At 38.1% G+C, this 72,089-nt stretch overlaps 4 protein-coding genes and 1 pseudogene across 4 annotated transcripts; 2 read left to right on the forward strand and 3 right to left on the reverse strand.

Moving 5' to 3' along the window:
* Positions 1–2,076: 2,076 nt before the first annotated feature.
* Positions 2,077–2,721, reverse strand: LOC122666750 (annotated as a pseudogene).
* Positions 2,722–6,555: 3,834 nt separating this feature from the next.
* On the reverse strand, positions 6,556–7,277 carry LOC122666627 (ferredoxin-2, mitochondrial-like). The gene has a single exon (XM_043862659.1). The coding sequence runs from the start codon at positions 7,183–7,185 to the stop codon at positions 6,691–6,693; it is 495 nt and encodes a 164-aa protein (XP_043718594.1). The 5' UTR covers positions 7,186–7,277; the 3' UTR covers positions 6,556–6,690.
* A 13,342-nt stretch (positions 7,278–20,619) lies between these two features.
* LOC122669448 lies at positions 20,620–42,255 on the forward strand. The gene is made up of 9 exons (XM_043866214.1): positions 20,620–20,648; positions 25,308–25,445; positions 35,627–35,744; positions 35,858–36,009; positions 36,131–37,384; positions 40,616–40,653; positions 40,734–40,941; positions 41,761–41,869; positions 41,969–42,255. Exons 2-8 carry the CDS (start codon positions 25,311–25,313, stop codon positions 41,761–41,763), a joined length of 1,908 nt encoding a protein of 635 aa, XP_043722149.1. The 5' UTR covers positions 20,620–20,648; positions 25,308–25,310; the 3' UTR covers positions 41,764–41,869; positions 41,969–42,255.
* An 11,378-nt stretch (positions 42,256–53,633) lies between these two features.
* Positions 53,634–55,926, reverse strand: LOC122669234. Its single transcript, XM_043865948.1, has 6 exons — positions 55,826–55,926; positions 55,608–55,670; positions 55,465–55,512; positions 55,283–55,345; positions 53,994–54,051; positions 53,634–53,885 (listed from the first exon to the last, which is right to left on the reverse strand). The coding sequence occupies exons 1-6, from the start codon at positions 55,877–55,879 to the stop codon at positions 53,848–53,850; spliced, it is 324 nt and encodes a 107-aa protein (XP_043721883.1). The 5' UTR covers positions 55,880–55,926; the 3' UTR covers positions 53,634–53,847.
* Positions 55,927–68,894: 12,968 nt separating this feature from the next.
* LOC122668709 (heavy metal-associated isoprenylated plant protein 47-like) lies at positions 68,895–70,317 on the forward strand. Its single transcript, XM_043865242.1, has 2 exons — positions 68,895–69,039; positions 70,160–70,317. The coding sequence occupies exons 1-2, from the start codon at positions 68,913–68,915 to the stop codon at positions 70,315–70,317; spliced, it is 285 nt and encodes a 94-aa protein (XP_043721177.1). The 5' UTR covers positions 68,895–68,912.
* Positions 70,318–72,089: the final 1,772 nt, after the last annotated feature.

Here is a 72,089-nt window from a genome sequence, read left to right on the forward strand (position 1 = left end):
TCGTCTCATCCACCAAAACAATATCATCAGCAAAAAACATACACCAAGGAACCTCATCTTAAATGTCTTTGGTTAAATCATCTATGATAAACGCAAACAAATAAAGGTTCAAAGATGATCCTTGATGTAACCCACTTTTAATTGGTAATCCAGTATCTTGGCTCCCCACAGTTCTTACACTTGTCACCACACCATCATACACATCTTTAATTATGTCCACATATTTACTTGAAAGTTGAAACACTTCTCTTCTCTAGTACTTGACAGATTAACTCTCTAGGGACTCTATCATAAGCTTTTTCTAGGTCAATAAAGACCATATGAAGATCCTTCTTGCAATCTCTAAATCTTTCCATGAGTCTCCCAAGTAAATAGCATCTATCATGGATCTTCCTAGCATAAAACCAAATTGGTTCTTCGTAATAGTAGTTTCTTGTCTTATGTAAGGATGCCAACGGATATTCGAAAATTCGTATTCGATCCGCGTTCGTATCCGTTTAGGAGAATCCGAATCCTTCCGAAAACTAATCGGATACGAATATGATAATCCCCCTATCGGACCGATTATTATCCGATTCGTTTAACAATCCAACAGTAATAAAATCTCTGAAATATATCTTTGAGTCTGTCTATCCGATTAAGTTTTAATTTTTATAATTTTATAAGTTAAAATAATGTGATTCTTTTTCTAGATTTTCTATTGGTTTATATATATTGTTTTATGCATTGTGATACATGGAATCACATATCTATTAACATAAATACAAGATAAAATCAAAAGTAGAAAACATAAGAAAATCAAAGACTACGAAGAGTAGAAGAAACCCTAACCCTCATCAACAAAACAGTAAAGATGTCAATGGATAGGATATTATCCGAATCCGTCCAAAAACTAATAAGATATTATCTGAATCAATCCGAATATAATCGGATATGAATATGCTAATGCCACTATCTGACCGAATTCGATCCATTTACATCCTTAGTCTTATGTGGGTTCAATAACCCTCTTGGTGTAATAGCTACCTCCACTAAACAATCTAAAGCCTAATATATCTTCCAAATCCAAGAGAAATGTCTTTCACAATTTTTTATTGGAAAAGGTGCCTCTACATCAGAAATGCCTTTCAGTTATATCACTTTCTTCGAGGACTCTACTTTGAGTTTTCTCTTTATAGGATTTTGTTAGGTGTTATCCTTCTGTTATTGTTTGATTGCTCCCTGCAATAATGGCCAAAATCTCAACACCCAAAAAAGCAGGAAAATCATCTAGGTTTCTATATCAAAAGTATGTTTTATGTTCATTCCAACATCAATACTTCAAGCATAGTGAGCTCAGACCACTACACCAATTAAACTCCTAGAAGACAATTTTTACAAGGGCAACTGACCCTCTAGTTTACATAACAACTCTCAGACAAGTAAAAACATAGGAAGAAAAAAATGGAGACAAATCACCTCATAATAGTGGTATGTCTGTGAGAGAGGGAGAGAGAGTACAAAATTCCTTCCATATACTCAGAACCTTTTCTGGTTCATTAACACCTCTAAAAACCATTTCAATTAAGCCAACCCTTTCTAATTCTGCTTGTTACAGCAGGGAATTATGTAGCAAGCTTCGTTGGCTAGCGCCTCAGCCCCTAAACAATGCCTAAAAGCCCAGGGGAAGTCAATACTTTGACCAGAGACATATCAACTCCAATACTTTTGTTACAAATATAAAGCAATGGGCTTCCTTAAGATAGGTATGCGCATAATCTCCTCGGACAAATCTTACAAAATGCTACAATTCAAGGTTCCTGACTAGTAAGAATCTTCCTATAAAAATTATATGAGAAGCACAAGTACCTCATATCTGAAATACATCCAATTCGATCATTTACTCTAGCCAGATTAACAGAAATCTGTTTCCAGGTTTTTCCAACTTCAATCACAAAATTCATCCTAAAAGGAACTGTATACAACTATTCAAGTGTTCTATGATACATAGAACTATGTAGAATCCAGATAGAGTGTTTAGAAATACCATTTCGTGTAGCATGCTCAAAATAAGAAAGTTTCAACAATCTTTCAAGATAAACAAAACAAGAAAGCAAATCACATTTCAAGAGAACCAGTTTATCCTCAGAAGTGTTCAATTATTTGACCAAAACAAAAACAGATTCAACGCGGAAAAATAAAAAGAGAGCCCTAATTTCATCCCGAGTAATCTTACGGGGTATCCCAGGGTTTCGGCTCAGGAACAGCGACCACCATACCTTCCAGCTCCGAAGTCAGAACCACTTGGCACCCCAACCTCGAGTGCTTATTCAAAATCCTAGCCCTCGAATTCCGCTTCAGAACGTACTCCTCATCGTATGTACGGGAAGGGAGCCTGTCCAGCCATTCCTCGGCGATGTTCACCTCGCATTCGGCAGAGCAAGCCTCAATATCTTCAAGTCTGTGCGACGCAGGATCGATCGGTCCATTGTTGGCTAAAGCTTTGAGAAGGGTATGGCCTGAAAGTCCGATGATTTGGCGTTTCTGACCTTCGGGATCGATGGCGAATAGCTTCACGATCCGATCTGCAACTTTCTTTGACGAAGACAGATTGGAGGTTGGAGCAGAGGTTGCAGTTGATCTGGTGACAACTGCTTTGGACTAGAGAGAGATTGAAGAGACTCGAGAGATTTGAGAGGAAAATCTCTGCAAACTAGCGATCGCCATAGTTAGGGATGAATTGCTTTGATGGTTGGAAATCCCTTTTCTGCGTGTCGAAGGGGTATTATTTTCGTAAAAAAGGGGTAAAAACATAACCAAGGCCATAAGAGGTCCTATCATGAGAGGATGCAATTTCCATTCTCCCATGCCCATGGATCCTCATATTTTTTATTTTTTTTTGGTAAGACATGGACCCTCATGTTGAATCTCGAGTCAAGGGTGTCAATCGGTCCGGTTTCGATTATTCGGTCCGTCCAGTGTGGTTTACTTTTTCACAAGGAAAAATAAAAATTGAACTGGATGGGTATCAACCAAAATCAGACACTTGATCCAATTTTACCGGTTTCGATTCGTTTTTTGTTATCCGGTTCATAATCGGTTTACATAAGATTTGTAGTAGGGGTGTCAAAACCTACCTTAAACCAGTAAAATCGATCAAAACAGATTGTTAAAACCTGGACCGAATAGATCCTTATTAGAGTGGTTTTGAATAGGGGTATAACAAAACCAACTGAAAATCAGATTGGACCTAACCAACTAATAATCTAGATTGAAAATCGAAACGATATAAAAGTCATTGACTATGAGGTTATGAATAGGTGAATTGATTATCCATTGATTTCAAATTAGTAATAAGGTTTCTAGTTGTAAGGGGAATTGTTACAAATCAATGAGTATGAGGTTATAAATAGGGAAATTGATTTGTAACAATGCTTCCATTGAACTCCTTGTTCACTATACAAAATTAGTTGAAAAATTAAATGAATGATTTGATAGTAGGGTTCATTTTGTGATTTCAATATTAGTTATCTTCCCCTTACAATGATAAATGATGATTTGATTTGTAACATTAATGATTTCGCTACAAACTCTATTTAGCAATTGATTTAAATAATTAGTTATCTTCCCCTTACAATTTATTCCTTTTTGTTCTTATTATAACATGAACTCATCAAATCAATTTCCCTAGTCTTGGTTGTTTACTTGTTTGACTTGGGGAAGATGATTTTAATTGTTTTTATCGAATCTTTCTTCACTTCATGTATGACTATTAGATTTCATTATGATTCAAGCCCAAAAACAAATTGATCTAAACCGGTATTAACCTGATAATAAAAAAAAATCAAAATAAACCAAAAACCTTACCAAACCTAAATTGAAACTGGCCGAAAACTGAAGTTCCCTAACAGTTTGGTTTTGATCTCACTCTAAGGGTGTCAATTTTGGACTAGAATTGGAACCGACGAGCTAGGAACCGGAACCGATCCATCCAATAGCTTATTGGTCCGGTTCCGGATCTACCGATAAGTTATTGTTCTGGTTCAGGATCTACCAATTAAGAACGGTTGGAACCGGAGAACTGGATCAAATTCACATCTTAACCCTATATAATAAGTTTATCTATATGATGCTTCTTAACTACCCAACATTCCGCACCATACATCATAGCCGATCGTATGACTGTCCTATAAAATTTTCATTGAAGCCTTAAAGGAATTCGTCAATCACACAACTCTATGGATGCACCTCTCCACTTCATCCATCCTATTTTAATTATCTGTGAAAACATCATCCTCTATATCACTTTCTTTATTTATGATTGACCCCATGTACCTAAAAATAATCACTTTGCGGAATCTCCCTCATCAATTTTCACCACCTCATCATCAATCCTAGTGTACGTGTGTAACCATAGTTACACCACCATATACTCCATCTCCGTTCTACTTCTCTTAAAACCTTTTGATTCCAAAATTGATCTTCATAACTCCAACTTGGCGTTAATCCATGCTTTTGTCTCATCCACCAAAACAATAGCATCGCCAATATCCATGTTTTTGTCTTTGGTTAAATCATCTATGATAAACGCAAACAAATAAGGGTTTAAAGCTGATCCTTGATGTAACCCACTTTTAATTGGTAATCCAGTATCTTGGCTCCCCATAGTTCTTACACTTGTCACCGCACCATCATACATATCTTTAATTATGTCCACATACTTACTTGAAAGTTGAAACACTTCTCTTCTCTAGTGCTTGACAAATTAACTCTCTAAGGACTTTGTCATAAGCTTTTTCTAGGTCAATAAAGATCATATGAAGATCCTTCTTGCAATCTCTAAACCTTTCCATGAGTCTCCCAAGTAAATAGCATCTATCATGGATCTTCCTAACCAAAAACCAAATTGGTTTTTCGTAATAGTAGTTTCTTGTCTTATGTAAGGATGTCAACAGATATTCGAAAATTCGTATTCGATCCACGTTCGTATCCGTTTTGGAGAATCCGAATCCGTCCGAAAACTAATCGAATACGAAGATGATAATCTCCCTATCTGACCGATTATTATCCGATTCGTTTAGCAATCCAACGGTAATAAAATCTACGAAATATATCTTTGTGTCCATCTATCCGATTAAGTTTTTTAATTTTTATAATTTTATAAGTTAAGATAATGTGATTCTTCTTTCTAGATTTTCTATTGGTTTATATATATATTTTTATGCATTGTGATACATGGAATCACATATCTATTAGCATAACTACAAGATAAAATCAAAAGTAGAAAACGTAAGAAAATCAAAGACTAAGAAGAGTAGAAGAAACCCTAACCCTCATCAACAATACAGTAAAGATGTCAATGGATAGGATATTATCCAAATCCGTCCAAAAACTAATTGGATATTATCCGAATCCATCCGAATATAATCAGATACGAATATGATAATGCCATTATCTGACCGAATTCGATCCGTTTACATCCTTAGTCTTATGTGGGTTTCAATAACCCTCCTAGTGTAATAGCTACCTCCACTACACAATCTAAAGCCTAATATATCTTCCAAATACAAGAGAAATGTCTTTCACAATTTTTTTTTTGGAAAAGGTACCTCTACATCAGAAATGCCTTTCAGTTGTATCACTTTCTTCGAGGACTCTACGTTGAGTTTTCTCTTTATAGAATTTTGTTAGGTATCATCCTTCAGTTATTGTTTGATTGCTCCCTGCAATAATGGCAAAAATCTCAACACCCAAAAAAGCAGGAAAATCATATGGGTTTCTATATCAAAAGTATGTTTTATGTTCATTCCAACATCAATACTTCAAGCATAGTGAGCTCAGACCACTACACCAATTAAACTCCTAGAAGACAATTTTTACAAGGGCAACTGACCCTCTAGTTTACATAACAACTCTCAGACAAGCAAAAACATAGGAAGAAAAAAATGGAGACAAATCACCTCATAATAGTGGTATGTCTGTGTGAGAGGGAGAGAGAGTACAAAATTCCTTCCATATACTCAGAACCTTTTCTGGTTCATTAACACCTCTAAAAACCATTTAAATTAAGCCAACCCTTTCTAATTCTGTTTGTTACAGCAGGGAATTATGTAGCAAGCTTCGTTGGCTAGCGCCTCAGCCCCTAAACAATGCCTAAAAGCCCAGGGGAAGTCAATACTTTGACCAGAGACATATCAACTCCAATACTTTTGTTACAAATATAAAGCAATGGGCTTCCTTAAGATAGGTATGCGCATAATCTCCTCGGGCAAATCTTACAAAATGCTACAATTCAAGGTTCCTGACTAGTAAGAATCTTCCTATAAAAATTATATGAGAAGCATAAGTACCTCATATCTGAAATACATCCAATTCGATCATTTACTCCAGCCAGATTAACAGAAATCTGTTTCCAGGTTTTTCCAACTTAAATCACAAATTTCATCCTAAAAGGAACTGTATTCAACTATTCAAGTGTTCTATGATACATAGAACTATGTAGAATCCAGATAGTGTTTAGAAATACCATTTCGTGTAGCATGCACAAAATAAGAAAGTTTCAACAATCTTTCAAGATAAACAAAACAAGAAAGCAAATCACATTTCAAGAGAACCAGTTTATCCTCAGAAGTGTTCAATTATTTGACCAAAACAAAAACAGATTCAACGCGGAAAAATAAAAAGAGAGCCCTAATTTCATCCCGAGTAATCTTACGGGGTATCCCAGGGTTTCGGCTCAGGAACAGCGACCACCATACCTTCTAGCTCCGAAGTCAGAACCACTTGGCACCCCAACCTCGAGTGCTTATTCAAAACCCTAGCCCTCGAATTCCGCTTCAGAACGTACTCCTCATCGTATGTACGGGAAGGGAGCCTGTCCAGCCATTCCTCGGCGATGTTCACCTCGCATTCGGCAGAGCAAGCCTCAATATCTTCAAGTCTGTGCGACGCAGGATCGATCAGTCCATTGTTGGCTAAAGCTTTGAGAAGGGTATGGCCTGAAAGCCCGATGATTTGGCGTTTCTGACCTTCGGGATCGATGGCGAATAGCTTCACGATCCGATCTGCGACTTTCTTTGACGAAGACGTATTGGAGGTTGGAGCAGAGGTTGCAGTTGATCTGGTCACTACTGCTTTGGAGTAGAGAGAGATTGAAGAGACTCGAGAGATTTGAGAGGAAAATCTCTGCAAACTAGCGATCGCCATAGTTAGGGATGAATTGCTTTGATGGTTGGAAATCCCTTTTCTGCGTGTCGAAGGGGTATTATTTTCGTAAAAATAGCGGCTTTTAGGGGTAAACACATAAATAAGGCCATAAAAGGTCCTCTCATGAGAGGATGCAATTTCCATTCTCCCATGCCAGGGATCCTCATATTTTTATTTTTATTTTTTTGATAAGACATGGACCCGCATATTGAATCTCAAAAGTCAAGGGTATCAATCGGTTCGGTTTCGATTATTTGGTCCGTCCAGCGTAGTTTATCTTTTCACAAGGAAAAATAAAAATTGAACTGGATAGGTATCAGTCAAAATCAGACACTTGATCCAATTTTACCAGTTTCAATTTGTTTTTTATTATCCGGTTCATAATCGGTTTACATACAATTTGTAGTAGGGGTACCAAAACGTACCTTAAACCAGTAAAATCGATCAAAACAGATTGTTAAAACCTGGACCGAATAGATCCTTACTAGAGTGGTTTTGAATTGGGGTATAACAAAACCAACTGAAAATCATATTGGACCTAACCAACTAATAATCTAGATTGAAAATTGAAACGATATAAAAGTCATTGACTATGAGGTTATGAATAGGAGAATTGATTATCCATTGATTTCAAATTAGTAATAAGGTTTCTAGTTGTAAAGGGGATTGTTACAAATCAATGAGTATGAGGTTATAAATTGGGAAATTGATTTGTAACAATGCTTCCATTAATCTCCTTGTTCACTATACAAAATTAGTTGAAAAATTAAATTAATGATTTGATAGTAGGGTTTATTTTGTGATTTCAATATAGCTATCTTCCCCTTACAATGATAAATGATGATTTGATTTGTAACATTAATGATTTCGCTATAAACTCTATGTTGGAATTTTTCAAAATATTGAGGTGGACTTTTAGTCCCACATCGGCTATGAAAGGAAAGCTCATTGGGTTTATATGTGTTAGTAGTAAGTAGTTATTATTATCACATGTAATGCTAGAAGAGATTGTACGGTGCACTTGCGAGCGAAGACGGTAACCGTCCGAGCGCGTGCGTGAGGCGCTTTGATGGCGTACTTTGCACTTCGCACGTGCGCATCGTCGCCTTAATCTTTTCAGGATCGACGGTGTCTGATCAAAGAGGGAGTGCAACCCTTGGTTTAACATTGACCCTAAGAGTTGCAGCCCACACGAACAGCCAAGGGAGCCCAGCCCAATACTCATGACCTGTCAGGTCAAGCCATATGAGCCAATGGGTGTGACCCATCCGAACAGGCCTTGTGGGCCTATAAATGGGCCACGAATTCTCTCAGTCCAGATATCAAAAAATCTCGGATAGCTTCACAGTGTTACTTTCCTTGCAACCAGTAACAGTCCGCCTGATTTATCTTGGGAAGCAGGTTTGCTGCAACCCTTTGCAGGATTAGGAGGGTGCAAATACTGTCTTAAGGACAGAACGATTTCGTTCGACTCAGGCCATCTTTCAGTCCTCTCCTTTTTTGTTCAGATTTCTAATACTCTATTTATCAATTGATTTCAATAATTAGTTATCTTCCTCTTACAATTTATTCCTCTTTGTTCTTATTATAACATGAACTCATCAAATCAATTTCTGTAGTCCTGGTTGTTTACTTGTTTGACTTAGGGAAGATGATTTTAATTGTTTTTTTCGAATCTTTCTTCACTACATGTCTGATTGTTAGATTTCATTATGATTCAAGCCCTAAAACAAACTGATCTAAATTGGTATTAACTTGATAATAAAAAAAATAAAAATAAATCGAAAACCTTACCAAACCTAAATTGAAACTGGCCGAAAACTGAAATTCCCTAACAATTTGGTTTTGATCTCACTCTAAGGGTGTCAATTTTGGACCAGAATTGGAATCGGCGTGCTAGGAATCAGAACCGATTGACCCAATAGCTTATTGGTCCGATTCCGAATCTACCGATAATTTATTGGTTTGGTTCTAGATCTACCAATTAAGAACCGTTGGAACCGGAGAACTGGAACAAATTCACATCCTAACCCTATATAATATATAATTGTTAAGACTCAAGGTCATGAGAGTTAAGGTCAAACCTTTTATTATTTTAGTCTTTCAATTTTGGCTGGTACCGTTGTCTCATATACTATTTTACCAAAGATTTGATTGTAAATTTAAAGGTCCGTTTGGGAATGCTAACTTAAGAACATACCTTAAACAATCCTAACTTGTGAGGGTGGTGGTGTTCCTACTTGTTAACTAATACAAAACAGGAGGTAATATAAACTAATTTTGTGATTTGAGGAAAAAAATGAAGCATATCTCATGTGATTGAAATTAATGTCTTATTATGATATTATTTTAAAAAAAATATGTAGCATGTGTTAGAGAAATTTTTTTTTTTTTTTGGACTGCTTGGAACTATTTAGGAACCAGAACTGGCCCACCCATTAGTTAACGGTCATGGATGTCAAGTTTGGAACCGATTAATTTATTGGTTCGATTTTGGTCCTGACCTTTTAGGGATGGACCGTTAAGGGACTGGACCGATAGCTCATAATTGGAGCAATTGACACCCTTATCTCACTCATTCCCAGACCGAAATCGGGCTGAACCGACCGTTTGACATCTCTAGTTTGTAGCACCAAATTTGGAAAACGATTTGGTGTTTTAACCCCTAGAAGATGGCACTAAAAAATGACCAACCAAGGAATTCATCTTGGCAAACTAATCTCACCATTTTTGTACTGAGACAAACACTCGAATGGGTGTTCATTGTTGGGTGTTGAATGTCTTCATCTCCCTCTCTTCCTCCTCTGACAACAAAGATAAATATATCATTGCAAAAATTGTGAAGTCATGATATGTACTAGTGCATAAGCAAGGTTTTCCATAAATTAATGCCTATACTAGTTTAAGCATGTAATTGGGGCAACAGATGTAATCCCATGCGGGTTTATTGTACTGGAGTGTTCCATGGGTATTGGACACTTAAGAGTCTAACTCAATCTGTTCTATCATCTATCCCAAACTATCTTATGTCTTGTTTTGCCTTTCCAAATAATATTTACAAATCTATTGACTCTATTTATTTTAGAATTTGGAATGGAGACAAGGAAGGATCTCAAAAAGTTTATCCAATATGTTGGGAAAGAATTTGCACTCCCAAGACACATGGGGGACTTAGATTGCGAGCTTCTGCGACACAAAATAAAATCTCCTAATGAAATTAGGATCGAGACTCCTCATAGATAACCAATCCCTTTGGGCTAGATGCTTAAAAGCCATATATCCCCACAATAGATCCCTCTTTGATCCTTATACCATAAAAAAGAAATGATCATGGACTTAGAACATCTTTGCTTCTATTCTACCCATTCTTAAATCCGTGGTTACTCGAAAAATTGGCTTAGGTCATAATACCTATTTCTGGACTGATCCCTGATATCAAAGACAACCTCTGATTTCGAATCACCCATATTTCAATCCCACCAATCTCCAGCTCAAGGTAACCCACTTCACTGATTCACTCCAATGGATAACTACCCTCCTCCATGAATATCTCCCATCATCTATGACCCCCAACATATCCAATTAACCTCTCTCTAAACAAGAGGATAAGTGGTGGTGCACCCTATCCCCATCAAGATCCCTTTCTACCAAACTAGCCTCTCAATTACTCCAAAAACAATCCACTAATATCTATGACCAACAATACTAATTACCTTCATATTGATGGAAATTCTTGTGGAAATTAAAAACCCATCCAAAATTCTCCATATTTTTTTAATGGAGAATCAGCCATGAAACCTTCCTAGCCAAGAACTCTTTAGCAAAGTGGGGCAATATAGACTCAATCTGCCCCTAAGCAGTGAAGAAAATGAAACAATCTGGCATGCATTGTTTGCATGTCCCATCCCTGCGAGAATCTGGGCCTCTGGACCTCTAGGACTATTAAGTATTAACGGAACACATCAATCCCATTTCCATTCGACTTTTTCTGATTAACCTTTATGGTTCACTAGCTTCCAATAGAACCACTCGCAGATGAGTATTCACAATCAAGGTTAATATGAACAGATGGATCGCTGATCTGCATTTAACCCTTTCATCATAGACCTAAAGGAACAACCCATTTCCGACAATGGTAATGCATCATTTCCTCAATTGCATGTTATGATTCCTCCTCTAATATGCCCTATTCTCATCTGTTCAAGACATTCTAACAGATTTTTGGAGTTTTGAAGGACAATTGTTTTAGTCATTATGTACATATCTTGTTTATTCAATTTAAATTTGTGCTTGCTTGAGTATTGTTTTACTACACTTGAGTTTGTGCTATTACACTAGTTTATCCATTTTACTATACTTAATTTCGTGGGTGTTTGACTATTGGGTTACTACACTTGATTACTACATTTTGTATTGCACTATTACTAATTGGTATAGTGGTGGTTATTAATCCACTACTTTGTTTAGGATTCTACCTCTACTAGTTTGGTATCCATTGCTTACTGTTTTTAATACGCTACCCCACCCCTGTAGGGCATCATCTCTACTTGCTTAATTTTTAGAGAAAATTACTTGGACACCCCCTAGACTATGGCCCATTTGTTTACCATCCCCAACTTTTCAAACAATTACTTGAACACCCCCCCCTGCATTTTACCATTTCTTTCAAGTAAGTCATGTCCGTTGGTTTAGTGATGATGTCATTGATTAATTTTTTTATAATGCCTAAACTACCCTTAAAGGGTACTGAAGTGACAGATTCACCCCCATCTTCTTCTTCTTCCTGCAACCAAAAAAAATAAACCGACAGCCATGGATGCTGTTTCAAAAACCATTAGGGCATAAAACCCCAAGACTACCTATTCGTTTTCTATTTCTTTCGAGACAAATGGTTTTCTTCCTCTGTTATCTTCATCTTTGTTCATCATAATCAAAGCTTCTGAATCTCAGAGTTTTTTTTTTTTGGATAAGTAAATTATATTAAGAAAAGAAAAAGGAAAAAACAAATATACAAAAAAACAGGAAGCCACCTAGAACCTCTTTAAAATATTTAAAGAGGGAAATGGAAGGCCCCTAACTAAAACAGGACAGACCCTGTATCAACCAAAGTGCCAAAAACAAGGAAGTTACAACCAATAGTAGATATAGAAATCAGCATCCCCCTTAACCAATTTACAAAGTTCTTCTGGGAAGTCAACCGGTTGGAGAATAGTCTCCACATCACCCGTAGGTAAGGAGACAATGTAATCTGCTGGTTGATTCACCTCCCTCCACACATGCTTATATTCCACCGAAGAAAGAGAGGCACTCAAATGGTGGATTTTGCTCTTCAACCACTGTAATGCCCAAGGACCTTTAATCTTTCCATTTAGCAAGTCCACAACCAATTTGGAATCTGACCAAATGGATACGTCATAGAAGCCTTTTTCAATACATAAAGTCATACCCCGGAAGATAGCATACAACTCCATAGAAAGGACTGATCTATCTACACCCACACCTGCAAAAGCAATAATGGGGAGACCCATAGCATCACGAATCAGCCCTCCATAAGTTGCCTTTTCTTGGGATAGAGAACCATTACAATGCAGAGCAAACATAGACTGAGGAGGTCGAAACCATAAACATGCCTTCGGAACAGTAGGAATCCAATGCACAATAATTCCCCAACTATCAACAAGAAACTGATTTCTAAGGGTGTAAGTCCCAGTAAGAGAAATGGAGGCACACCTAGAAAGCACATCTTCTTTAATTGCAGCAACAACTTGGGGTCTTGTTCTTGTCTTATTACGGAACAATCTAAAATTCCTTTCTTGCCACACATGCTGAATAGTAGAACAAAAAGCCAGCTTACCAATTTTTTGAATGGGGTCATCTCCACTAAACTCACATCTAATCCAAACAGCTTCATCTTCCACATTCTGAACTTGTCTTCTACTTTGGGTATAAGAAGAGAGAATATCCCCCCATATTTTTGAAGTGAAAGAACAATCAAAGAAAAGATGGTTCCGACTCTCCAAACCAGCCCAACAAAAAACACAATTAGGATTTATCCCCACCTATCGTCTAATAAGCTGGTCCTTGGTTGGCATAGCATCCATAATGCATCTCCAAGTGGTAAAAGACTGTCTTAGAATATTTTCAGAAAACCAAACCGCAGCAGACCACTCCACTTTCCTTACGTTATTCCGAATAAGATCCTAGGCTGATTTAGTAGTAAACAAACCAGTAGAATTGCCTTTCCATACTACCATATCGGATTCAGAATGATGAAGTTTCTTCACATCGGGTAACTCCCTCCACATATCATGTAAAGCAATAGCTCTAGAGGGTCTAGGATGCCATTGACCATCTTGCAGAATTTCTTTAACTAAGGATAGGTGATTAGATCTTTCATCATACCGAGTTCTATCCCCAAAACAATTAAAAAGTACTCCCATTGGATGCCACCTATCCAGCCATAATCTTATAGATAGACCATTCTCAATAATGTGCTGAACCAATGGTTCCATTTTATCTCTATACTTTTCCTCCATACCCAAGAACAATTTTGGGGAACTTTAACAGTCCAAATAGAGTCATGCTTCAAATATTTCTTATTGACCCATTTAACCCACATGTTGTTCTTCTGCGAAACAATCCACCAAATTTGTTTTATAATTCCTGCTATATTCATGTCTTTAATACGTTTAATTCCTAAACCTCCTTCATACTTAGGCTTGCAAACAACATCCCAAGATATATAATGGATTTTTCTCTCAAGAGAAGGACCCGACCAAAGGAAATTAGAAAATAAGGACTCAAGTTTGGTAATTACATTACCGGGTAATCCAAAAAGTCCGGACCAGTAAATATAGCATCCTTGAAGCACTGAGGAGATCAACTGCAAGCGATCGGCATAGGACAAGAATCTGGCTTTCCACCCCTCCAATTTTTTCTGCACCAGTTCTAAGATTGAGCACAATCCACCAAAGATAACCTCCCTGAAAGAAGAGGCACACCAAGTTACCTAATAGGTAATTTGGTTTAAGAGAAAACTCTAAAATAATAGAGGACTTAGCTTCATTGAGATGCAACCTAGAATAGGTAGCAAACTCTTCTAAAGCCCCCAAACTAGCGGTAACAGATTCATGGATGGCCTTCACAAAGATCATTAGGTCATCCGTGAACATAAGATGAGAGAGATGTAATGCTCTGCACCGTGGCAGCAACTGAATACGACCTTCCACTTCTAGCTTCCTCATCAATCCTGAGAAGCCTTCCATAGCAATAGTAAAAAGATAAGGGGAGATGGGGTCCCCCTGCCTAATACCTCTTCCACCAAAGAAAAAACCTGCAGGGCTTCCATTAATGAGAATAGAGAAGCTTGGGGAATTAACACAAGCTTTCACCCAACCAAGAAAACTTTTAGGGAACCCCATTCTTTCCATTACTCCAAACAAGAATTTTCGGCTCAAGGAGTCATACGCCTTGTGAAGATCTATCTTTAAAATTACAATAAGAATAGCACCCTTTTGGTCAATACCCCGAACAACATCATGACACACCAATATGTTATTAGCAATAGAACGCCCCTTTATGAAAGCTGATTGAGTATCACTCACCACATCTCCAATAACTTGCTGTAATCTGTTTGTGAGAATCTTTTTAATAATTTCATAGATCAGATTACACAAAGCAATAGGACGATACCCAGCAAAAGAAGATACATCCCCAATCTTAGGAATAAAACTAATGAAGGTAGCATTAATGGAATGGGAAATCTCAGAGTTGAACATATAAGAGGAACAATGGAGGATTTCGATCTCGAGAACATCATCTGATGCTCTCTTCTTGAACATTTTTTCCATTTCTGTTTTCGATTTTTATTAAAGATCTAACAAATCTTGGCATTACAGCAAGGGAAGCCGTGGATACTGAAGCTTATTGCTATGTTTTGCCTCTCTTTGGCAGCGAAGATGATGAATTCGGAGTTTTCCTTGATCGATTTTCAGGTGAAAAACTGAACGTGCTCTTCTTTTGGTTATTTCTTCCATTCTATAACCAAAACCATCAAAAAATGCATCTATAAGCACACCTGATATCCTAAAGTGTTTTTGTATTCGTCTGAACTCAGAACAGAGGGGAGAAGGTTTCATCTTTGATACACAATCGATACAGAGAATGGAACTCCTGATTCTCGAAGCTCTTAAGTAGCAAATGCGCTCAATAACTCCTTTTGCATTCGTGCATTTCTTCACGTCTATATTCATGCCGAAAGATCTGCCACTAAGAGATGCTCTCAAAACCAAAGATAAAGAGATCATCTTTAAAGCTCAAAATAGTAAATCACCAACACACTGTCGAATCCATTAATTGGATCCATACATTGCTCTTTTTTGGCATCAAAATGAGTGCACAAATTTGTTAGCTAATCTCATTGTGATTGCAGAATTGAAGCTTTTTTATTTCAAACCATCGATAATAGTAGCTTCAGCACCCCTCTCTGCTTCTCTGCTCCTAACCCAAATATAATAGAGAGAGAAGAACTAAACTAACTGACCGCCTAACGGACGGTCATCACCGGTGTTGGACAGCGCTGTGGCTGATAGCCGGAATGGCCAGCAGAAGTGCAACACCAAGGGCTGGGTTTTGGATTTCAATTGCAGGTTTTTTTTGCGTTTTTATGGTTTACCAGAGGTTAGAGGTGAGGGTAAAATGGACATTTTCATTTAAACACTAACAACAGACTAACACTAGCAAGTTTCAGGGGGTGTCAAGTAATTGTTTGAAAAGTTGGTGATAGTAAGCAAAATGGCCATAGTCTAGGGGGTGTCCAAGTAATTTTCTCTAATTTTTATTATAGTATTATATCTCTGTATTGCATTACCCTTGCATTGCATCATATCTACTTGCCCAAGTTTTTAATACAGTATCATACCTCTATATTGCTTTATCTCTTCTTGTTCTAATACACTACGCCCCCTCCCCTTTGTATTGTGTGTTTTATTGTGAAGAAACCTAGCCTATTCTGATCAGACCTTAGTTTAATCTTGTGTATCTACCTTTTTTATCTTACTTTGTTCTGCATTATTACTTTTGTTTGGACGACATTACTTGTATAGTGTACTAAGTAACCTCTTTTAACCATACATTTCATATTACATCTTTATATTACATAGTATTTAACCTATTTTGGCACGTCAGGTAGGCAGCCGACACTATTCAATACCCAACCGATCCATTTTGCATGGATCCTATTATTTTGTTTTGACTATTTTTATATTTTTCTTTGATTATCCCTTACCTTTCCGTTTATCATGTTCTTTAATACTAATCTTGTTTGTAAGCGTAGGATTAAGTTTGCATCCTGGAACATCGGATCTTTGACGGGTAAGACTTTGGAGCTGATAGATGTTATGAGAAGAAGAAGGATTAATGTTACATGTATTCAAGAAACAAGATGAAAGGGTCATAAAGCCAAAGCATTAGATGACTTCAAACTATGGTATTTGGGAGACGAAAGAGGGAGATTAGGAGTGGGCATAGTTGTGGACAAAGATCTTAAGAATAAAGTACTGGACGTTAAAAGATTTGGGGATAGGATATTATCTATCAAGCTGGTGCTAGACAACGAGGTTATAAACATAGTTAGCGTGTACCCGCCCCAGACAGGATTAGATGAGAGTGTTAAATTACAATTCTAAGAACACATGGATGGTTTAGTGCAAGGTTTCGGTCAAGGAGAGAAAATTATTATCGGAGGAGACTTAAACGGACATGTGGGCAAAGGAGGTTCACGGAGGATGTGGAGTTGGGGAGAGGAATGAAGAAGGGATTTCAATGCTAGACTTTACGATAGCGTTTGACCTGTGCATTGCAAATACCTTTTTTAACAAGAGAGATGAACATTTATTTATTTATTTTTGGGTAAAAAGAGATGAACATTTAATTACCTACAAAAGTGGACAACATGCAAGTCAAATAGATTTTTTCCTTACTAGAAGGTCTGATAGACTTTTATGTAAGGATTGTAAGATTATACCAGGAGAGAGTTTAACCGCCAAGCATAGACTGGTGGTCTTGGATATGTACTTCGGTACGAGGCAACATAAGAAGATGAAACAGGTTTGTCCTAGGATAAGATGGGGGAGACTACAAGGAGACCTCCTAGAGTCATTTATCGATAAAGTAGTTTTACAAGGAAGTGGGACTTTGAGGGCGATACCAACCAGATGTGGGTTGAGATGACAACTTGTATTAAGAAGGTTGCTAAGGAGGTTCTAGGGGTTTCCAATGGTATGCATATGGGTCCTAGAGAGACTTGGTGGTGGGATGACGAGGTCCAAGCAACCATTAGAAAGAAGAAAGTTTGTTTTAAGACCTGGCAAATGACTAAAGAGGCAGAGGATAAAGTGCGATATTATGCAGCCAGCAAAAAACTCAGAAGATTGTGGAGAAAGCAAGAGCAAAGAAATATGATGACCTTTATGAAAAACTTAATATAAATGAAGGGAAAAATGTGATCTATCGGACAGCTAAAATAAGAGAAAGGAAGAGTAGAGATTTGGACCATGTTAGATGCATTAAGAGCAAGGATGGTAGAGTATTAATACGGGATGCAGACATTTTGGAGAGATAAGGTGAATAATTTTACAATCTACTAAATGGAGCTATCTTGACTGATAGGTTGGATTCGGAAGTGGAGAGGAATAGTCTTGAAGCCAACACAAGTCATGGACATCTACATCAAGTTGGCGAGGCTGTAGTTAAAGAGGCCCTACGAAAGATGAGGGCAGGCAAAACCTCTAGACCGAATGAGATCCCAATTGAAGTGTGGAAGAGCTTAGGAGTACGGGAGGGTATCTTGGCTAACCAAGCTGTTTAACAAGATTTTGAGTACAAAGAAAATACCAAATGATTGGAGGAGAAGCATTGTAGTTCCAATTTATAAGAACAAAGTTGATATCCAAAATTACAATAACTATAGAGTTATGGGAGAAAATCATTGAAGCCCACCTAAGAAGAGAAACTGATATTTTGGAGAACCAATTTGGTTTTATGCCAAGGAGATCAATGACAAAAGCTATTTACCTTTTAAGGAGGCTTGTGAAAATTTTTAGAGTTTATAAAAGGAATCTCTATATGGTCTTTATGGACCTAGAAAAGGCCCATGATAGGATGCCTAGAGAGCTTGGCAGGTACTAGGGAAGAGAATGAGCTCAAGTAACTATGTAGATATAATTAAGGACGTGTATGAGGGTGTGGTGACAAGTGTCAAAATTGTAGAGGGTCAAAATAGTAAAATTCCAATTACAATTGGGTTGCACCAAGGATTAGCTCTAAGCCCATATTAGTTTGCACTTATCATAGATGATTTAACCAAGAATATCCAAGATGAGATCCCTTGATGTATGCTTTTCGCTGATGATATTGTTTTGATAAACGAGACAGTGGAAGGGATTAACACGAAACTAGAGTTATGGAGATTATGCTTGGAATCAAAAGGTTTTAAGTTAAACAGAACAAAGACAGAACATATGATGTGTAACTTCAGTCAAACTAGGAGAAGTGATGAAGTGGTAAAACTTGAGGAGCAAGAGATACCGCCAAGTGAATACTTTAGATACCTTAGTTAACCATTAACAAAGAGGGTGGTATAGAGGATGATGTTTCCCATAGAATTAAAGTAGGATGGATGAGGTGGAGAGGTGCATTAGGAGTTTTATGTGACAAACACATGTCTATTAAGCTTAAGGGAAAATTCTACAGGACAATAATAAGACCAACGATGATATATGGGGCGGAATGTTGTGTCGCTAAGAAGAGTAATATAGATGAGAAGAGTGTAGCAGAGATGAGGATGTTGGAGAGGATGTGTGGCAAGACCGGGATAGATAAAGTAAGGAATAATTGTATTAGAACCGAATTGGGAGTTGCACCAATCCAGGACAAGTTTCGTGAGAGCCGTTTAAGGTGGTATGGTCATGTCCAACGGAGAACTAGGGATGCACTAGTAAGGAGGAGTGACCAGATTCAATTTGAAGGAGCTAAAAAGGATAGGGGCAACCCTAAAATGACTATTGGAGTAGTGGTAAGAAAGGATATGCAGTTAGCAGGGCTCAACCTTAGTATGACCGCGGATAGAGTTGTTTGGAGGACAAGGACCCATGTAGCCGACCCCTTATAGGGGGAATATTCCTAGGATGTTACTTTGACTATTGCTTCGACTTTAATCCTTTATTAATTTTATTTTATCTTTTCACTTCCTTTTACTTCTTTGTACTTTTTTTACTCTCTTCTACTTCTCTTATTTCTATTACTGTCACAGCCTCTTAGGATCCATGTAGCCGACCCCATTTAGTTGGGATAAGATTATGGTTGTTGTTGTTGTTGTTGTTGAAGGACAATTATTTTGTGTTGGTTGAACTAGATACTTTTAAATCAACATTTTGTATAGAAGCAGAAGCCAGAGGACTACTGAAGGGTCTTACTTTTGTGTTTTCTCAGGGATGACGCGTTGTGCAAATATAACCACTAAGGATTACTGGAACACTCATTATATTTTTGAGCAATTGCACTCTTTCAGTCAATCTATCTATGTTTGTAATGTTGGGGGTAATGGGTTGACTAATCTTTTTAACAAGTTTGCCATTAAAGCAAGGACTCTTCGAAACATCTACTATTTGGGAAATGTAGAGGACATATTATCTCTTTTCTAAGTTATATAATTTTCGTGGAACCCATTTATGTAGTTGCCGAGGAAGTAAGCTGAGTCAACATAATTATTTTTGGGGGTAAAGTCAACATAATCTTAATCAGCCCTTATCGGTAGCCACGTGTTACTTTTATACGAGAAAGTATAGATCTTCTATTCTCCCACGGGTCATAATATGAAAAGGGTTAAAAAAAAAAAAACAGAAAAAAAAGAAAAAAAAGAAAAAAAAGAAAGAAAGGAATGATAAAGAAGAAAGAAACGGTACCAAGCGCTTTATTTCAAACTCCGAAGTCCGAATACTAGGTACACCGACTTTGTTACTTTCTCGGTAAGGCTACGATGAAATACTCTTTCATCTACAATTTAAAACGCATACCTGGTTTAAATCAATTAGATCAGAATTTTTTTAATTCACAAGTTTTCATGTTTCGCAGTTGAACGTAAAATCTTCCACTTTCCCTAATCGATCACAAGGCCGACTAACATTATCTAACCGTGTTCTAACGTGTGATCTACAAACCTGATCATAGACTGAGATGTACACTATCATCTCTACTTTGGTATCTCCCCAGCTCGCATGTCCGAAGCTCATATACTCATATACGGCTAGACATACCCTCTCCCTCTCTCTCCTTCGAGCTTCAAACCAGCCTTTTGCCAGAGCAGAGCAGTGATCTTTACATTTAGAGATTTCTTTCTGATTTCTTTAATTATAAATACAAATTCAAAGAATTAGAGGAAGAACACAATCTCAGATTTTCTAAAGGTATGTGGTAACTCAGAGACTAAATTTTTATGTTCTAATTTTTTCCTATGTAGTTTGTTGATAATGGAGAGATAGGTATTTGTTCGAACGGAATTGATTTATTTTTTTCCTTTTGACGATTTTTGTGGAATATTTTGAAGCTTGAGCTGCTTCTTTAACATGTAATTGTTAGAAATTTGAGCTACGGTTTCATTTCAATCTTCAATAAGTTCATAGGTTACTGGTTCTAGATGCTATCTGTTGAAATATGATGATTTTGACTTGCGCAATTTGTTTCTGCTTGATGGTTGCTAGGTAATTTTGTAGTCGCTCGATCAACTTGAAAATGTCTCGTGAGAGCTCTGTGCTAAGTGTTTGATACTCAATAGTTGTTGTTGTTATGGATTTTTCTTCTTCTTCTCCCCTTGATTTGAGTTTGTTTATTTATTTTGGTAATCTGAATGCACCTGTCAATTACTGTTGACTGATCGTAGATGAGTTCTTTTTGGAGATTTTGGAAACTTGACCAGGTTGCCAAGTTATATGAATAAGAAGTCTGCTGAATCCAGATTCCCTTTTTGTAGATCAGTTAATTTTCCTTTTATTTTGTTTTACTTTCTTTCAATTAAAGATGTCGTAAAATTCTGGAATTCTGATTCATCCTACACAATTCTATCCAGAGAATCAGTAAAAATACGAAAAATAGAGGAATAAGGGAGGGTGAGTGGACAGTCCTGAGTAGGTCACTTTGAGGGTTACTAACCCTACCTCCTTATTCCCTACATTGTTTCGCTTGGATCCATGTAGCCGACCCCTTCAAGTTGGGATAAGGCTGGGTTTGTTGTATTATTATTATTATTATTATTTCCTTTTGGTGGATCATACAAGATAATGGCTTAATTACTAGATATTAACAATAACATTCTTGGTTCAAGTGTCCCTATTATCTCCTTAAAAATAGTATTTCTTTCATGCTCTGGGGAGGATACACTTGCCTAATTTTGCCTCTTTTATGTTCTGGGTAAGGTATCTTACGTGTACTATATCCTGTATGCAACATGCTGATGGACATCTTGCGCCAATTCTTGCTTCATTTGTATACTTTTGCATCCTTCTCAGAATGGGAGTGGCTTTCTGTTATTACTTTAAATCCTTCCATCAAAATAAAAAATTCTGCTAGCACATTGGGGGGATTGAACCTCGTTAAGAGCAGAACTAATTTATATCCTTAACCCTAAATGGTTATGCTGGATTCTCATTAAATTGATTACTACCATTACCAGCAACGAAGATAATCCATTGAATGTACGGTTTCCTATTTTAATGAAATAAATATTAAACGACTTACGAATAAGATCCAGGTGTGTCTCACTCTAACTAAATCGTATCAGCTTTGCAAAATTGTGGGCTAGTTATGATGAGCAAACCCAAAAATGCAGTGCCCAGAGCGCTCGATTATTGGGCTTTGAATTGTATTCATGGCTTCCTTTGTGGCATTGAGCAGATTTCCCATATCGTTGTTTTAGCCCATGTCCTTTTGGGGATGGTCCTCTTGTCTTCATTTTCATCATCTCCTTTCACCTTTAGCTTATCATCAGTGTTATCCTCTTCACAGAAGTTTTCTGATTGGTTATGGTCTGCCTATCAATTGATTGTTTGATTTTCCTAAGAAATTCTGCAGTTTCTCAATAATTTATTTTTCATGAACATGGTTTCAAGTCTCGATACGATACGACCGGTAAGGTCTGATACTCTCGAGATTGGCCATGTCGATATGATAAAGCACCGATACACAAAAAATTATTTTGTACAAAACTATATCGATCTGATACAGACCAATACACTCGATACACAGGTTGTCAAAACTTAAATCCCATTTTTTGAAATAAAATATCTTCCTAAAAAATGAGCTAGGAGGAGTGATTAAACAAGAAAAGATTTCCAATTGCCAATGAATATTTGAATCACATAGATTTTTTGTTTTCAAATCTTCTTGCTTAATTGCTTCTTACTACTTATTAGTAGGTTCGATATTGTACTTGCCAATGAAGATTTGAATCACATAGATGTCACAAAGACACATATAATCGGGCATTGGTTGGATATCATTATTTATTGCTCATTATGTTATACAATGCTTAAATAGTCTAGTTCTGAATGTATCATAAGCATATCCATGCAGATCAAAGCGTATCTAGCATCTCTTCAATACGTCTCTGAGATGTCTCTTAAAACCAGGACTGTTTGATATTTTACCCGATATTGATACTTGAAACCTTTCTCATGAATGAGAAGGAAGACACATTTTATCAACTTATTAAGCTTAGGAATCATGCTCACACAGATTTCATACTGCTTATTAAGTTTTCGAGTTTAGATTTATTTACCATAATCTTCTCTATTGTGGCTTTCATTAGATAGGGTGGTTTATGGCATGGCTCTCCCCCATTTGAAGACGTCTCTCTCATGAAAAAATGATAAGGTCTCTGCGACATGGGTTTAGGTGTGGTTGTTGGGTGTATCTATGTAATTAGAGTTCGATCTGTTTGATCATGAGATCCTAGGATACTAGGACTTGGATGATATGGAAGCGCCAGATTGGTGCACATCATACATACCATTTAACAACAATTTCCAAGCAAGAGAGAAAGTTAATAAGCTTGATGCATTCATTATATATCCAAAAAAATGAGAAGGGGAACGAAAGAATGACATTGGTGATGACGATCTCTACATGTAATGGTGTACTGAATTTCAATAATCTGTAAAGTTAAAAGGGCATGGACAGGTTGACTTTTTGTTATACAAGTCCACAGTCTATGTTGTATGTTTGAGCAAGTAATTGGTATTTATCTAAATCATAAGAGGGAGAAAAATAGTCCAGATTCAGAGGATCCTGGTAGTTGTTAAGGCCTTGCCTAGGTCATACGGCAACCTGGAATGCCCTAGGCGACAGGTTGCCTTAAAGTGTCAAAGCGCCCAGTCCAGACTTAGGAGTAAAAAGGAAAAACAGGAAAAAAAGAGGAGAAAAAGGGGGAAGAAGAAGAATAAGTAAAAGCAAGCAAGAAAGAAAAAAGGAAGAAGGAAAAGAAGAAAGCATACCCAGAATTGGCATACAAGCATGTGCAGTTAAGCCTTGCCTCAGGTGCCTTGGCTTTTGCCTAGGCCTTAGCTGGCCATCACATTGCCTCACCGTGGCTTCATGATAACCATGGATCCTACATATATCCCATATCTATAGTCATGTCATGTATGACAAGGGCATTTAGAAAAAAAATGAAGGGTCGAGGTGTCACTCAATAATATCCCATATGATAGTACTGAAGATCTAGAAACATAAGAATCATTATAAGAAGGGCAAGGGTTTCCTCCGACGCCCGTATACTAATTCGGGCGAAGGAGGAAGCCCACTTTTGAATCTTCAAATGGGGGGTGGGGTCAGGAGAGAGAATGAGTGGGATTGCTGCAGGGTTTTGTGTCTGGGCGTGCAAAAGGTTCCCGCACATGGATAGTGTGCGGAACCTTTTCCCTTATAAGAATAACAGGGAAAGAGTGGCCCCCTCAAGTTGAGTTGTCTTGAAACCGAACAACATTAATTTGTTTTCTGACCTTAAAGGTCTTATATCATCTACATTGAATAGAAGAATATCCAAATCCAAGAGTATCCTTCAATACCGGAATAAATGGAGCAAATCCTAAAAAGTTAAAGAGAAAGAAGTAGTTTATTTTTTTGCAGGGTTAATTTGACTAAGAATTTTATGCTTATCGAATAAGGTCCATGGTACTGTTTCTTATTAATTAACTATGAAACCTTCCTTCTTTGTCTCAGAATGTCTAGTGAATTCTTATGCTGATTTCCTTATCTTTCTTCTGATTGGTTTCATCTACAATGTCCGAGGACTGCAGTGCCTTGTGGTACAGTTTTGTTTCATCTTCTTTACTTGGGGAATTTGGCCTCTGAATGAATTTAGGTTTCTGTGAATCACCATCAAACAGGGGGACTGGAACTAAGGGTTGTTTACTGATCTTAGCAACAACTGTTGATATCTTTATTTGGCTATGGCCTCTTTTTCTTATAATACTTGTCAAGCTTCCAAATCTCCTTCAGCTTCAAATAGTGCTTGTCTTAGATTATATATGCATTGGCTAGTGTATGGCCTTAAGGTGGATTTAGGACTTGTATGTGAGAGGTTGACAATTAAGCAAAACTACTGTAGAGTAGATGCTTTCTTTTTGATAGTGGAGGCTTTTAGAGGCCATCACCTTGTTGGAGACATTGGATCCTTGGTATCCTTGTTACTCTTCTCATTCCACTGGATGCATAGGTTGGCTAACATTTAGTGGATGAGCTTGGGGATCATGTGCTACTTAGAACATGTTTTACAGCCCATTTTGCACTCTGATGTTATATTGTTGTGTTTTGCGATGCTTTAAGGTCTTGGAAATTCTGATACTTTCTCCTTTGACCAGGGCATCAATTTGTAATTCATTTCAATCCCGTATCTTTGTTTTTTTTTACCATGTTCTATAGCTCACTTAACTTCTTGGATGATTCAATGTGGATGTCCTTAATTTAAATGACGAACGTGCTGAATCTTTAATTTGGTTTTGCTTCTCAATCAAACCTTTTTGGATTTACAGAGGTTGAAATTTGGAATTAATTTTTGTTTTGTGACCAAGCAGATGGGGAATCAGGAAGATGAAGAATTTTTTCGCAACCTCTCACGCAAAGAGCTCCAAGGTTTGTGCAAGAAACATGGCCTTTCGGCAAAGATGACAAATTCTCAGTTGGCCCATTTGTTGGTATCTTATTACCGGGTAATTGCTTCGCGGATAAATATTTTAATATGAAATGTTGAAGATAAACGTCTTGGAAGAAATCTGAATCCATTATTTATTTTTAGCCAATAAATTTTACTTTATGTAATAGGTACTTAGAGTGTATTTCAGTTTCTCTATAATTATAAATATTGATTCTATTTTAGGTTATTAGTTTTCCTATCTGTGTATTCTTTTTATTCCTCTACATGGACTAATGTGAATAAGCAAATATGATCAATGTGGTTGATAGCATCTGTAAACATTTTTATTAATGAATTAGTTAGCATTTGTGATGCAGTTGCTCTAGCTTGGTTGGACAAACATGAACCACTTTGGAAGCCCAAATCAAGGATTGGTCCTAAACCAGTTTTTTTTTGGCGTAAAGGGGGTTGGTAGTTGATATAGGGTGCAATCTTTTATTTTATTTGTGTGGGTAGATTACGTAGGAGTTATTTGGTAGTTTCTATATTTGATATATTGCCTGGTTTGTTTAGTTTCCATTCTAGTTGGGTTTCTATTATTATGTAAGGTATGTTTTTTCCATTTTATATTGATGTAGTGTGATGGAGTTATCAGATTTGAGAATGAATTGATAATTGAGTTGCGTGGTGTGAGGCCTGTGTGGCGTGCGTGCAATATTCCTCCCCTCTCTCTTTTATCTTCTTCTCATTCTTCACGGCGAGACCCTTTCCCCCCTATTCTCCTTATTCTTTTGTTCTTTCTTCTGCCTCTTCTTTTTCCACTGGTTTTTGTATTCTTCACTGTGGGGCAACAGTACCCGATTTAAAAGAAACCCATCGCTGACCCAATATGCCCATTCAATTAGCTCTGAGTTTTGAGGTGTTGAATTATCACTCCAAGGCAATTCAGACCTTAGGAACTCGTACCCATAAGCTTTCCTTGCTGTGAGACTCGAGTCTTTGAAGAAACCTGCAACTATAAAGTTCTCCAGGTCTGATTTTAGGGATTAAATACACCTTACTAAGTTGATAATGGAAACTGTGATGGGTTTGATTCGATAGAGATTTGAGTTGCATCCCTTTGCCTGAAATCTCAGGCCCAACCGACAGAGATTGAAGGAGTTATCTTCTTCGAGAATAATTCTGGTTTCTCCACCTCTTGCCTTGGCCAGAGGTAGAAGACAACCCCCCTGCCCATGATTCTTCTATTCCCTTATTTTATTTTCTTAGTTTCCCATAATGCCCCTCCTCTTTTCCTTTATCTTCTCATATCCTTTCTTTTAATTTTGTTCCAAGTCTAACCTGCATTAATAAATTTAATTTCCACTTTGTGTCCTATCTATTGAGCTCTCCAATACCGTCTCAAATTCTGATTATTTACAATCCAGCCACTCCCCCTTAATAAATTTAATTCCCACTTTGTGTCCTATCCTATTGAGCTCTCCAATACCCTCTCAAATTCTGATTATTTACAATCCTGCCACTCCTCCCCCCTTGCAACTATAGAATATTTACAATATTGCTATTTTTTTCAGTTGTGACACTATGGGTTATTTGGGTGGGCCTATAACGAACCAATTGGGTATTTTGTGACCCACGTTTCGCATCAATTGGTATCAGAGCCAATTCCTGTAGCTATGGTGAGTAATAATGATCTTCAACGGATTAGTTCCAATAAAGATGAAACTGATACAGCCATTGCCAATCTCACTGAACGAGTGACCACTTTAGAGGTTACCACTAACTTGTTGAAGGGAAGTGTCAACACACCAATATCAATGTCAATTCTCTACAGACTATGATTGCATCTTTGCTGCCCTCCATTGATAGGATGATAGCTTCCGAGAAAGGAAAGAGTGCTATATGGGGATTCTTTCAACTTCGTTACATAGGACCCGCTACACGTCACCCCACCATTGCTTATAGCCACTCCACCACCACCATATGGGGCTGGATGATCTGAAGACGGAGTGGACAAAGCAACGAGGTTGGACGTCCTTGTTTTTTATGGTGACCACAACCCCAAGCAATACTGTGATTGGGTTCATAGTTTGGGAATTTTCTTCAGATGGCACAACTTGACAGAAGCCAGAAAATTGACATTTGCAGAGGGTAAGTTGAAAGGCATGACTCGGGTCTTGTGGATCAAATACCAGCAACTGAATCGGACTCGAGGTCTTGAGCAAGTTACTACATGGGCTTAGATGCAAATTGCGATGGACCGGAGGTTCTAACCGGCTGATCACAAGCAGCGTGTACACCTCAAATTTGTGCAGTTGAGAGAGAATAGTTTGTCAGTTGAGGAGTACGTTGCTAGGTTCTATAACTTAGCCATTTGTTTAGAGTTTGAGTGGGACAAGGTCTTCGTGGTGCAATTCCGCAACTGCTTGCATCCACAGATCAGTGCCGCACTTACAGTCAGTAGACTGCCTTCTATGGTGGAAGCAGTTCAGGTGATATATCAAGTTAAGGAAAGTCTGAGGAGGCCCTTCACTCGGAGGACTTTTACCGACACGTATTCTAGAGTTGATAGCTCCCGATCACAACAGTCTTTTTCTATCAGGAGAAGTTGATCTCGGTTAGTAAACCACAGGCTAGTGGTTCTTCTATGGCACCTGCAAGACCGGTTCGTCCTTACTCCCCACCTCGGCGAGGTTCAGACAGATCTTACTCTCTGCCTTGGCGTGGATATAATAGGAATTCGGTGATGTCAAAGAAAGCTATTTAGTGCTTTACGAGCAAGGGGTACGGACATATGCCTGCTTTGTTCTCTAACCGGTTGGTAGATTACATTGATAAGGAAAATTTCATACCATTTGCACATGAAGAGCAACGAAAGACAGGGACCATAAATCTGGAGGCTGAATGTGAGCGTGAGCCTAGTGAGGTCGATGACAGTGAGTGCGACGACGAGTGTCATTATTGCCATGTCATTCATCCTCTCTTGACTACATAGAAGGTTCCCGATGAGGAAGATTGGCGTCGTAATAGTATCTTTTAGACCAGGATGCGATGCAATGATAACTTATGTTCTATAGTGATTGACCTAGGCAGTTGCACCAACGTCTTCACTGAAGATGTTGTTTGCAGGTTGAGTCTGAAGACAGAACCTCATCTGAATCCTTACAAGGTTGCATGAGTGAACAACACAAATCTCAAGATTAATGAAAGGTGTTTGCTCACGTATTTCATTGATGGACTGATTGATCAAGTGCAGTGTGATGTCCTCCCTTTGAAAGTCTACCACATTCTTCTGGGACCATGGTTGTAATAAAAAGAAAGCCAAGCACTGTAGTTATGAGAATACATAATTACGTATTCCTTTTAGCATGGTGGGCTTGAGATGAAGTTTCTTTCGGCGAAAGACCTTTCATCTATCAAACTCAAGTGGTCAACTGGTACATTTCTTCTCTGGCGAGTCAACTTGGACGACATCCTTGGACCTCATCCGAATTCGACGGAGTCAAGTTCTTTTCATAGGAGGTGAGCTGATGCATTTGCTCTAGCTTGGTTGTACAAACATGAACCACTTTGGATGTCCAAACCAAGGATTGGTCCTAAACCAGTTTTTTGGTCTAAAGGAGGTTGGTAGTTGATATAGGGTGCAATCTTTTATTTTATTTTATTTGAGTGGGTAGAATGGTAGATTACGTAAGAGTTATTTGGTAGTTTCTAGTCTCCCCCAAACTCATGGCTTCTATAGTGCCAGACAAGCTTGATATATCCATCCCAGATGCCTCATCAGTAGTTTTGAACTGCTTGCGAGGACCTCGACTGTAACCTCTCGAGGTACGTGCACCATGATCATCATCTTGTGTTGCATGAGTAAACTGAGCCCTCCCCTGTGGATCACTATGGATCTGGTTCTGGATCTCGCTTTGACTCCTGAATCATCTAGTCCTCATTGCTTAAGGATGCTAATCTGGCATTATCATCATAATACCTACCAGTACCACCACCACCACTGGGTAGGTGGTTGAGTGGCATCCGAGGAATGGGACCACTCATCATCATAAGCTCCACGACTACTAGGGTGTTCCTCGAATGGACGTGGGGTTTGCGAATGAACTCGACCCTTTGTTGGGACTCATCAACATCAACACCCATATGTGAAGCAATCTTGCTGTTGGGCCGACCCTCAGCCTCATCTAATAAAGGCTCACTTTGATCCCTGTCCTACTCATAAAGGGGATTCTCTTAATCTTCATCCACTTGGATTATTTCTGCTAACTTGATTGGGCTTGTATCGTGTTCCATGCCAAATCGTATGTGCTCCTCTCTCAACCTCATATTATAATGCACATAAACCAAATCCTCAAGTCTCTTAGCCAGGGTTTGAAGTATCGGTACGTATCATATCGGTCGATATGTATCGGTATCGGTCGGTACCGATACGATACATACCGATACGTCTATATCGGATGGTATTGAAATTTATTGGCCGATACGGGTCAATACGATACGATCGATACATATTGATACCATCGATACGTCTGCCAAAGGGTTCTGTGGGTGCTTTAATACGTATCAATTGATATGGCTCGATACATCTCGATACATACCAATCGAGTAATACACAAAATTGGTCAAAGGATGCTGAGTATAGCTCCAAACACCTTTACGAAGAACAATAGGAGCATCAAGATCAGAAGGAGGAATACTCATCTCGGGATCAGGATTTTGAGACAGAGTCGATGAGGTAGGTGTAGTATTACCGCAAGGACGACAAAAGAACGTAAAGGTGGTGGTGTTGGTGGAGGAGAAGAGGCAACACCTTGTAGAACCCGCGGAATAGAATGGTGCACAACATATAGGGGAAGATCATCATCCAATTCAGACAACACAAAGGGATTATCATTATCAGATGTGGACTCAAAGAAAGAGACATCAGCAGTGACAAAATACTTTTGTAAGACCAGAGAGTAACACTGATACCCTTTTTGAGTACGCGAATATCCCATGAAAATACACTTAATGACCTTAGGGTCTAACTTAGATAAACCTAGATGATGATCATGAAAAAACAAACACACCCAAAAATGCGTAGAGGCAAAGCAAATAGGGATTTAGATGGAAAAAGCAGAGAATAAGGAATACCACCATTTAATAGGGAAGAAGGCATGCGATTAATAAGAAAGCTTGCAGTCAAAACAGCATCAGGCCAAAAAGTCTTAGGTACTTTCATTTAAAAATGAAGAGAACGATTAACTTTCATTAAATGTCTGTTTTGCCATTCAACCACACCATTATGTTGTGGGGTGTCTGAACAAGAAGACTGGTGAATCATACCATGCTCAACCATAAAAGAAGAGAAGGGTGCTGAAAAATATTCTTTGGCATTGTCATTGCTTATAGTATGAATATGCATATTAAATTGAGTCTGAATTTCAGTAACAGATGCCCAAAAAATGGAACATATCAGAACGATTTTTTATGAAATAAATTCGTGTGGCTCTTGAATAGTCATCAACAAATGTAACAAAATATTTGAATCCCAACTTTGACGTAATAGGATAAGGACCCCACACATCAGAATGAACTAAAGCAAAAGGTGCGCAAACCGTTTATTGACTCTAGGGGAATAACTCACATGGTGGAGTTTTCTAAACTGACACGACTCACAATCTAAATTGGAAAGAGAACTAAAACTATCTTTTTCAAGCTCTGTAATGACGGGTGTCCCACGACAGTGAACTTGACACGGAGACCAAACACTGGAGCATGCAACCAATGGAGAGTCCTCAAGTAGATATAACCCCTCTTTTTCACGCCCCCCACCAATCATCTTCTTCGCCGTAAGATCTTGAAAAACACAAGAGTCAGAATAAAATGTTACTGAACAATTGTAATCGTTAGTGAACTTACTAATAGTAGCAAATTAAACGGGAAATCAGGTAAATGAAGGACAGAAGATAAGGACAACAAAGAATTGGGACGAACAATTCCAGTGCATTAACTTTGGCTAAGGAGCCATCAACTAATGTAACACTAGAATTGGAAGGATGGAAATAAGAGAAATTACCTGAAGTTCCAAACATATGATCGGACACACTTGAATCAATAATCTAGGGACGAGAAGAAGATAGACATGTAGTGGCATTACCTGTCTGGACAAAAGTAGTAGTGTAGGGTGTCGAAGGCTGAGAGAGCTGAAATTGTGTAAACTGTGCATAATCCTCTTCAGACATCTGCACCACCTTACCCTTAGATGATGGAGCAAAAGGATCTATACTTGCAGCAGACTTGGCAAACTGTTGTTGAGGTGGTTTGCCATGAAGTTTCCAGCAAAAGCATTGGATGTGACTTGGTCGTCCACAATGGTGACATGTCTTTGCAGAACCAGAATTTTCTGAAGTACCTTGTGAACCAGAATTGGGAACCTTTCCCAAACCACTTCCATTACCACGACCACGAGTTCCACCACCACTAGAGCCACTGCTATTCCCACGATTAGAAGCTGCCAGAGTTGAACTATCAACAGTAACAGGTGTAGGATCATGAAAATTTTCATGGGATACTCGGAGAAACCGTGAGAAAATATTTGCAAGAGAGGCTACCTTATCACCACCAAGAATGTTGGACCGAACAGAATCATACTCCTTTCCAAGACCTCCCAAAAATCCCATAACCACGAGCTACTCTCACTGAGTTTGCATCTGGTTTACATCAGAAGTAATAGGAAGCAAAGCATTTGATTCTTCATACATCTTCTTTAAATCAGCAAAATACTGGATCAATGGACGACCCTTTTTATCTGCAAGATAAAATTCCTGTGATAATTCATAAATTCAAGAAACATTATTTTGACCTGAATATAGAAAATTCAGGTCTTCCCATACTTTCTTCACAATGTCTATATGAGTAACTAAATCGACAATTTGATTGTCCATAGAGTTCAACATCTGTCCCAAAATATGTGCATCTACGATGTTCCATGATGCATCATCATCCAGCTTTGTTTGTGTCAAACGCTTTTGTTGATCCCAGTCAACACTAACCGAACTATCTTCTTCGACTGCTGAAAATTACTAACACCTTCCAATTTCTTTTCTGTGATCCGGTTGGAGGAAGAAGATACAACCTCAGCCACTTGTTAGCAGATCTGAATTAGAGAATATTGCTTGGATGATCAAAGACTGATCCCAAGCTCTGTATATTTATAATAGAGAATAATGATTACATGGACAGAACTGCCCCTAACATAGCCGACTCTAAAATAGAGTCGGCAGTACATAATGGAAAACACAAAAAGGTAAAAGTCCAGAATACGCGGTATTCTGGCCCATACGATCCAACACTCCCCCTCAAGTTGGTGCATATATGTCACACATGCCCAACTTGACTAGAATAGGATGAAACACTTGGCCACTCAGCCCCTTTGTGAACACATCAGCTAACTGATCAGTAGACTTCACAAAGGGAACACAGATGAGTTCGGCTTTAAGCTTCTCCTTGATAAATAGCTGTCAACCTCCACATGCTTAGTACGATCATGCTGGACAGGGTTATGAGCAATGCTAATGGCAGCCTTATTATCACAATACAACGTCATGGGAAGATGGACAACAACACCAATATCTTGCAACAATCCTCTAAGCCATAACAATTCACAGATTCCTTGTGCCATTGCACGGAACTCTGCTTTAGCATTGGACTTTGCCACAACATTCTGCTTCTTACTACGCCATGTGACAAGGTTTCCACCCACAAAGGAGCAATATCCAGAAATAGATTTTCTATCAGTAGAGCCAGCTCAGTCAACATCAGTGTAAGCTTCAACTTTCAAATGACCATTGGGAGATAGGAGTATTCCTTTTCCTGGAGCAGACTTCAAGTATCGCAGGATGCGAAGGATTGCCTCCATATGAGAGGAATAAGGATCATGCATAAATTGGCTTGCCAAACTCACAACAATAGATGTCTGGTCTAGTATGAGAGAGGTAGATCAGTTTTCCCACCAATCGCTCATAGCGACCTTTGTCAGCTGGTTCACCCTCTTTCCCCTTGAGTCTCGCAGTAGCTTCCATGGGGGTATCTGAAGGATGACACCGTAACAGCCCAGTCTCAGACAATAGATCTAGGGTATATTTCCTTCGAGAAAGAAAGATGCCCTTTGAAGATCGAGCAACCTCTATCCCTAGAAAATATTTTAGAGCTCTCAGATCCTTTATTTCAAACTCAGGGCAAGGAGGTGTTTCAATTTCTTGATCTCATCACCATCATTTCCGGTTACCACAATATCATCAACATAGACTATGAGAATAGTTACCTTATCACCAACTCGTTTGATGAACAGTGTATGATCAGCATTGCTTTGCTTGTATCCCACTGAAATCATAGCCTTGTGAAACCTGCTTCACCAAGCTCTAGGTGACTGCTTCAACCCATAAAGAGCACGTTTCAATTTACAGACCTTGTCCCTGGTCTTATCATCAGAGAAGCCTGATGGAATATCCATATATACCTCTTCTTCTAGCTCCCCATGGAGGAAGGCATTCTTCGCATCCAACTGCTGAAGACCCCAGCCAAGATTTACGGCACAAAACAATAATACTCTTACAGTATTGAGTTTTGTCACTGGTGCGAAGGTCTCCTGATAGTCAACTCCATATGTTTGAGTGAAGCCATTTGCAACCAGACGTGCCTTACATCGATGCACTGTCCCATCTGCCTTCTGATTGACCACTAGCACCCATTTACATCCCATTGGTTTTTTCCTTGGAGGAAGAGCCACAAGATCCGACATATTATATTTTTTCAAAGCTCTCATTTCTTCCAACATTGCTGCCTTCCACTTTCCATCTGTAGATGCTTCCTACAAATTTTTAGGAATAGAAACAGAAGAAAGAGCGGATACAAATGCACGAAAGGAAGGAGAAAGAGAACTATAAGAAACAAAATGAGATATGAGATGCTGAGTGCAAGTGCTAGTACCTTTGCGATGAGCAATAGTTAGGTCGGAAGAAGAAGTCTTTCCAGGAGAAGTAGGATCTAGATCCTGAGTCGGCAACTGCAAAGGTATTGGTGCTACAGTGGATTGAAGCTGCCCTTTTTTAGAACATCCTCTTTGATAGGTGATAATGTTGGAGTTGTCAATTCTCTTCTGAAATTCACCAATGGTTCTCTGGACAGGAGTCAGCTCCCCCTGAATAGGAACATCACCACTACTATTTTCCATGATCTCCCACTGTATGGAATTCCCTTCGGATGAAGGTGCAGCAGCTAAAGGGGGCTGAGCAGCAGTTAAAGGAGGCTGGGCAGCAGCTAAAGGGGGCTGAGCAGCAATTAAAGGAGGCTGGGCAGCAGCTAAAGGAGGTTGGGCAGCAGTACCCTCTTCACAAGGAGCGGATAAAAGAGGAGGAACCTCAATGGTCAACACATACTACCCCTGAAGAGGTGGTGAAGAATAATAAGAAAGGTTTTCATGAAAAATGACATCCATACTAACCAGAGTACGACGGGAAGGGGGATGGTAACACTTATAATCCTTCTGGGTTGGAAAATAACCCAAAAAAATGCACCGTAACCCACGGGGTTCAAGTTTGCGAGGAGATTTTGTATCTCTAGCATAACACACACAGCCAAACTCTTTGGGTGAAACCACAAAGGAGGAATTCCCAAGTGTGCATTACTTTGGGCTCTTGTTAATTCTATTATTTTACATATTCGTTTAATAAAAAATAAGTTTTCTTAGAATATCAGAACTACTTTGTTGCTGTGTTGGAGCTATGGTTTTCAGTCACATGGCATGTTTCTCATATCCATGAATCAATAGTGTAGATTTGTACATTTGGTCCATATAAGTTGACTGATTTGACCATAAGACCATTTAAGATAGTGCATTTTTTTTGGGGGAGGGGGTGTTCAATTTTAGCACCCAGCCCATGTTCAGGAGATAGATAATATTTTTAGTATAAAGGAGTGTGCAAGTGTCTTATTTTGATTATACAGTGAAGGTCAGGATCCACCGTCTTTGCTTCATGATTGTCCTTGGGACTGGCTTATTATTTGCTTTTATTTTAAGGGATCTATGGACATATCAGAAATCCTATTTTTTTCCTAGATTTTCCATGAGTTTGAGACTTGGAGGGCTTACAAGCATAAGAAATCTCCCATAACCTAGTCCTTAAACAGGTTTCTGGTTTCAATGTGATGAATTGATGTATTTGCTGACACACGATTTTTTCTTCTTTTATTTTTTTCCCCTTCTTAATTCAGTCAAATCAGAAGAGTGTTAATTCAGCACCCTCGGGGGAGTGGTGCAATGGGTCTATGGGTGTTTTTCCTCCTACATCATCTGTACCACAATTGGAAGCTGTAGGAGAAATCTGCAAAGGTATACTTCATCTATGGATTTTGATTGTATAGCTTATATTTGCAATTTTTTCTACAGAACTGGAAAATGATATCTAATTGTCCTGCTTGAAATATAACTTGGCAATCTAATAGGAATGCATGAAGGAGGATTGCAAACATCTGATGCTGATAGCTTTGGACCTTCCCATTGTTCCAAAGAGAAGGACATTTCTGAACATTTGAATTCTCGAACTGCCAACTACAGTGGGATGTGTAGTCATAAAAATGCCCAGATGTCTCCTAAGGTGTAATTTTTCATTGGTATTCTTTTAGAATGATTTGGATGTTTTTTGTGCAGAGTTACCTTCTAATATTATTTTTTTTTCCTCTCTATACTGGAAACTTTATTGTATTTTGCATTGGCAGGCTTCAGGTGCAACTGTGAACATGGTTCTCAATGACCCTTCCATGAATGGAGCTAAAGAAGGCTATGGGTGCTCTGCTTATGGTCAGCAAGAGATAACAATCAAATCGCGTTTTGGCTCTCAACGTGATTTGGCTAGTTTTAACGCTCAAAAGTTTGAGTCTCAGAGGCCTGCAGTGGCAAGAAACTCGGATAAGAATTCACAGGATTCCACCACAAATGGTGGGGCAGGCAATTCACCACAAATTCAGTATAGAAACTTAACTTCTAGTATGTTTTCTACAGAGAAGGGCCTTCGCTCCAATGAGACTTCCATAAAAGCACCTCTTTTTAAGTTGTATGTCAGTTCTGAAGAAGGAATTAATCTTTTCGTTGATTTAAATTCAAGTCCATCAGAGTGGGTTGAGGGCTTCACAAATGAGGTCGGTATCTCCCAGAAACTTACAAGCTTGGAAGTGGGTGAAGAAAAAATGAAAATCTCATCACTTTGGAGTGAAGAGTCAGGATTGAAAACCAAAGGTGACCCCGGATGTCCCAGATCCTCCCCTAGTTCAGCTGCAACAAATGACCACTCTCTGCAGGTTCCTCATTACTCAGATATAACTGGAGAATCACTAAGGTCATGTGCAACAATACCATGCAGAACTCCTATAGAAATATCAGGGATTTCAGAGAATGATGATCCAGTACTTTCATCCTTATCCAGACCTCATTCTGATGTACAAATGCAGATGGTTTCTGGTACAGAAACCTGTTTTGGAGAAGGGGAAATGACATGTCTTGATTTAGAGGTCCTTGATACTTCCCAGACAAAATCTGCCTCTAACTCTGTTTTGGATATGAAGTTGGATGGACCAAAATGCCCTGATTCTATGAAGCATCAAAATTCAATGTTTAGTAGCATTTCAACTGAAAATTCTGCAAGACACAGCTCAGGGACTTATAATGTTTTCCCAGAAAGGGGTCTTCCAGTATCTAGCAAAATCTGTGAGGTTTCAGTCCCCTCCAATACTGCCAGTTTTGAAAATCCTAGTGAGGTCTGTCCTGGATTCTCACCAAGTATTTCTATGGAGATGCAGTTGTCAGAAGTTAGAAGTCAATGCAAGAATGTGATGAATTCCTCTTTCCAGAACTGTGGTCTAGTTAATTTCGATGATCTGATGCACAGCACACAAATTGAAAATGGAGAATCTGCAAATTGTGAGCATGATCAGAACACCTGTAGGAACCCTCCAACTGCATATACTGAAACATGGGTATTACCTTTCTTTCCTTTTCTTGCCAACATATTGTAACTTTGAAAACTACAACCTAAAATTTATTTGGCATTGTGGGGATGCTATTTCCTGTACCATCTCATAATGTTGGATAGTTTCACTCTATGAGTCTGGATTGTTTGAATTTATAACTAGACTAGTATTCTGGTTTTTTGTCAAGTCTAGGAGGACATATGTTCATTACATCGACATTTTCATTCTAAAGTTATTATGACATCATTATAAAATGCTGTTATTGGAAGTTCCCATCTATCCAACCAATCTCATATGTACAGCACATGGCAATTCACCAGTTGCACAACCAAAGGATTCAGACTCCTGTTACATTATTATATCATTTTATACTTTGAAATTTCTCCTTGCTATGGGAACAGGGTTAGGAGTGGTTTTTTATTATTTTTTTTTGGTTAAATTTTTTTTAATCAAAAAGGTTAGGATTGGTTGTTGCATGTTTTTAATGGTTTTAAGAAGCATGGATTAGGGTTTGAAGTTAAGGACCTAGTAATCAATGGAAGAAGCAATGGTTAATCTCAAAAGCGAAATATTATATTAATTGTTGAAAGTATATGTAAAGATGGATAAAACTTAAGTAGAAAATGAATTTTAATTACTAGCAATCAAATTTCCTCTGTGAAATCATCAAGGTCTAACAAATTCTTAGTAGCCACATAATTGAAGAGAAGTAGGACAGCCAAATTCTCATTAAACATAATGAATAAAAAAGGATTACAGTGATACATATGCTTGGATGCCCCCAAATTGTAAGTTGTAACTCAATTAGGACTTCAATTATGATAAGTTAAAAAGTCAAAACTATTCCTACTTAGTACTTACTAATTCTAAACTAAAGTAACTTGGACCAAACTGAAGCAACTAACCCAAATAGAAAATAAAAAGAACCAGGCCAGAGCTAAATCAGATCAAGAACCAAATTTTCCAAAATGCCCCTTGTAACAGAAGACGAGAGGAACTAGAACACAACAAAGGGATAACTAAGTCAAATCTGATATTGCAGCCCCTCATAAAACCACTTGCTCTTTGGACGTTATCTGTCTGGGTGGTCCTAAAGGTGGTTCCATGTTGGTCCTACTTAAGAAGAGTCCCTGAAAAATGAGTTGAGTCCAGGTCTGGGCATTCAGCATTGGGCAGGTTGGGCAAGCCGAAAGGATGGCTAGATCTTAATTCAAACTAGGTTTTGAACTTGCCCTGCCTGATCCGAACCCAAGAAAAAATGTTCATTCCCACAACCAGGCTCAGTTGTCCTTGTGTTGGGCTCAGGCAAGCTTTGCCAGGTTTAGTAAACATTGTGTATAGGTTTGTGGCAGTACAATATGGAGATCCAGTGAGACCTGCATGCTGCGCAGGGCTTTCTTAACCATTGTAGCAGATCAGGAAACAAATAGTAGGGTCTGGCTTCTGTTGTGTTAGTTTCTCGTGCATATTCTCTAATGTTGTGCACATTAACCTTTGAAGAGGTTTGAAGTTTATATTGTTCTGGCTGTTTATATCAATAAAGTTACTATTTACATATTATCAAGAAAATGTAGAGGTTATTTATGATAATGTGGATAATTTACATCTAAATCCATAAATCCAACATATTAACTAGATATGCTCAAAGCCTTGAAATAAACTCTACCATCATTGACATGATATCTCTAAGTCCTATGGGTTATATATGTAGGTTTAACCATAGAGACATAAAAATATATTAGTAATATAGTTAGGATCTAGGGTGAGGGAGTGGGGACGGCCGAGGGTGAAATGGGATTAGATCCCAGGCCTAGGAGATGACACCTCCAGCTTTACCAGTGAACACTCAAGCTCCTTCATAGTTAGGATCTATAATAGTTAAACATTAGACTATTTTTTTTTTCTGGGGGGGTGGGGTGCTGGTGTAGGAAGGCTTGAGAGGGTTTATTTAGCCAAGGAATCAGTCCAAGCCCGGCCCAAGGCTTCACTAATCTGGCTCAACCTTATGTCTTCTAGGCTTTAGCTATGGCAGATTCAGGTAAATCAACCCTAGTTCCCACCCTTGCCTGGTCCAATGTTGACCTGCATCAAGGTTGATGTTGGTATCCCATGAGATTGTTGTAGGACTAACCATGCTTTATGGAGTAGATTGCTGGACAACCCCGAGAACCACATAAATTACTGGTAAGACTAGAAAGGGTAGAATTAAACATGAAGATCACAAGAACTTAGGGTTAACATACACCAATGGGTGATATTACGGGGAAAAGTTGACTGAAATAGTTTGTCATGTTTAATTAAGGAATAACCACTGCAGAGAGAAGCGGCATGGCACTAGATAAAGGCTCAAATGAGATGGGGGAAAGGTCCAAGAAAAATTGGATTATTGATGTAGTTACAGAAAGGCTTGAGGTTTGGTGATTTTATGGAAGGTATGGGCATAGATGTGGAACTACATAAAAGGGTTCATAACCTAATATAAATGTCTAAAAGACCCTTGGTAGTTGAAAGCTTGGAATAAGCCTTTCTTGAGTTGAATTGAACTTTTACACTTTCATTTTACATGCATGGAATTAAATTCTGCTGTTCCACGTTAATGATTAAATATTTTTTTATTGCATGCTAGAACCATTAATTCATTAGTACCTTTTTGTATAATTCAATTGTATTATATGTAACATAGTTGTCAAGGTGTCGCCTAGGCATCCAGGCTCTTTCTTGGGTCCAAAGCGACAACATGCCTTGTTGACACTTTACGAGTTATATTATATCCTGTGCTTTGTTTATTATATCTTTGTTTTCTCATATTAGGCCATCACTAGCATAATTATTTCATATTGCATTGATATGGCTTCTATGTTGCATATAAGCGTAAAATATAAAATTATCATTGCGATGTTACATATAGTCATATACTGCAGACTGGGGTGTCTAGGCAGGAGCCTTGTCGCCCCTCCAACGCCTTGAGTCGCCTAGTCGCCATGACAACTATGATATGTAATGCAACTTCATCAAATTAAGCAATAAGCGGTGGCATTACGAGAATTCTGGATAATTATTTGAGTTGGACCTCGATTGACAACATTTTTTATTTGACTTTGTAATATTATTAATGTTTTAATCTTTAACAACTAAATTATATGTATATCCCCCAATTTTCTTTTAGTTAGATGTTTTTGTTCAGTTCTCTGTCGATCCAGTCATTTAGAAACTGACAACGTTGATATTCATATGCAGGAAAGAAGCAGCACCATAAATGATAGAGAGAGCTCCGAGTAAATTTTGTTTCAAAAGTCATGGTTTTATGTCTAATGTAATGGATTGTGCCTGATTATTATCTTTTTTGATCATTCAGATGCTCGCAGATAGACAACTCATCAGAAAAGACCTGTAAAAGGTCACATGGTAATGAATATTGTGATGGACGTCAGAGTAAGAGACTGCACACTAATTGTGTAGATCAAAATGGGTGCTCCAAACCTACTGGAAAGAATATAAAGAGTTCAACGCATACGGAAAGAGAAGTTCCTAGCCCTAGGAGATCATTGCGGCTAGTCTCTAAGGTTTACATATTCTACTTATACTTTCCCATTCAATAAAGTAGTTGATTGAAACTAAAAATAGTGTTTTTTTTATGGCTGTTGCTTGTTTACCATAATTTAGCTTCACAAGAAAGAAGGTAACTAATATTTATCAAAACATGAAGGCGAACAAGTCACATCTTGGATAAGATGCTTTCGGTGAAAAGACTAAAACTACCACTAAATAAAGTCACTGTTTAACTTCCTTCATACTTGCAATGTCCTCTCTGGTAACCATTATTTTCACTCTAATCAAAATAAATAGCAAATTTGAGTAATTTCTGTTTGATGCAACAGCAAAGTTGAGTAATACAACCCCCACAGTAAGTTTGCATGAAATTTTGATGTTAAGTGATGATGTGACGAATGTTCTGGTTGGCTATTGCATCATAGCAATTTCATAAGGTATAGATGCAAGCAAAATGCCAAAGGTTAGGGTAATTTCCAATCTTCCCCCCCCCCCCCCCCAAGGACCATGCAAAAGCAGGACTTGCACCAGGTAACAGGCCTTTTTCTGTGTACACATGCAGAGACCAGCTAAAGTCAGGAGTGTATGATCACTCTGCTGGAAATCCATATGTTAGTAGCTGTTTTTTTTTTTTTTTTAGTTTTTCACTCATTTTCCTTCAGAAATTACGGTGTGAGTGGTGACTGTTTATCTCTGCTAATGAAAGTTCTCTTTCCAACTGGTCTCAAGTTAATACAAGGGCATCATCTCATTTATCTACGGGCCTAACTATTTGCATCTCTTATATGGTAACTAGATGAATCCATTCTAAAATGGTTTAGTTTTCTTTCCAGTGAATTCAAGTTCAAGTCAGAAGTAGGAAAAGGTAGGTCAGTTTGAGATCACATTCTTTGATGGAGCCAGTTTGAGAGCAATGAGGTTCGATGACATGTAGATGCTATAGTAAGTGAGCTTCCAGTTCTTTGCTCTACTATCTGTGCAATATGTGTTATTTGCTTTTTTGATCTAGAGTTTGATTGCAGTTGTGATCCCCTTTTCTAGGTCAGTATTTTAAGCTGAAAGTGGACGCAAGGGGACCACATAAAACCACTGGCCACCAAAGCCATTAATTCACATTTAGAAGTTCAAGTTGACTGAGGAGACCATTATACCTATAATATTGAGGTGCAGCAGATTACCTCTTTTTAAGGTAGATTTCATCTTGGGACATATACCATTAACAGTTTAAACCTTTGGGGTCCTTATGACCAAATTCTTTCATTCCTTTCTGTTAGCTCTAAAGTCCATTAAACCAGCTTTGTAGTGTATGGAGTTCTAGTCAAATTGTTTCCTATATTTGTTTATTTTGTTGTGGAATTACTTTCCCATAGGATTTTAGCATGTTTTCTACCCAAAGGAAAAAAAAAAAAAAAAAAAATAAATAGAGGGGAAAAGAATGCTAACTAGTTGCATGACCCCTGCGTCTAGATAGGGGGGGGGCGAAATGACTGCCCCATCCCCCATGGAAAGGTGGAAATCCCATCTCCCAAGATGCTTGTGTGCATGTTCGCATTGGCTGCCATATTGGCGCAAGGGACATGCGACCAGGTATTGTTCTCTTGCCCATAAATAAAATAAAAATAAAAATTACATAATAAAGCATTAGGGAAATTGAAATATCTTTTGGAGCCTCTTACCAGGGATCATGATCCTCTGCTGTCGGGCAGCCATGTGGCCGGTGTGTGACCTCACACAGGCAGGGGCAATGACTGTCCCACCCACTGCCTGGGTGGGGTTCATGCCCTGCCTGCGTGAGGCTGCACGCCGGCTGCACGGCCGGCAGCAGAGGTTCCAAATTGTCTTACCAGTGACTTGGATTGTTGGTGGCAAATGTTCCATCACAAGGAGTAGGAAAAGGGTTCCAATTTCTGTCCATTTCTAGCTGTTTTTCTGTTTGTCCTTTCTGGTTGTTTCATTTTCAGCTTCTTTAATAGTCACTTGTGCTGCTTATCAGGAGTAGGAAAAGGGTTCCTGGTAACCATCGTGGCATCATGTTGTTGTGTGGGTCCGTACTCCTTATCATAAGGTTGCCCTCCCGCCCCCCCTCTCCCCCAAATGTTTCTTTGCCCGGAGCGTAGCCTACGCAAGCACCCCTTCTCTCTGTCCCTTTCCTCTCTCCCTGAAATTATCTCTCTGCCCCTTACTAATCCAACCGATAGAGGGGCACTCATTGCCTCATTGGCTGTCGCCTGCCCTGGTAGCATCGGCGACCGGGCAGGAAACACCCTCCCTTTACATATTTTACTCTCTAGACTTAAAAGTATATGGGATCAGATCAATTATTCCAGCAGATTTAGTAGTCTTTTCTGCCTTGGTTTTATTTCTGTATTTTCCACCCTCTTATGTGTTCTAATCAATTTTGATCACAAAAGTTCACAAAACTCCGAAAAGGTGGTGTTTTGGATGCATTGGGTGCCTGCAATTTCAGTTTCATTCTTATCGTTTCTTGGATGTGGACTCTGCCCCGCATACACAGTGACAGCCAAAACAACCTTAAGGTTGTGTTTGCTTGCGTAAATCAGTTGGAGTTGACACTAATTCTGGATGGTATTCCACTGAGTTGCGTTCTGTGAATTTGTTATTCTAGAAAATAGATTGTTTGGTTGTCATGATTTTGTGACGTGAATTTTCCTGAAAAACTATTTGATTACCCTGAGTCTGTCAGTTGGATTCACTTTGAATCTATTTGAAAAATTGTTTGGTTATCCTGAGTTTGACTGTTGGATTCACCTTGAATCTATTTGAAAAATTATTTGGTTACCCCGAGTCTTTCAGTTATTAAACCTTAAATTTAACTAAGACACTTTAACCAATAATAAATAAAATAATACGATTACCATATTAATGTTCTCAAATAATCAATGAAATCCAATTACCACCCAACCTTATATAACCTAAAATTATTAATATGCCATTGCTATGCGTAACAATATTAACTTTATTTATTGTGTTTGACGTATAAATTATAAAAATATCATTCCATACATATCCATAATAAAACGATTAATTGGAACATTGTTTTAGCCACAGACATAATTTAAAATATATAATAATAACAAACTGATGTTTGAAGCAACAATATATGGAAGTTATGAGTGCATTGCCCAACATAGTTAGTACAATAATTGGGATATCCTTGTTTTTGGTCAAGAATCCATATCAACGTGTGTATGCGTGCAGAAGACAATTTAATTTAATTACAAAATTCACAAATATTGGTCATACAACTTCTTTTTCCCTTCTCCCATATTACACTTGTTAAGATCAAGTTGTTTTTACAGCATCAAGGACCTCCTATGTTACTCACATAACCTTGTTTGTTGTTTGAAAGCACTAATTTTTGCTGTGAGGTATCGCTCCAAATAGTTTGTGGATTGATTTGGTGTTGGTGTGATGGTTGGTAGATCCTTGACATAATTCCTAGGTAACTGGTTTGAAGACGAAAATTCTCCTTCATCTATAAATTTAAACAATCCACAACCATCATTTTCCCTTGTAAACAAAAATAAAAAACATATTTATAAATAAGGGGGGAGAAAATGTGTTACAAGTAAAATATTTAAAAAATAAATAATGTGTAACCATACTGATGTGGAACGTGGGCAACACCAAAAAGCCCATCCCATTGAAGGGCCTCTAGTGCACCTTCAAACTTTGCACTGCCCTTTGCCACATTCACACATTCTTAAGTGGTCTACCCACATAAAAAGGAATTGTGACTAGGGCACTTGTGAAATCATTTGTGTTGCTCGGACCAGGCGTTGAGATGGCTGAGCCTTTGGCCGCACCACTAGATCATCAGCAGAGGTGGCTATCAAAGTCAAGAGATTTTTGACTGAATTCCTCTGGACTTTCAAATTTGAAGGATAAGAACCCTTATCTCAAATGGGAAAAAATCCTCTACAGTGCCCTAATCTTGGGGGACACTGCAGTGCGGGCCTGAGAGCTTGAAACGTGGAAGATGCGACATCCAACAGTGCCACGCTCGTGAAGAAAGGAAAAAAAAAAAAACCTGCCTTGCATTGAGTTCGCACCGTTGGATGAATCTTCTCTCACGTGTCAAGCTCTCAAGTCTGTATTGCAATGCACTGCAAGATGCCTGCACAGTAGAGGATTTTAATCCATCTTATATGCACTTCTTGGTCCACCCCTTCTCAGGGTATTATTAAAATCAATGTTGATGGGGCTAGTCGTGGTAACCTAGGTCCTTCTGGATTTGGTGGTGTGGGTCGTGACGGATCTGGACGATATCTCTTATGTTTCTCTTCCAGGCGTGGCAATAATTTTGCGTGTGTCACTGAGGCATTAGCAGTTTACAAAGTTCTATTGGTGGCTCGAGAGCTTAGTATCTGTAAAATTTGTATTGAGAGCGATAGCCTAACCATTGTCTCCATTATTCAAGGCCGATACCAAAGCATTCCTTGGTGCAGTCACTTCATTATTGCATAGTATCTCCTTCTATGGACCTCTTTTGAGCATTTTGAGTGCATGCATACTCTCCGTGAGGGCAACTTTGTGGCTGATACCTTAGCGTCTTTTGGCACTCAATTCCAGGCTAATCAGATGTGGTTCTCTCATCCCCCTTCTTTTCTCACTTTTCCTTTGCACTGTGATGCCTCAGGGGTTTCCTTCCCCAAAGGTTTTTGTTAATAAAAACTTTTACCAAAAAAAAAAAAAAAAAAAAAAAAAAAAAAGAAGGTTGAAATAGACATGGCCATCATCGTTTTCTATGCAGGTTTGTGGCTGTGCATGTCAAAGGAAGGGAGTGATTGGACCAGCCTCTCAAAGCACGGAATCGGGGTTCAAATTGGTCCTTGCCAATTTGGATTAGAATTGGTCGGAATTGATCCCAAGAACCCTAGAATTGGTTCTTATATTTGAAAATTCAATGATTTTAGAGTTTCTTGACATGAATTGATCGTGTCAAATTGGATGGAATTAGGATCGTTCATGATCAATTCTGATCCAAATTGGCTGATTTACTGACTGATTCCCGATTTTGAAATCGTGGATTGTACAATTGTATAGGGGTGCTAAGGGTCCATACCTTAAATGTGGGTTTGAAATATTCCTTCACATGGTATGATGATCAAGTCCCTAAGGATGTAGGCTTTTCTCTTCAGACGAAATAGTTCCTGCTACCTGGGCTCACAATCAAAGAAATGAAATCTAAAAAAATATTTTAGAAAATACAAAACCCTGGGAGGATATTTGTGAACCCAAAAAGAAACTGAAATATTCCATTTCTTTGACTGCAAGCCCAGGTAACAGCATAATTTTTTCCTTTATCCTTCTTTCTACCTCTTATCTACTTGTCTTTTCCCCATTGTCACCTCTTTCTACTTTTAGGGATTTCCTTTGTGCTTGTACGTCACCTCTTTTCACATGTCAAGGCTCTCTTACGTAGTTTTACTTTTCACGGTGTGGTTTCTTTTCTCTTGTTCTCCTTTCTTTCCTCCTCTAGATTGTTCCTGTTCTGGATCTTGATTTCATTTTGGTTCTTTGTTGGTCTTTCTATTGTGTCTTGTTTCCTATTTCTATTCACTTTTAGCTCTGTTTTCTGTTTCTGTCGTTTCTGGTTTGGGTTTTTCTAGATTCTCTTGAACTATGAGACCAAACTGAGACTCCCCATCCAAGGAACGTTCCTTGCTACTCCACATCTAAGGATTCTCGAAGGGGTTCGAGGTGAGACCAGGATCATTTGCAGGATGGCCAAGTTGCTCATAAGGGTCAGGGGGATGGGGTTTCTAAGGGTTCAAAAGAGGTAGGGAAAAAAATTCTTCCTCTCCTACCCATTGCCGTTTCAAATCTCGAGCTCAGTGTTATCCCTCCTACCGAGACCGGGCTACTCTTTTTGGATATGTTGTGGGATGGGGGGAACCCTCTGGTTTTCGAATTCAAAGACTTCCTTGCTCAGTTTTGACAGTCGAAAGAGGCAAGTGATGTAGTGGCAACTATTGGGGGGCTTTTTTTGCTTGAATTCTTTTTTGAGAAAGACAAAGAGTAGGTTTTAGAGGAGGTGCCTTGGTGGTATTGTGAGTACCCTCTGCATTTACTTTCTGTGACTCCTAAACATTCACTTGAATGTTCTAAGTTCAATATTTACCCATTTGGGTCTAGTTCTTGCGTTTCCCAGTCAATTGTTGTTTTGAAGGAACTGTTCATTTTACTGCCTCCTTCATTGGGAAACCTATTACAGTTCTCTTAAATTGGGATTTTAGAGCCTGGCACCTTGGTTGGCAAGAGTTAAGGTTTCTTTCAACCTCAAACATAAGCTTATCTTTTGGTGATGATTCTTCTGGAGTCCCTTGGTTACTCGACTGTCCACATGATGCTACAGATTTTTCTTGCCCATTTTAGGAGGATTCCACATCTCATATGTATATGGGTATGCCCCCTCATCTGGGTATGGATAATCCGACTAACACTGCTCAAGATCTATTTGTCAATTTTCAAATTTACCCAGCTACTACTTTTACTCTCCTTCGTCCGTGGTTATCCATGAATTTTCTCACCCATGCCATCTGATCTTGCTCAAGAAGGTCTGGGTTCTTTTGATGTTGTTGTTCCCCCAGCTTCCCAGTTTGTTCCTTCTCTAGTGAATCCCTAGAACCCATCCCATGTCAAGAAAAACCCTCTCATTACTATGCCGGCTTCAAATTCTTTTACCTCAAGAATCCCTGTACTCGATCCATGAGGTCAGTGCTGGTATGCATTCATCCTCTAAGTCGAAAAAAGAAAAACTCCACCCCTAGATTTCTGAATGTGAAGCAGCAAAATTTGAGACATTTCGCAAATTCTCTATGGATCTGTTCCCAGATTCCCAACCCCTAGCTTCTCATTCCTCGGGTTCAAGAACTCTAACATGTGAAATGATCACCGAAGAAAACTTTCAGCACTCTTCCATCAAGAAAAGAACTGTTATGGTAAAAGAGAGCAGTGGTCCTAGTGACATAGTAGTACGAAGAGAAGATAGATCCCCATCCTATCGGGTAATTTCTATTTTTTTTTCTTCTATGGGACTTCTATTTTATGATCTTCTGGAGTGTGTGCGTCCTTTATCTTTAAACTTGACTGAAGAGCTCGTGTTAGGTTTCTCAGGTTTTCCCCTCGACTATTTTTTTTCTTCTGTTTTTGTAAATCCTTTATTTGTGTGGTGCTCTTTCTTTGGTTCTGTTCTCTCTTCTTTTTTGATACTCCTTATCTTTTGTTGTTGCAGTTAATCTACTATCTGGTCTTTTTTTATTTATTTATTTATGGATTAGAGTTATTTTTATTTGCTATGAATGTTTTAAGCTGGAATGTTAGGGGTTTACGTTCTCCCTGAAGCACCATTTAGAAAAAATAAAACCTGATCTTGTCTTTCTTTGGAAACCAAATTGAAGTCTATTAGGAAAAATCAGTTCCCAAATTTTTGAAGAGATTTAATTTATGAAAATATATTAATGAATTTAATTAAATTAAATTGGGTTTGATGGACACATATATCAAATGTAATTAATCCAACACATAGCCTAGGTCACTTAGGCCATGCAACTCACACCTTCACGAGATAGCCAACCATGTAACACCAAGGGAAGGCCACGGCCACAGTAGGAGCAAGCCCCACGCACACGACAACTTGCTGGAAGAGGCTCCCGCGTGCGGGTGTAAGCCACAAACCAGGCCTCAAGGCCATTTGATATTTTAATGCAAAAATTGGCTGTATAGGATTATACTCTTTAAGTGTTCGACAATTTTCCCCTTAGAAAGAAAAAATCAAGTGAGCTCTCGACCAAAATGGATGAGTATGTTTTAGGCTTAATACGCTTCAGTTCTAGAGGCCTTATGGCCATAGGATCTGGATCGTAATTTCAATCGAGGTTTCATCATAATGTGCATGTGTGGATTGGTCTGTAGCAGTGAAGATTCTACCACGAGACATTTGATTGGTTGAGCATAGGCTACGCGGTGCACCGTGTCACAAGGTTGTCTTACCTCTATTTAGTGTAGCACATATACATGGTACACATGCCTCTGATTCCATTTCGCTCGATCATATTCGATGCGCTGGTCTTGTCATTTTGTCGATATGAAATTTGTAGATGTAATGGCGAATAAGCATCCTACTTTATCATAAAAAAAAAAAAAAGAAAAAAAGAAAAAAGCATCCTGTTCTGTATTTTTATCACCTCCAATTCGTTGTCCGCTTCAATTCCTTCCAATTCCTTATATAGGAACAGAAATGACCACCCTACCTTACCTTGGGCAGTGTGTTCGGGTAGGGTGTAGGATGGTCATTTCCACTTCCATATGAGAAATTGAAGGAAATTGGAGCAAGCAAGAATTGGAGGTGATAACGATTCATCCCTGCTCTATCAAGTCAATTGAACGATCATCAAGCGGACAGAAGGTTTGGGTGTTGCGTGACCATACGGTACAAGTAACATAGATTCCAAATTAGTGACTGGCGTGTGCCCCGCTAACTCGGTCAGTCGGTCAACCCCCAACCGCCGGTCGTGGTGTTACAAATCAACCCACCTTTTTTAAGATGGGTCCAATTCCTAAGGATCCAGCCACTCGACCATGAGCAGTTGAGCTGCTACTCGTCAAGAGGGTCAATGAAAGACCCAGTTTGACTTTTGTTGACTTGATCTGGTCTCTCCATCTGGCAGATTCAAGAGCCCAGATTCAAATGTCGTCTTTGGGTTCATTTCAAAGCTAAATTGAACTCAGTTTTTTTCGTTGTGCTTATAAGAATGAAGAAAATGTCACTGGAGGATTTTGTGAGAGCTATGGTGTGTGTTCAAAACCCAAAGATTGGGTTTCTACATGTCTCTATGCATTGGGGTGAGTTAGATTGCATTGGATTGAATTGACTTCATCATTTAGACCTCAAAGGAGCTGTAGAAGGTATTGATTATGGTGGATGATTGTGTTCTTCCAAATGGTTAATCTAGTTTGGTAATTTCATAAATTCCTCTTGTAATTAGCTAATATTTGTTAATTTGTGATGTGTAGCTTAGCTATGATATGTAAGGGTTGGGGAATTTGTATTTTGAATTGATTTTATCATTGTAAGGGGCTATTGGGTAGGTGTCCAGTAGGTGTTTGATAATTTGTCTCATAAAGAGCTAGACTCTCATAATTGTGGCTGTGGGTTGTTGGGGTTGTAACCCTATGTCTTTGTATGATCAAGGATTGAAGTAGGAGTAGACCTGGACTGTAGAGGTAGTTGCAACTGAGGAGAGTAATGGAAAAATATGAAATCCCAAGGGGTATTGCTCCGTGGATGTAGGCAAATTGTCAAACCGCGTATATTTTGTGTTGTGACAGTGAGGTTTGGCATAGAAGTACATTTGTTTTGCAGTGTGGGCATGCATCTCCTTGTAGGCCTGGCCATTCTTAATTGAAGGTAGGAGTGGATGTGAACTTGAACTAGTAAAATTGGAACTGCCCCAGCCATTCTGTGTGCACAGGTATATTGACAGTCATAGTGCCTACAGGGTTTGCTACAGTTTCATGATCAGTTGCACAGGTCAGTGTCATCACATCGTTTCAAAAGGGGTTAAAATTTTTATGCAATGATTTACCCCCTCCTCTTAGTACTGAAGTCAGGTCAACAAGAGGAACATGCACGTGGAGCACAAATATCATCTCCTTCAGGAGATCATACAACATAGCAATATCACAATTGCCAAAGTTGACTCGGCAGATTATTTGTCTGACCCTATGATGAAGGAACTCACACCAGCTATATTTATCCCCCACTTGTACATTAGCTTTAATGTATAGGTGCGAGATTGTTGAATATTTTAGCATTTGATGTGTCCATTAAACCCAATTTAATGCAATTAAATAAATTAATTGTGGGTTATGATTAAATACTTGTGTTTATAATCATGTTATGTTCAACAACCCATATTGTGCTGCTTACTAGTTCACAACTATGGATAGATTTGGATACTCTATTCTAGGGTTGCCACATTATATATTTCTCCAATAGGGACTGGCATGAAAATATATTTGCGGATACTTATGAATGTTGATCTATATAGAATCCTGAATGGTTCACTATTAGTTGTGTTTGGCAAAAAGAATATCTGGTAGTTGTTTTTCCCCGTCCCTGATGGGCACTTACTTTTGCATTTGTACGTTTTGTGTCTATGGTATGCCAATAGTCGATGCCCATCGATAGAATTGGTTGCATATTGGTTGCTTGATGTACATGTTATGAGTGTGAACGGGGGTGATGCTCAATATGGTTTCCATTGACCTCTTAGGGAGAACATCCAAGTGTGTAAGTCGTTTGGCTGTGACTGGTTGAAATCTGGGGTTTGATATATTTGTTTTGTGAAGAGTTTGCAAAAGGATTGATATTATTATTATTTGGAATGTGTTTTCAGACCTTTTTGAGTCTAGTTACTAGTCAATAGTCATGACAATCCAATATTAATGTACAATGAATTAGGGTTTATGGCAGTGATTTAATTCCAAGCCTGCAGGTCCATTGTGAATGTTAGTCATGTGGAGGGAGAAAATGTAATGAAAGTTTCTACCCTTAGGGGGTTTTATTAGGTTGTGTCCATTGTAGGATCAACTTTTTGTGAAATTAAGGACAATACATGGACTACCTTTAAGATCACACCACTTGGGATGATGAGTACCATTAGATTGTAATGTCCACCATTAGCTTTGTATAAAAAGCTAAGGCTTAAATCCTAATTGCACATGACAAGAGAACATAATATTGTATTGTGAGAGTTGAGGAGAGAATGAGAGTCTCTTCATCTTTAACTTTGGGTTATGGACATTGGAGAAGGAGCATCCAATGTGGATCAACACCAAGTTGTGCATTCCTTTGGAGGAACTTGTCAACAGTGAGTTCTAGGTAACCTTCTCCCTATTATTATTGATTTTGTTCATTGTTTTTGTCGAGATCATATGCTGGAATTTTTATCTAGTATTGTTCACGGCTTCAATGCTTCCCTCACGATTAGTCCCCGTCTGACCAAAGGCTGGTTTCTTTCTATTTAGACCATTCTTGAAGAAAAATGTACAATGTATGTTAAATAGCAACAACGAATCACACTATGCATCACATATACACAGGGCATTTATTTGGCAGCACATCATAAAACAATGAATATTCATTTTATTTTATGGAAATGTTGGCATTATCATTATTATTTTTTTGGTAAGAAAATGTTGGCATTATAACGACATAAAATATGGAGATTAGTTTATTTTGAAAAACCTAATTTTGGCATTATAACTGCCTAAATGGGGGAATTTTGGAAAATCATTATGTAGGGATTTTGTCATTAAAATGACATAAAATACGGAATTCTAGAGTATTTATAGAAAACTCATATTATAATGGCACATGCAATATTATTATATCAACCAAAAAAAGAAAGAAAAGAATGCAATATTATAATATTTACAATAATATTGGAATTATAACGGCATAAAATGAAATGGGGGAGCCGAAAGAAAATTACCTCTTTTGGCCAAAGAGGGATCCTAGAGTCATTTCTATAGAATTCCAGTGCTTCCTTTGATTTTCTGGAGAAATTCTGAGCCGAGGGTATTTTCATCTTTTTCCACTTTTTTGCGGAGTATTTTCCTTCTTTTCCCCCTCTTTTCTTTAGGTTTTCAAAATCTAGACTCCTTTTCTGAGTTCTACTATTCAAATGCAATGCAAGGGGATATCTATAGTGAAATTTTCTATTTTTTGCGCTCACATGTTAGTGTGCGATGACACATTTTAGCATGCGTCAGTACACGTTAGCAAATGGAGTGCCGATGCACATTAACAAAATGCACCGGCACATGTTAGCATCATACACTATTTTTCCAATAAAACTCCCGAGAGCGATATCCTGAGATCCGACCGTCACATTTTGGCGATCCACATTTTTTGAAAGGTCCTTCTGAGTATTATTCAATGATGCAACGATCAACCGTAAGTTCTGCTAGGAACACAGTCAAAACTATGCTCAAAGAGGGGATTCCACAAAACCCTAATTTGCATAATATGATGGCCGAATGACATAGTTTCCATACCTAATCCTAGACGGAGGTTCAAAATGAAAAAAAGGAATCTACCCTCAAAGTTTCGGTTGATTCTGTATGGTCATTTATTGCCATATGATCTTTCAGGATTTGCACCATTCATGTCAGATTGGAAATCTTTATCGCCTGGTGGATCGTCTAGGGTGACAAAACTCAATGTTTATAGGGGAGAGAGGAGGTCGTCAATATATACGTCTGTCTCTCTCTCTGTCTCCCCATCTGACTCTCTTGCTCTGTCTTCTTGTGAGAGTGTTGGGATTTTTGAAACCCTAGTGCATTGAGAAGCAAGGGTTTTTGCAACCCTACATTGTTTGGTAGAGGAAAAGCTAAGTTTTCTATAAGACACTACACTTGTATATGTGTGTGTAGTTACATACCATCAAACACCATCCAGTGCACTTGTTGACTTGTGGTTAAATTTCAACCGTAAGAGATAAATTTTGTGATATACCAATGCAAATGATATTGCATGTCCTGATACAATGGACCAAGCAATCCATTTCCCAACTACTGAGATTTGAAATTTGATTCAAATCTCTTCTTACAAGGAACCCTATCAGCAGAAAGAAAACAAAGAGCATTTTGTCTGCTACAAACAAGTCAATACACATTGGTTTTAAGTTGATATAATCTGGGAACCACATTTATATTACCAAAAGAGGCTCTCATGTCATTTTCATACAGTTACTTAATAGACAACCATGAAAGATGAAAATGGTACGTAAAAAAACTCCCCATATAATTAGAGATACTGTCCAGAGCACCTATGAGCTTTATAAATATAGAAGAATAAGTTGAAATGAAGAAAAGGCACCATCCATCTCTCATTCACTAGCCACATCCTCAGAAGCATTACTGCCATCTACAAATGGAAAAGAACAGAGGGTTAGATATGACCTTTGAAATATGAAAAATTGAATGCATTATATATCCGGGAGGCTAAACTAGCAATTAAAATCATTAGAGATACCTTCACCATCTACAGGAGCATAAGGAGACTTTCGGGATCGTGCTTGTTGTTGTGTGGGCTGAAATGTAGAAAGGGAAGCACCAATATGTAAGAAATGTGAAAATCAGCATATGAAGTGTGACATGTGATGTAATAAGCTGGCTTTACTGTAGATAAAAAGACTAAACAAGTAGTGCACTACTCAACCTTTCTCATTTCATTATTGATAGTGGGATAATACCACTGGAATTAGTAGACAGCTGATCACAGTTTACAAACTTAAGCCAAGTATGGGAGAACTCAGGGACCCTAGATTTGTGCAAATTCGATTCCAGTCTTAGGAACCACTAAATTTGTTTTTTATTTGGGGGGGGGGGGTGTGTAAATAGAACTACTAAATTTAGATACTGAGAGAAACTAAATAGTGTTGAAAATGTTGGGGTAGGACCGTGGGGAGTGGGGGGTGGGGGAGGGAGAAGAGGGCTTCTTGATTTTCACACTTCCTTTTCCAATATGCTAGTTTAAAGCCTAAATTATCACTAGCAGGTTGAAATCAAGTAGAACTCTATTGGGGATACTTCTTTGTGCTCTGCAGTTTAGGGAACCTCTTTCTTTCAGAAGAGAGAATTTTTATGGGCCATCTAAAGCATAACGTCACAAAATGATAATGATAGCACTCGCAGATCTCGCTGTAGAACTACTTTTATCAATTTAAAGAATTTAGTCTAGATCTCCCCACTGAGTTTCCATTATTTCAGAACAACTTTCCTTGTTTTAATTAGTACATAACAGTTTAATTATTAAACTTATGCCAATTTATGTTTCAAGAATTCCAACCTAACAAAATAGAGGAAGAAAATTTACTTAATTGAACATTAAAGAATCTGTTCAACTAGGGCCCAGGTCCAAATCAGGTTCCAAATTCTTTCAACTGATTTATCTAGTACAACAATTCGCAGGTTTTTCTGTTATTGTTAAGTTCAGCTAAAAGCTTCATGGTTAGATTACATGGATATAACCACTCATTCCAACTTTCCAAAAGTACACAAAAAAATTCACTACTTATCCAATGTTGTGAACTGCCATTTTCATTCAATATTGAATATTTAAACAGCAGGTAGCAAAAAATTGATAAAGTACCATTCTTTAATCTGGGACATAAACTAATATTGGCATGATTGAATATTCCAGAGATAAAAAACATGAAATGGGGGCTATTGAAGCCAAGAGAATAAAAGAAAAGAAAGGAGAAGTATAACTGAAATCAACCAAAACATTTAAGCATAAGGAGAAAAACATTATATCAGTACCTCCAGTTTAGGCCGAAGAGCTTCTTCAGGTGATTCCTTAGGCTTCTCTCCAGAACCTCCTTGCTGATACCATCCAAAGGATTAGATAATGTCAGGTATTAACTCAATTCAAGCTTCACACTCAATTTATAAGGTCCATCTTGAAGAAATAAAATCAAACATAAAATAAAAAGTAGCAATACCTTCCCAAGTGCCCAATCAGCTGAATCAAAAAAAGCACGTTCATGGTCCTGTAGTTAAAAGTTGAAAATTTTTAACCGGAAGCAAACTCAAACCAACATCAATTTCAAGCTACAGAGCTCAAAGGCATCATTTTGCTAGTTACCTTAGAAATGAGTGGTGGCTTCTTGGGCACAATTCCTCCATACTTTTTCTTTATTGCTTCCTCCTATTGAAGAAGATTGCAGAAACCAAAAGTTACAGAAATTTCTCAGTTGAAATAAAATAGAATTAAAAAACCACTATGAATAGCATTAGCTCTTTCCAACACATAGAATACTAGGTTTTTCATTAGTCACACATGTAAAGATGGAAGTATTGTACCTCCTCTTGTGCTGAGGGCATGGTATGCTCAGAATCCTCTTCTTTGTTTGACATATTGTTCTTGTGCTATCTACTGCGTAGCAGCTGCAACAGGAAAATATTATCTTAGTGAGCACCGCAACAAAAAAGGTTCATCAAGTGAATCATATTCAGACATGGAAAATTAATAAAAATAAATCGATTTGGAAATGGAAGTCAATTAGACACTAAAAAAATTGGAAATCAGTATCAATAATTGGTCTCAGTGGGCAGGGGCAGAGCACCAAAAATGTTTGTCCAGTGAATCACAACAATAACCATTACTCTCCAATAATTTTTCAGTTGTGATGCAAATAAGGTTTAAATCACGAGAAGATATGATGGTTTATTACGTTTTCCATTCTCACTTTCCATCAAGCATTACAACTTGTGTTGTTCTTTCATTTCCTCTCCTTCACAAATGAAAGTCATGTGTATCATGTTGAGAAGGAAGCATGATAAAAATAGCAAGGGGAGGGCAATTGACAGTAAAGATAAGTTCCATATCTATTGTATAACCATGCCACTCCAGATCTCTCTCTCTCTCTCTTGCAGAGCTCTTTTGATATCCTCAGCCTTCTCTCCTTATTTGTAATATAATTTTTTTTTCCAAAAGAATGGAGTCCCATCATCAAGGAAACACTTTCACCTATTCGGTGCCCATTTTATAAGCATAGAATAGAAAAGGTAGAAATAACATTCCTCAGTTCTCAAAAGTACAGAGATAATTGAATCTGCATTACCATGGATCAGTTAAATCTAGAATAATAATTTGAACAAGAGAATTCAAAAGCCACCAATTAATAGATTGTAGGAAACCATAATGAAACTAAACCAACTTTTTAAAATTATAAACTCAAATCGTTAATGCGGGGATGCTTTCAACCCCTTCATACCCTTGATTTGTGAGACCAATGGCTTTTATTCCCTCTCCCATAGAAATTCTTGTTTTCCATTTTTCGCTCGACATATTATTTGTTTCAGAAGGATTTCTAATTGCCCAAAAAGAGAAATTTACAGATGACCCAGATCGTAAACGCAGATTCAACAGCAAAAACCATTTTCAATCGAATTGTCAAACAGAGAATAATCTCTAGAACGCATAATATAACACACTAAATTATGATTCACTACAGAAACTCCTAATTCTTTCTAAATAAATTACACAAAAACCAAAAACACAATTCTTCCAGAGGCTCAATCGATGAAGACAAACCAGAAAACTGAACATGCAACAGAAGATTGAAAATGAGATTAAAGGCACAACAACAAAAGAGATTTGAGAGAAAATTAGAAAATCGAGAGAATACCTGATTTCCCTTCTTCTGGAATCAAAGAAACGGTTTTTCTTGTCTTCGAAGCATACAACTATCTCAGTTATGAATTAGAGGACTCGATGAAACCGAAACCATTGGAACTACGAGAGTAGTGCTAGGCCTGTTTGAGGACGAGACAAGTAGTGCTAGGCATGTATGGGAAGACCAGCTTATTAAGCACTGTTTGACATGTGTCGCTGTGTAGGGACAGGTCCCACCATATTGTGATTGTTTTATTCGTCCGATATATCAATTTAATCTGAACCGTTCATTCATGGCATGGCCCCCAAATAACTTGTAGGGGTGTCAATTCCAGGCCCCACCCAACCTGATTGTTAAACTTGTCGGGCTTCTCGGTGTGAGGTCCTAGCTCGTCAGTCAGGTGTTCGATCAAACCAATTGTTTTTAGGCCTAATCTAGCCTACCCGATTACAGTCCGACCCATTTAAGGTTTTTTGAAATTCTCAGTTTCCCTTAAGATACATTTTCTATTGGTATGGGTATTAATATCAATATATATATGGTTCATATCAGATTAGATTGGATCATTTTACTTATTAAAATGCTAATATTTTTGTTTTTTTAAGCATTTTATACTGATCTGATTGACACAATACCACAAGTCCTTGAATCATACACACATAGAGTGGTTCTGGACCAGTTGAAACATACAAATTTCTATTTAGTGAAAAAGATCTCTGTTCGGGAGTGTGGCCTACGCCTGCTCTCCCATGAGTCTATCTCTCTTCTCCCCATGTAAAAAGGTAGCTTTGCCCCCTTGTTTAAGGAGGAGAGAGATAGACACATGGGATTGCTAGCGTAGGTCACACTGCCGTACAAAAAACCTGTTTCCCTTCTATTTAATGTATGTACTTTTTTGGTTTCTATGTTGGCTTCCACTAATTGGTTCCGTTGTGGGCTATTAGCATTTGGTTTCATTCCCTATACTCTGTCCCTCTCCTTTTCCCCTCTAATGAACATATCTTTATATTTATTTAGATTAAATTAAATAGCATAATAATTTACGAAGATTTAATATATTAACCATGAAAATATTGGAACCCATTTAGTGGTCAAGTCTTTTTATGGTGAATAGGGGTCAAGTTAAAGAACATATAACAATTGACCAAGATTAAATATTACTAAGCATGAAATTATTAGAACCCATTTAATGAATGGCCCTTTAAGGCCCATATAAAGACCGTTTTGTTTGTTTGTTTTGGGTAAAGATTTAAAGACCGTTTAGAATTAAACATACCCATAGCCCGGTTAAGGACTAAGGGTATCGATCGATGCGGTTTTGGTTATTCGGTTCGATTGCAGTGCGATTTATATTTTCATAAGATGAAATCAAAATCGAACTAGATAGGAATCAGCTAAAATCAGAATCGGTTTGCATACGGTCAGGTTTTACCGGTTTCTATTCAGTTTTTGTTATCCGATTCACAACCGGTTGATATGCGGCTTGTGTAGTGTCGATTTTTGGAAGTAGTAACGAAGACAACCTCGATTTTCAAGGCCTTTATATTTCCATGTTTCCCTATTCTCTCCCAATCTCCCTCACTCATCATATTTTTCATGCCTATGTGATAAAAAAAAAAAATCCCATCTCCACCTATCCTTTCCCTTTCCTATTCTTTGTTTTTCCATTTTTTTTCTTCTCAACTCTCACATGATAAACAAATTATCTTCTAGTAGAAAGTAGGGTTTCGCTAATCAATTTTAACATCATCCATCATTTTCAAATCATAATTGAACAAATATAATATATAGTTAATCCAAGACATTTTACTTATTTTATGTTTCAAGTATGATGCAATAATTATGTTTATTAAATTAATTATTATGTTATTAATTAATCCAATTGATGCATGAACTAGTATTTGAATAAGAGGTACCGATTTCCTATTCTGTTTTTTCGGTTTGTTATTCGGTTTAGAACCGCGGTTTTGCGATGCAATCAAAATCGAACCGGGAAGAAAACCTATAAAATCAAAACCAGATCATTTTTCTACGGTGCGGTTTGGTTCGATCGTAAACGGTCGGTTATGATATTCGGTTACGGTTTCGTTTTGACGCCCTTATTAAAGACCGATTATAGCCCAAGACCGACCGAGCCCGTCAAGGCCCGACCCGATTAGCTAACGGGCGATCACAGTGCATGGCTTGAGAATGGTGAAGCCCAGTTAGGCCCGCCCGAGACCGACTGAGCCTGACCTGTTGACACCCCTACCAATGTCATTGTTGTTGGAATCAGTAACTCAATAGAGCAGTGGATTTGGATCGGGTGTGGAACCTTTGCATTCAGATTTAAGATCGACCCATAATGAAACGAAATGAGAAACAATTGGGGCCTGTATGATAATACTTTTGTTTCTAGGTCATGTTTCTATTCTAGAAATGACCTCTTGTATTTCTGTTTTTGGGCCAAATTTTTGGACAAAACAATGCGTTTTGAAACGCATAGTAATTTCTATTTCTAGGCCAAAAAAGAAATAGAAACACGTTTGTCATGCAAACTAATTTCTGTTTCTGGAAGTTCTATAAATTTTTTAAAATACCATTGAATACCCAAACATTTGGTGGCGGTGGTGGTGGTGGAGGTGATGGTGATGGTGGCAGTGGCGGCGATGATGGTAGTGGTTGAAGTTGCATTGGAGGTGGTGTCTTATTTTAAATTTGAAATTACTACTTTGCCCATCAAATTAAGCATATGCTCCATTAAAGAGCAACCCCCCCAAACAAAGAAGCTTCAAATTGGAGTTTTTTTTTTTTTTCTTTCTATTTCTCAACAATTTTTTGTCCCAGTTCATTCCCAGAAAAAAAAAAAAAATGGTGTTAACAAATGAATTTCTATTCTTTTTTTGTTCCTAGGAACAAAAAAACAAAGAAATAGAGAACAGAAGTATTATCATGCAGGCCCTAGCTAGGTTACCGTAGTACCGTAGTTAAAGTTCCTCCTCCATATAATAGGACTTCCTCGCTTAAGTAATGATAAGAATTGAAGATGATCAACACTTGAATCCTCAATTCGAAGCAAGCGAACAACACAAATTATCACTGAACAATTTGAGATTCAAAGTCTCAAATAAACACCGCCACTCACACTTAGCAAGAGAGATAGAGACAGAGAGAAAATTGGTCAGAGTTGGTGTCGCTCTCTTCTCTGGTGCTGCCTTTAAATAGCTTGACTCATTAGGGTTGAATGGAATCCCAACTTTTAGTTTCCTAAACTGATTGGGATACTTGTTGGTGAAGTTGCTTGGTTTGTAATCTATCTTGCTTCTAAAGTGGGAAGATGTAGAATCAAAAGAGATTTTGATATCTCTTTAATTATAGTTGATAATAAAATTACTATAATTATAAAGATAATTAACATATTTTATTTTCCCAATAAATGTCATGCATAATTAAACTCTTTAATTTGCATATAAGACCCTCCATTAAACAATACCTCATGATGAACTATAGGGCATGCAATTAATTACTTCCAAACCCAATTCATTGTATATGTCCTTATCAGAGATTTTGTGATCACAATCGGATGTAAATAATAGAATCAAACGCCATTAAAATAATATAATAATATATACTTGATAATAAGAAAATAATTTTATAAACAATTTACAAAAACACCACTAAATCCGAATTCTAATCCAATTGATTATAGACTTTCTCTCATCCTGATATTCCCTAATCAGGGGTAGTGGATTCCATGTTGAGCATTTCGTCCATGATGCATAATCACGAATCCAATACACCATTATACAATCCACATGACATCAACCATTGGTGTATAACCCATAACGTAACACCATAACGATAAGGATCTCTCAGGTCAAAGGGTCAACTGGTGACTCGTACGCATCTCGTTCTAATACCACAAATAGTTTTACATGTGAGAATTGTACCAGATTCTTTTCTACACATACGTAATGTGTAATTACATTTATGCCCTAAATTCATCATCTCTAGTGACATACAATGTAATGACCATATGAATAGAATGTCTGGTCCTATCCCTAGTCGAGAGTTATTTTAGGTGAAAGCCCATAGAGCAATCTTATAAGCCTGTAATTTTTTTGGGGTCAATTATAAGCCCGTATTGAATTCATGCAATAAAATAGAAATTAAATTTATTTATTCAAAACAAATTCGGATTTGATGGACATACTCTAACAATCTGCTACTTGTATATCAAAACCAATTTCTCATATGCTTTACACCCATACTCTCTACATGTTTCTTAAACATTATAGGCGACAAGCCTTTTGTCATGGGGTCCAACACATTGTCTGTTGAGTTTACCTTCATTACAATGACATCACCATGTTGGATAATCTCTCTGATGATACGTCCTAGGCTCCTTTGTTTGTATAATAGCACCCTTGTTATTACAATATAAAGGTATAAGCCCTTTGAAAAGACTAGGAACAACACCCAGGTCACTCAAAAAATTTCTCAACCAAACACTCTATTTGGTTGCTTCACTGACTGCAATTTATTCAGCCTCAATGGTAGAATCAGCTGTAGATTTCTCCTTTGTGCTCCTCCTCCCAACAAAAATCATTCCTGAAGTTGATTTCCGGTCATCCTTATTGATCTAAAATTCTGAATCAATATATCCCACCACTGACATCTGATCAACGACATAGACCAAGAAATAATCCTTAGCATTTCTCAAATACTTGAGGATATTCTTTACAATAGTCTAATGCTCACATCCAGGGTTAGACTAATACTAGCTCACAATCCTAACTAAATAGAAAATATCTGGTCTAGTATATAACATGGCGTACATGAGACTTCCCACTGTAGAGGCATAGGGAAGGAAGGTTTCTTTCAGAATTGTCATGGCTCATGTAGCTCATATTTTATCTTGAGCTACATTAAATGAATGCCAAGACAGTATTCCTAAATGTGTTTTTGTAGGAGATATTTTGAAACAAACAAAAGGGTTCTCATTGGACAAGATAGATCATTTAATCTGTAAGCTCAATAGATCTATGAATGGATTGAAACTAATTTTTGAGTAGTAATACCTTAAGTTATTTTTTTGAAAAACCTGAATATTATTTGGGACTCAGGCTGGCCCTTGCAAATATATTAAATATTAAATTGGATAAAATTACACGGAAGTACATAATCCGCCTTACCCTTACCCACAGAGCTGCACACTCTCGCACATCGAAAAGGAGGGAATCCACCCAAAAAAATAAAATTACAATTTGAAATCTGGTAAAACAGCTTTATCCTCCCTAACAATCCGGCATAAACCCTATAAAATGCTTTAAACATCGTGGAAGGAAGAATTGACCAAAGAATCACAAGCAAGGTTCGCCAAAAAATCTATAGTGCAATTGCTTTCGCAATACGAGAATTGGATGCACGCTCCAAGAGAGTCAACAAGAGCAAGAACTTCCTAGAACCAAGACCAGCAGCTCCAAAGGCTACACTCCTTTTATGTGAAAAAATGTACAATCAAAGACGAATCTGAGTTGACAAAAACACCACGATTGTTGTCTCTAGTATTATAGAGAATCGTGATGATCATTGTATCTACATTAAGACCAAGTGAAGTTGTTTAATTATTTTGATATTATAAGTGAATGCCATACTCTTGCTAGTATTGATCTATGATTATTGCACAAGATGAAACAGTTCTTGATGTGTAATTTCAACGTGAAGGATGTTGGTTAAACCTACTATGATTTTGGCATAAAAATTCATCAGAACTTGCCTGACGAGACCTTAGGATTGTCCCAAAAGGTTTATATAAATAATATAATATAAAGTACGTTTTAGGATATAGAATTGTCCATCGACTCTAGCACCTATTGTTATGTATTATAGACTCAGTCTGAGATAGTGTTTAATAACATCTTAGAGAAGCTAAGAAAATCATAGTACCCCAAATGCGTCTTCAGTAGGCAATATGATGTATGCATAAGGCTAGACATCATTTTCGCAATGAAAGGTTTAGGGAGATTCTACTAAAATCTTAGTATGCCGCATTAGAAGGCAACGAAGAAAGTACTGAGATACCTTTAGGGCATCAAACAGCACATGTTGACACATTGATGTGTTGGTGTTTTGGAACTAACTGACTCATTACACTCAAACTACCCTGAATGTGGAGATATGTGAGGATCCATTTTAGGATATGTTTATATGCTCGTTGGAGGAGCGACATCCTGAAAAAGTGGCCAAAGAATGCATCTCTTCTATGGAAGCAAAGACATTGACATGCTATGAGGTAGTCTCTCTCATGCATCGTGGCTACAGTATTTTGTCACAGACCTCTAGGTTGTTTCATTTATAGAAATGTCAATATGGACCTTCTGTGATAACACCACGTCATTAGGATCCTTAACAACACGTGCTCTATGGTTCAATGTAGATACATAGAGATGAAGTAATATATTGTAAATATTCAGGATCATTGTGTAGCGAAAAACACATTGGTACTGAGAAAATGATAGTTGACCTTAAATGTCCGGACTCCTACCTATTGAATTTATAGGACACATGGGTTGTATAGGCTTTAGAAATCATTATGTACTTGATGTTTTATAAAAGCACTGTAGTATTAAGTTGACGATTTCTAAACCTTAAGTTTTTTTATCATTTATTAGGTATGTGCACATTATGTTATGAAAGCACAGATGCCCATTAAGGATAAAGGAATATAATGATTTGTACCCTTGCATTGATCATGGGGTTGAATCTGAATTAACCCTCTAAAATTTGAAACTAACCACATTAGGGTTCATTATGGGAATGGCAACTCATTGTAATACATGGAAAGGAGTAATGTCACACCCCGCTTCCTACGCCTAGGAACGTGTGACTAGAATACCCCCGGTATTCCACACTAACCCCAAGGATCTACGCTTTGCAGTATCATGATCATTGATCCCACATAACAATCGAATCAGAGTGTGTGCGAAAGCTAAACATGTGATATCATATAATAAGTGGCATCTTATTCCAATATTTCAAAGTCTGTAACATTAACTACAATATATTTAAATACAAGTCAATAAATTCCAGGAGTTAAAATTGTAATTGATTACATCAATTCTCCATAAGCAATCCAAGATTTATATGAGCCTCAAGCCTGCACTAAGCCACATCATGAACACTGGCCCCACAAGTACACTCTGGTCCATGCTTCCCCTCGCCAGGAACACCCTGAGTATCGTAACCATCAACGTGTAGATACACCGAGTCACCATTGGCCGGCCCCATCATACCTACAGCCATATCTAAAAAGAGAGGTCCCTCGAGGGATGAGCTTCCAACTAAGTCCAGTGAGAAATTAGATCATACAAGCATACGCAAATAATCATGTAAGGAAGTAAATCACAGATGATAGACGAATCCTACAGCGTCCTATACCACCAGGACAATTCGTGCATCAAATCCAGTTTATAGTCATGCAAAGAACGTATAATGTGTTCATTTTATTATTTTCCACCCAACAAACAGAATGCCTAAGTCTATGAGATAAAGTGCTATTGCAACTTACCTTAGGCAGCATCCCCGACCTCCAATGTCAACATGCTGATAATCCGGTGATAACAACCCGAGTTGCGGTTGGAAGCTTGCGAGATCGGACCTTATCAGGTTGTCCGCAAACCCCTGAGATAACCTAAGCTCTCACCCAAATATGGTGGTCTATTGAGAATGGCACCCTAGTCCATCGGAAGTCACCATCGGTTACCCAACACCTTTCCCCCTGTTGGGAAGGGGTGTAGCACTGGGAAAATGTAATCCTAGCCATGCATCTAAAAACAAGGGTGCACACTCACGTATAAGCCAAAGGTCGAGTTCATAGTACCGAAATCACGGTTGGCCCGGCTATCCTCTCACCCCCTCTAGCTTACACATGCACATGCGAGAGTACGATAGATTGGATACCAAATAACGGTCGGCCTGGTTAAAAACCCGTACACTCATGACGATCTCAAGTCCAACGCACACTCACGACACTTGGATCCCAACATTCACATTCATCATACACATCACATAACCAACACATAACCATCATTCACATATACATCTCATCGCATAACAGTGATGAAATCACTTCTCATATTCATATCTCAACATACAACTAATATCCATACTCACGATAACAGTTCAAGTATAATTGTAAATCCCTAAATAACTAGCACTCATCATGATAATCTTAAACCATCCGTACCATGATCCATCATTAGTAACATGCATTGAATTTAACATAGATCATCATATCATTTATCACATACATGCATGAATGACATTCAACGCAGGTCATCACAAAAACATTCCATAAATTAAGTCCAAGTATCTAATCCACTCACAATCATCCTAACGTGTATCCTTAGGTCCCGTGCGTATGTACACTCTTGCAACCATAATAAGTTATCCTATCAAATCATTCCATAGGTGTACAGTAGGTGAGATAGGGTTTGAAGTCAAGCCCCAAAGCCGAAGTCCATTTCAATTTTGTTTCTGTTCACATCGGTTGATAGGCTGCGGATGAAGCATTTTGTCTATAGACTATCATCCGTAGGGAAACAATAGGCCTTAGCGGACGAAGGGGGCAGCGGGCGGTATACTTCGTCTGCTGGCTCGCAGAGACTACTTTACAGCTTTGGTTTGAGCTCAACCTTGGCTCAAGGGCATGGGGTTGTAGAGGGTCATTTGGGGAATGTAATAAGCCTCATAGAGTGATAATATACACAAGCATTCAATTCAAATAGATTCCATAATGGTTATTAGGTTCCAAATCACAAGAATCTCCAAGTTGGAGTTCAATAAATGGGGTTTCTAATACATCTAAATCATGAGGTTGGAATTGGGTCACATCTAAGCTGTTAGTTGATGCTTCCAGCATCCATTAAGGTCATTAAACCATTTAGGATACAAAGCCTCATAGTTTGGTAGGGGATATGATAGATTCCAACAACAAGAATCCTCAAATTGGAGGTTCTTCAAGAGGGTTTCATGGCAAATAAGCCTTGGGGCTGTGGATGGGTCATTTTATGTCAATAGTTGTTGTCTTTTACATCAAATAGAATGTCTCATTACAGTAGGGTATGAAGTCCAAGGGTTTGGTTAAGGATTGGATGGTTTCCAACCAAATCCAAATTGAAAAAGACTTAGAACTTGCATGAATTGGCTCACTTACAATGGGGTTAACTTACGACAGCAAAGGGGCAGGCACCAAGGCTGAAATGGGGCTGCAACTATTCTTTCCCACGAACTCCTAGCTCCAAGCTTGGATCTCCAGCTAGTTGGGAGGTGGTTTGCACTCAAGAGGGGCTCATGGAGGTTGGGGCTCCTCCTTTTCTTCCTTCTTCCTTTGTCTCCCATGTTTTCCTCTCTTCTCTAGGGTTGAAAATGAGAGAAATGAGGGAGAGATAGGGTTTGGGCTGGCTTAGCTAAGGATCCTAGGCCTTGTTTGGTTGGGGTTGGTTTTAAGGTTCAAAATGGGTTTAAAACCCAGTAGAGTCTAAATAGGTCTTAGGGTTCCCATCTTAGGGTTTAGTTAGGTCTATTAGATCATAAATAACCTTAGGTTAGGCTGAGGTTAAGCCTTGGGTTCAAGCCCAAGTCAAAAGCATAAAAATAGGCCGTTTCTGGCCTTTGCGGATGAAGCGGCTGCGGCTGATACACTTCGTCCGCAGGGCAAAATGCAGTAGACCTCCGCCCACTGTTTTGGTCATAACTCGGTCGATACATAGCGAAATGATTCAATTCAAAGTGTGTTGTAAACTAGACTTAAAGAGATACATTTTTTATGAAGAAATCTTTGATTGATTCAGAAAGGAAGGTCCTTCAAATTGGGTTCAATGATGGCCATAGTGCATTGACAGCAAACCTTGCAAGAGTATAATTAATGCGTATAGAAGCTAAGACGAGGGTCAAGAACCAATCATGCAAGATGGACAAACAACAAAGTACAAAGTCTAAGTCTAAAGTTTAACTAGTCGAAGTCTTCCTCCAGGACTCCGAAAGGTTGTCCAAGCTACACTACCACACACACACATGTATCATAAGTACAATTGGGTCATGGGTATTTCAAGTAATCTATATGTTAGACATGAAAGCCATGATTCATGAGTTGAAGTTTTTATTTTGAATGTTAAGGAAACAGAAGTTTCATGTATAGCCATAAAATAAATGCAACACAAAACATTTATTTGGTATGTAGCAATATGGGTTAAGTGGAAGAATGTTGATTGATATGGCCCACTTGCTACATCAACATGGGGGTAGTTGCATAAGGAGGTTAACATAACCATTAGAAACCCTTTGCATATTCGCCATTCCATGGTCCTAAAAGTCGGTTAACCTTTTGGGATTGGTGTGTGGTTTGTGTGATTACATTTTCATCAAAAAAAGCTGTGCATTGTGTGCACTGGGTGCGTGGGTTTAGTCCCACATCGGGTGTGTGCGTATGGCTTGTATTGTGTATATCCACCATTCCACGACCCTAAAAATCGGTTAACCTTTTGGGATTGGTGTGTGGTCTAAGTAACTACACTTTCATCAAAAAAAAAAAAAGAAGTAGAAACCCCTTGATGGGAGGCGGTTCCATGGGTTGGTTTATGAGGGATTTTGGCTTCCCTTTACATTCACGACTATTTCATCTAAAGCTATGTGTAGGGAAAAGACCGCAAATGTCAGATAGCGACCCTTGTTGCTATCCATTGTGGACAATCCCTGAAGATGGGAAAACATTTCCGAAATACATAGGGAATACCAAAGTTGGACAGTGGCGTTTGGAGGTGATGTTTGAGGAATCGGTATTGGATTGGCCGGATCGGCCTTCCTATCGGTATCGGTGGAGACCAATATCGATTCCTAGCTGATCCAGTATTGATGGATTGGTACAAACAAGGGTAAAAATATAATTTTTTGAAAAAAACAAGAGTAAACCAGACCGATCCAGATTGACCGATTATTGAAACCCTGTGTTGGATAATAGACATAATCACACAAGTAGGTCCTCCTCTTCTGTATAATTTTCCATTACCAACAATAATTAATTGGACCGAGTTTCCCTCCACCTACGATAAATGAGATCCCATTCACTGCGGAGCCAAAGATAGCGAAAAAGAATATCGGGAGGATATTTTGAAACATACAAAAATCGTAGGAGGGGTTGTAAACCGTCTTCTATGAGGTACCGTCGACTTCTTACTTTCTCATTTCGTTTTAAGTGTTCAAATTATAGAACTAAAATACTTTGATAAAGTAGTATAAACTGAGCCAACGTGTTAAAATGTTGTCCACAACTTTTAGAACATACCGTGTCCAATCAAGTGAGCCATCCACATCCCTATAACTACAGAACTACCGAGTAAGTGCATGGAAGAAGACTTGATCCTTATGATATTAAGTCAAAATTGGTCTTTATATTAGCTCCTTCATTTTTAATTTATTGGTTTATATATACCTATCTCATCATCCCTCACAGTTACAGAGAATTCAAGTCCTGCAAGAGAGGACTTATAAATAGAAAGAGAAATTGTGATTAATTAGAGATACTCTCAAAATCCATTTCTTGAAATAGTATTCCAATTCCTAGCTAGCTCGGGGGCAAAGGCTGATCAGTCGCTCCATAACGACGATGAAGGTATGATTAATTTCATTCAATATAAAAAGAAGCTAGTGACCCTATTTTGAATTCTGTTTTTTACGGTTTCTAAAATTGATTTATGAATCGTTTGCAGCAAAAGATAGTGATCAAGGTCTCCATGAACGGTAAGAAAACGATTTTAAATCGATTTCTGAATCGTTTGCAGCAAAAGATGGTGATAAAGATCTGCATGAAAGGGGAGAACTCGCGACAGAAGGCCTTGAAGATAGCAGTCACTCAACCAGGTAGGTATTTAACATAGGTATGATATATGGTCGATCATTGCTTCCTTCCATTCATTCAGGCTTGTATTACCAATTGTATTGGCATGGCAACTCATGAGTTTGATTCCTTAATTGGCTTCACATAAGACTCTCATTGACTTTATCCCAACTAAATGGTGGTAAGCTACATGGATCCACCTTGCTCTTCAATCGGCTCTATTCGAAGTCATATATGATATAAATCCTAAGCTATGCGTGTCTTTTCTCATCACTTCTCTTGTGGTTAATTTAGCCTGTCCCTTATTGTTCTTTTACCTCTATCAACATGAATCAAGTCACTCTTCTATACTGGAGCATTCCAAGGCCTGACTTCTCGTATCATTATATATATTTTTAGGGTAAATTACACCTCACCCCTTGGTTTTCAAATGAAACTCAGATCACTCCTTGGTTTTCTAAAAAAACTCAAATCACCCCCTGGTTTACACCCCAATATGACAAATTAGTCCCTACCGTTAGTTTTATGCTGTTAAGTGATGATGTCAGCCATTTAAATAAATTAAAATCCCTAAACTACCCTTAAGCAATGTTGAAGATGAAGGAAGGGTAGTATTGTAAATTTAATTCTAATGTTTTAGCGCAAGGGTAAAATAGTCCTTTCACATCAATAACTAACAGCAGAGTAATACCGTTATTGTAGAGGGGTGATTTGAGTTTTTTCAAAAATCAGGGGGTGATCTGAGTTTCGTTTAAAAATCAGGGAGTGATGTGTAATTTACCCTATTTTTTATTATAACTTAAAACAAGGTCGGGCTGGGCCGGGCCGGGCCGGGCTCAGCTCGAGGCCTCAACCTGGCCCGACCCGACCATGACTCAGCGCTAGAAATTTCTAGCCCTAACCCGCCCTCAGGATCAGGTATCACCACCCAGGCCTTGTTCGGGCTCAAGGCGGATTCGGTTGACAGGGCCAAACTTGCACCCCTAGTCATGGATATCATTTACCCTCTAAATTTCTTGCAATAAATTAGCTGAACTTTATAGGAAAAATTATTTATATAATCCCATTAAGAAGTCTGTTTAAGTACCATCTTAAACCTGATTAATCCAATTTCTGATTCAGTTGTGGTTGTTGGTGTTGTAGGTGTTGAATCAGTGGCTTTACAAGGTCCAGAAAAGGATCAACTTGTTGTTATCGGGGATGGAATTGATTCAATTGTCTTGATGACACTCCTTCGGAAGAGCATGGGTTATGCAGAGCTAGTAAGTGTGGAGGAGCAGAAGAAAGAAACTAAAGAGTGAACTATACATATGAAGCTTGCAGCTACGACCAAAAACCATTTTGTACTATCATGTGAGAGACAATATCAAAGGGATGAAGGCAGGCTTGAGGAGGCATGAACAAGTTCAGGCTTGAAACTTCTGATCACATACAAGCAGGACTTAAAAGTATCTTGTAAAGATAAATTCTCCTATTTCCTTATTTGTAATTGAAGTGGGGTTGAGCCTTTGTGCTATTTTATCGAGTTTCTAATGAAAACGATCAATTTTTACTATGGATGGTGGTAAAAATCACCAAATTTGTTTGAATTCTATCGAGATGCCTTCATCCCCGTGTCTCCATAAAGGTACGAACCTATACATGTCTGGTGCAGTACTCATCACCTTCAACAGTGAGTAACATTGATCAACTTCAAACAAGACTCGAGCTTCTCAGTAGTAACTAGCTTGGTGAGAGTATCCGCAGAATTATTGATTGTGCGAATTTTCCTCAAATGAATAATGTCTCTTCACAACCGTTCGGAATCAGCTCACTTATGCAATCAACTGAATACAACACATCAAACCCCCAACTTGTGTAGTTTTGTGTGGATTCTTTCATTAAGGGAAAAGATCTGCACACGACCATGTTCTCTCACAAAAAATGAGGACCTTACATATTTATATATATTTTTTAATCTATTTTGTAAATGTGGTATTCATGCACTTAGATTGATAACTTTTTTAAACCATTAATTGGTGATTATGTATAGATTCTTTTCCACATTGGCAGCGTAGAAACCCTCTCATTCCTATCACATAATAGATAAACTTTTTTTTGGTAGAATATAATAAAACTTAAGGGAAAATATAGGGACACCCCCTCAACTATGGCCTGTTTTCATGTACACCCCTTCATCTTGAAAACCTTTCAAACACCCCCCTCATCTATGACACCGTTATCTAACTAACAGAAAAAGTAAAGTTACTAAAATATCCTTTATATTTTAATACATTAAAAATGAAAAAGACCAAACTACCCTAAATCCTCCCACCCTTCCGATTACCCTATTTCTCAAATCTCTCACGAAACCTCCTCACCTCTGCTTTCTCCTCGACCCCCACCTTCATCTCTGATCGCCTAGGGTGCTTGCATCTCCGGTCGCCGATGCTATTCGCTGCTGCTACTCTTCAGGTAAGCTCTCTCTCTCTCTCTCTCTTTCTCTCCGCTACTCGCCGCTGCATCTGAAAATGGTATCTCCGCCGCTGCTAATTGGAAATTTTCAATGATTCCCATTGCTGTAATGGCTGAGTTAAATACAAAAGAATTCCCTTTGATTAAGGGAACATATACAAAAATGAATCCCTTTGATTAAGGTATCTGATTACAAAAAAACATGAATGGAAACTATAATAATGGTAAGAAGACAAAACTGGAGAAACTATAATAATGCAAAGAAAACGAAAGTAGAAAGCTTTAGATGGTGAAGAATGAAGATACTATTTACCAAAAAAAAAGAAGAAGAATGAAGATACTATAATACGATGGAAAGAAGACAAAATTGGAAAGCTTTAGCTGGTCCTCTCTATGAGAACCTTAATAAGTTACCCCTAAAGGGTATTTTTGTCTTCAAACTTTTAATTCGGGCAATTTGATCCTAAAAAAATGGTTGGGTGAGTATTAACGTTTAAAATTAGAGTTAGTTTGATGGACTAATTTACTTACTTTCAATAGATGAGGGTCTTGTCCAAAAAAAAAAAAAAAAAATAGATGAAGGGGTATCTCTATATTTTCCCCTAAAACTTACCCATCA

This window comes from Telopea speciosissima, chromosome 7, assembly GCF_018873765.1.
Source record: "Telopea speciosissima isolate NSW1024214 ecotype Mountain lineage chromosome 7, Tspe_v1, whole genome shotgun sequence".
Taxonomy (NCBI): domain Eukaryota; kingdom Viridiplantae; phylum Streptophyta; class Magnoliopsida; order Proteales; family Proteaceae; genus Telopea; species Telopea speciosissima.

What these genes read in the sequence shown, in the direction of transcription:
- LOC122666627 (XM_043862659.1), bottom strand. Translation starts at nt 7,185, where the DNA reads ATGGCGATCGCTAGTTTGCAGAGATTTTCCTCTCAAATCTCTCGAGTC.
- LOC122669448 (XM_043866214.1), top strand. Translation starts at nt 25,311, where the DNA reads ATGGGGAATCAGGAAGATGAAGAATTTTTTCGCAACCTCTCACGCAAA. An exon ending in TGTAGGAGAAATCTGCAAAG is followed by an intron (nt 35,745 to 35,857) that starts GTATACTTCATC and finishes GCAATCTAATAG; the next exon opens with GAATGCATGAAGGAGGATTG. An exon ending in ATGCCCAGATGTCTCCTAAG is followed by an intron (nt 36,010 to 36,130) that starts GTGTAATTTTTC and finishes TTGCATTGGCAG; the next exon opens with GCTTCAGGTGCAACTGTGAA.
- LOC122669234 (XM_043865948.1), bottom strand. Translation starts at nt 55,879, where the DNA reads ATGTCAAACAAAGAAGAGGATTCTGAGCATACCATGCCCTCAGCACAA. An exon ending in AGCCACCACTCATTTCTAAG is followed by an intron (nt 55,513 to 55,607) that starts GTAACTAGCAAA and finishes TTTTAACTACAG; the next exon opens with GACCATGAACGTGCTTTTTT. An exon ending in TGCTCCTGTAGATGGTGAAG is followed by an intron (nt 53,886 to 53,993) that starts GTATCTCTAATG and finishes TTCCATTTGTAG; the next exon opens with ATGGCAGTAATGCTTCTGAG.
- LOC122668709 (XM_043865242.1), top strand. Translation starts at nt 68,913, where the DNA reads ATGAACGGTAAGAAAACGATTTTAAATCGATTTCTGAATCGTTTGCAG. An exon ending in GATAGCAGTCACTCAACCAG is followed by an intron (nt 69,040 to 70,159) that starts GTAGGTATTTAA and finishes TTGGTGTTGTAG; the next exon opens with GTGTTGAATCAGTGGCTTTA.